At 34.8% G+C, this 72,089-nt stretch overlaps 3 pseudogenes; 1 reads left to right on the forward strand and 2 right to left on the reverse strand.

Annotated features, from left to right (window-relative positions):
- Positions 1–1,567: 1,567 nt before the first annotated feature.
- LOC141388144 (NADH-ubiquinone oxidoreductase chain 2-like) lies at positions 1,568–12,115 on the reverse strand (annotated as a pseudogene).
- A 9,811-nt stretch (positions 12,116–21,926) lies between these two features.
- Positions 21,927–23,348, reverse strand: LOC141388146 (NADH-ubiquinone oxidoreductase chain 6-like; annotated as a pseudogene).
- A 279-nt stretch (positions 23,349–23,627) lies between these two features.
- On the forward strand, positions 23,628–24,665 carry LOC141388141 (NADH-ubiquinone oxidoreductase chain 4-like; annotated as a pseudogene).
- The last annotated feature ends 47,424 nt before the right edge of the window (positions 24,666–72,089 follow it).

The following is a 72,089-nucleotide window of genomic DNA, read 5'->3' on the forward strand; positions in this document are numbered from 1 at the left end:
TAAAATTCCTAATAATGAAATTGTTGACCCAATTGTTGAGATTACATTTCATGTTGTGTAGGCATCTGGATAGTCAGAATATCGACGAGGTATCCCAGCTAATCCTAAAAAATGTTGAGGAAAAAATGTTAAATTTACTCCAATGAATATTATAACAAATTGACTTTTTAAAAGTTTATTATTTAAGGTTAGTCCTGTAAATAATGGGTATCAGTGGACAAAACCGGCTATAATAGCGAATACAGCTCCTATTGAAAGTACATAATGGAAGTGGGCTACTACATAGTATGTATCATGTAAAATAATATCAACAGAAGAATTAGCTAAGACTACTCCTGTTAATCCTCCTACAGTGAATAAAAATATAAACCCTAAGGCTCATAAAATAGCTGGAGAATAAGTTAATTGAGTTGCATATAATGTAGCAAGTCAACTAAAAATTTTAATCCCAGTAGGAACACCAATAATTATTGTTGCTGAAGTAAAATAAGCTCGAGTATCAACATCTATTCCAACTGTAAATATATGATGAGCTCAAACAATGAATCCTAAAAGACCAATTGCTAGTATTGCATAAATTATTCCTAGAGATCCAAATGTTTCCTTTTTCCCAGATTCTTGACTAATAATATGAGAAATTATTCCAAACCCTGGTAAAATTAGAATATAAACTTCTGGGTGCCCGAAAAATCAAAATAAATGTTGGTAAAGAATTGGGTCTCCTCCTCCTGCAGGGTCAAAGAATGAAGTATTTAAATTCCGATCCGTTAATAATATTGTGATAGCTCCGGCTAAAACTGGGAGAGAAAGTAAAAGTAATAGAGCAGTAATTACAACTGATCAAACGAATAGGGGCATTCGATCGAATGTAATTCCAGTAGCCCGTATATTAATTACGGTTGTAATAAAATTTACTGCCCCTAAAATTGAAGAAATTCCAGCTAAATGTAATGAAAAAATAGCTTAATCAACAGAAGCTCCTCCATGAGCAATGATTGAAGATAAAGGTGGGTATACAGTTCATCCTGTCCCAGCACCCTTTTCTACTACGCTTCTAACTAACAATAAGGTTAAAGCAGGGGGTAAAAGTCAGAAACTTATATTATTCATTCGAGGGAATGCTATATCAGGAGCTCCTAATATTAAAGGAACTAATCAATTTCCAATTAAAATTCTTAAGGAAGTTCCAATTATACCAGATCATGCTTCAAAGATAAAATATAAAGTACCAATATCTTTGTGATTAGTAGAAAATAACCATTGTTGCGATTAAATGGCTGAAGTTTAGGCAATAGATTGTAAATTTATTTATGAGAATCATTCTCTTTAATCAATTAGCTTTATAGTCAATAATGATATTAGACTGCAATTCTAAAGGAGTAAAGAATTTTACTAAGGCTTAAAAGATTATTCTTATATTGATAGCTTTGAAGGCTATTAGTTTATTTAACTTAAAACCTTAAAAAAAGAAATATTAGGAAGAAGTTAAAAATAGCCCAAAGGTCGAAATATAAGAAAAGATTAGTAACAATTTTATATTAGAATTTTTATAAAATGAAAATGTTATTCAGTTACTTTCATAATAATTTAATATGAAAGCTCTATAACATAATCGTATATAAAAATATAAAGTAATTAATGTTATTATTACTATAAAAGTCAATAGAAATAATTGATTATTCATAGTAAGGGATTGAATTAACAATATTTTAGGTAAAAATCCTAAAAATGGCGGTAATCCTCCTAATGAAAGAAGATTAAAGAATAAAAAAATTTAATACTTTTTTCATGGAAAAATAGAGTAAATAATTGATTAATGTAAGAAATTTTGAATATATTGAATATAAATACTATAGAGAATGTTAAAAATGTATAAAATAAGAAATACACTAATCAGATATTTCTGTTATAAATTGCTGCCAATATTCATCCTAAATGGTTAATTGATGAATAAGCTATTAATTTACGTAAAGAAGTTTGATTTAATCCTCCTAATGCACCAATTAAGCTTGATAAGATAATTCTAATAATAATTAATGGCTTAAAAATTACATAAGAAATTAATATTAAAGGAGCAATCTTTTGTCAAGTTATTAAAATTAATGCATTAATTCATGATAACCCTTCTATTACATTAGGAAATCAAAAATGAAAAGGAGCACACCCACTTTTTAATAAAAGAGCGGAGAAAATAATTATTTCCATTAAATAATTTGAATCTCTGTTTGTATTTAGTAAAAATAGGATTACTGCAAACAAAAATACAGAAGATGCTAATGCTTGCGTTAAAAAGCATTTTAAAGATGCTTCTGTAGATATTAATTTATTATCTCTTATTAGGGGGATAAAAGCTAATAAATTAATTTCTAACCCTATTCAGGCTCCTATTCAAGAGTTAGCTGAAATAGCAATTAAAGTTCCTATTATTAAAATAGCTAAAAATATAATTTTTGATGAATTATTAAAAATTAAAAAGAAAAGGATTAGAACCTTTATAAATGGGGTATGAGCCCAGTAGCTTAATTAGCTTATCTTTTTATATTTTGGTGTACGATGCACAAAAGTTTTTGATACTTTTAGAAATAGTTTAATTCCATTAAATATAATTAATGAATGTAATATTAATTACATAATTTACCCTATCAAGGTAACCCTTTTATCAGGCAATTCATTCAATGAAACTTGACTCTTTTTTTTTCCTTCTTTATAGTAATTTTTTGTGAAATTTTGGAAAAAAATTATATTTTTATTTTTTTATAGTGAATTAAAATTAGTATAATTTTTTAAAAAATTTTAAAAAAAGTAATTTAGGGTTTTAAAAATTATATCTATATATAGATAATTAATTTTTGCATATATATATATATATATATATAGATTTATCTATATACAATATTTAATAATATCTATATTATTTATATTATATAGATGTATATATATGGCAAATAACAAAAATGTTTTGCAATCGATGAATCCGAGTTTCACCCTATCAGAATTCGCGAACTGTTAACATATTCTACAAAGTATGACCACAATTCTTTAAAATGAAGTGTTTTAGGAGGGATCCCATAATGTCGACCATTAAAATTAATTTTAGTGGAAGCTGTGTTGGCTTCAATGTAGAAAACTGAGTAAAAATTGGTTGAAGCCAACAAGTTTTTTTATATTCCCATACGATTTCTGGCTTAACCTTACATTTTATAGACCTATCCCCAAAGAAAGAATCACAGAATACTCCATAGGCAACATGAGTGTAGTGTATGATTTTTCAATATATCCACTGCATCCACCTAAAATTGATGCTGACATTTTGAAGCCGGAATTTCGGGGTTTTTCGAATTTTTTTAATAATCCGGACGCGCAAGAAGATAATATTCCAAACTCTTAACACGATTATAGAACTCGTGATTTTACGTCGTTTGATGCATATCTCATGAGTGTGCTCCTTACAGCATCCTAGTAATTGGAGTCGAAAGGCCAAAATTTGATGCGTGAATTTTCTTACAAAACATATTTTTGCGTGTAAAATTTACAACTGTCATTCCATTTCCTTTGAAACCCGCGTGAATTTAGTTTTTTTACGCGACGGTTCCAATGAAGCCTTCCGCGATCCAATCCATCTACTAAAACCGCGGATATAGATACCTTGAAAATCGAAAAATCAGCAAAAATATATTTTGGCAAATCCGCGTGCTAAACCGCGATTTTCTTTAAAATTTTTTACATAAGTGGAATCCTTTACTGGCGATTATAATATTTGCGAAAACGCGTGTCATAAAAGAAAAGAGATACGCGAGTAATATTTGTCTTTCACAAAAAATTGAATGTGGAGGCACATCCGCGGTTCTTGAAGAATCGAATTAAAATTGGTATATTTTGACGTATTTTTGATAGGCGCTGATGAAACCGGATGCGCATCAAAATCGTATGCACATTGCGCGACTTTTACCAACTTTAAGGTTTTTTGCAGTGTATGATGCAACTGGCGGCACACAATGGCCGCTGAGTGAAACATCGAAATATGCATAAATTTTGAAAGATATTGATTCGCTGTATCCAAAAACGGATGCGCATCAACCGACTTTAACTAATTCGCGAATAACGGGCTTTTTAATTTTAATATTAATTGAATGATTGTAATATCAATATTACTCTTAATTTCCTACCCTTATAAATTATCACAGTAATCTGTTAAACTCTCGCGATGGTAAACCATATTTTTTGATGAAGTTTTAACAGTATACATTCATTATTCTATGGGATTTTAGCAAAATAGTTGGAGAACTCCCAAATATTTTTTTTTTTAATTTTTAGAATCAAACCAAAAAAATATTTGCAACAATATTTTCCAAGAATACGATTTCTCTTTTGTTGTTGCTATAATGTGCAATTTATATACCCAATCTCTATAAATTTGGTATCATATTTTTCTACGCATTGTCTAGATTCCGCATATATTCTTTAATTTATTTTTTGAGGGTTTGTACGGATTCTGGGACAGGATAAATTGTATGTACTTCAAAATTTTTTTATTATTTGTTGATTTTCCGCAAAAAATATAATAAATTTAATAACTATTTAAACATCTACGAATAGATATGGAATGCTGTTAACGATTTATGCATACATTTTCTCATAACAACAAAAAATATATTTTTAAATATTTTTTCTTTATATGAATTATATTATAAAAACCGCTATAACTTTTGCGCGCATTGGCCAATTTCGTGAACGCGAGCAGATTTGAAACCGGATTTTTTTCCTTTACCTCTATACCAAAAATCGTAGATGTGCTCGGAGAAAATTTTTTTAATTTTTTTCAAATGGAATTGTAAAGGAATTTTGTTATTCGCCATATATATATAAATAATTTATATATATAACTATATTCATCTAATTAAGTATTAATATATAAATTATTTATATAATGTATACTATATATTAGACATTATATTACTATTGATAGATAAATAGATGGATAATAAAGATTAATTTGTCTATTATGATTAATCGGATTGTTATAGAAATTTTTTTTTGATTCTAGATCAATAGATAAATAGTGATTAATTAAAAATTTATATATATATATATCTATCTATATAATAGAGTATATAGACCTAATTTCAGATTCTGCACGCTTCAAATAATAAATAGATACCCCCTATAATATTAAATTAATGTTATTAAAAACATTAAATATATATTATAAATTATTATAATATGAAATTAATGTAATTATAAGTATTACTTGTATGTTTATATATATAATAATAAGTATATAATTAAAAAAATTAAGTAACAGTGTTTTATTTATAAATGCACTTAAAAGTAGAAAATAATTTTTCATGATGGAATCTCTCAAATAAAACGCTTGCATTTGAATTAAATATTGTGACAATATTGAACGGCAAGCGTTTTATTTGAGAGATTCCTTCATGAAAAATTATTTTCTACTTTTAAGTGCATTTATAAATAAAACACTGTTACTTAATTTTTTTAATTATATACTTATTTTCTAGTATTTAGTGCATTTAAAAATAGAACACTGAAACTTATTAATTTTATAATTATTTTTAATTTTTTTGTAAATACATTTTTAAAATTTTCAATTTTATTTGTATATACTTGAGATTATAAATGATATTTAATGATGGTGCCCATATAGCGGTACCACCCGATTTAAGTTGTTTTGAGGATTTTGTCTTTATTTTTAGTCCGAATTGGCAGTAACTTGGCATGTCGAGTTCCCAGTTGTACAAAAACTTCCCCATCAAAATTGTGTACATGAGTCAGATTTTGAAAAAAGTATTTATTTTTTGACCTTTTGTGTGCTTGTGTGTGTGGATGTGTGTAGTAGTGAACAGGTTAGACTGAATGTGGAAAAGGCAAGTTGAGAAGGGGAAGTTCGGAGAAGGTTGTTTGGAAGTTCGGAGGGGGTTGGAAGTTCCTAACAACCACCTTCATAACACCATCCCTTCGAACAACCTCCACCGATCTTCCGAACAACCTCATCCAAACTTCCGAAAAATGTCCTCCGGACAACCTCATCCGAACTTTCAAACAAACTCCTCGGAACTTCCGAACCACATTCAATTTAACTCCGAACAACTTCCACCGAACCACCGAAAAACCACCGCCGAACAACCTCCTCCGAACTTTCCCCTCTCAACATGTTCTGTCCATTTTCAACGAAACCCCATAACCAATTTAGGCCGAAAATGTAGATACAAACTTTAAAATGCCTGAAATTGGGTGGTTCCATTTATAGGGGCTATATCAAAACCTGGACCTATGTCCACAATTTTTGGTAGAGAAGTTGGGAACTCGAAATCAAAGTTACAGCCATTTCGGCCCAAAAATTAAGACAAAAAACACTTGAAATTGGTTGGACCCGTAATATAGGGGCTATACCAACACCTGGACCTATGTCACAATTTTTGGTGGAGAAATTTCTGTACCACTGGGACCTCCAAATGCCAAGTTACACGCAAATCGGTATAAAAATGAAGATAAAATCCTTAAAACACTTGAAATCGGGCGGTACCGCTATATGGGGCCTATACCAAAACCTGGACCTATGTCCATAATTTTTAATAGGTACGTTTCTGTACCATTGGAAACCCTAGTTGTCAAAAAACAGTCAATACGGGCTTAAAATGACGATAAAATACCTTAAATCGAGTGGTACCGCTGGATGGGAGCTACAGGAAAAGATGGACCCATATTGGTTTTGGTTTCAAATTCATGTATTGTCATCCAAATCTGAAAAGTGTACAAAGTTTTAGTTCGATTGGTCAACTGCAACTGTGTGAAAAATGAGTTACCAGATTTGAAAAGCAAATTAGATAAAAAAAACTGTAAAACGGTGTAAAAATGGACCAATATAGGTTTTGATTTCATATTCATATACCGTCATCCATATCTGAAAAGTGTGCAAAGTTTTAGTTCGCTTGGTCAATTACAACTGTGTTAAAAATGAGTTACCAGATTTGAAAAGCATGTAAAATGTAACACTGTACAACACTGTAAAAATGGACCAATATTGTTTTTGATTTCATATTCATGTATTGTCATCCAAAACTGAAAAGTTTGCAAAGTTTTAGTTCGATTGGTCAACTGCAACTCTGTGAAAAATGAGTTACCAGATTTGAAAAGCAAAATACCGGAAATCGGGTGGTATCGTTATATGGGGGCAATAGGAACAAATGGACCCATGTTGATTTTGGTTTCATACTCACGTATTGTCATCTAAATCTGAAAACTGTGCAAAGTTTTACTTCGATTGGTCAACTGCAACCGTTTTAAAAATCAGTTACCAGATTTGAAAAGGGGGTCAAGTTAGACACCGTAAAAACACTGTAAGAATGGACCAATATTGGTTTTGATTTCATATTCATGTATTGTCATCCAAATCTGAAATGTGTGCAAATTTTAAGTTCGATTGGTCAACTGCAACTGTGTGAAAAATTAGTTACCAGATTTGAAAAGCAAATTAGATAAAACACTGTAAAACAGTGTAAAAATGGACCAATATTGGTTTTGATTTCATATTCGTGTATTGTCATCCAAATCAGAAAAGTGTGCAAAGTTTTAGTTCGATTGGTCAACTGCAACCGTGTTAAAACTGAGTTACCAGATTTGAACTAAACACACACCAAAGCAAGTTAAATAAAACACTGTAAAAATACATTATATATTATATATGCATATGTAGATAATTAATTTTTGCATATATATATATATATATATATATATATATATATATATAGATTTATCTATATACAATATTTAATAATATCTATATTATTTATATTATACTAGCAAAATGCCCGCTACTTCGTATGCGGAAAGGAATAAACAATATTTCATATGGAAATGGTGAGGTATGCAAATTTTGTTGTTAATTGATACTTGATTTCATTTAAGTACTATTCGTACCCCTTTAGTCTGAATTTCCAAAAAAAAGGTATACCTCACCACAAAACATCAACAGCTGTCAATTCATGTAAGGAAATTCGTACTTATGTGTATGAAAATTTATAAGTGGAACTAAATTTGGAACCGTTTGGTATTTGCTAAACTAAGGAACTGGAATTTTGAATTTTAGTATTAGTGTTGGTGTGTAGAATGGAGATAAGAAAGAAATTTCGGAAATTAGTGCTTATGTAAGCATACTAAATGTTGCTAACTTTGATGTTGTGTTAAGGAATAGAATTGGGATTCGAAAATTTGGTGTTAAAGTCGCTGTTGGTGCGTAGGGATGTGGTTGTGGAAATAAGTTCCATAAGTATACGAAAAGTACTAAATCGCAGTCAATTTGTTATTGGATGTACGGATAGAGCTGGAGTGTAGCGTTGGTATATGGAGGTGGTTTGGGAAATATGTATGTTCTAAATGTGGTATTTGGTGTACGGATAGCGCTGGAATTTTAAAATTTGGTATTAGAGGCCCTTTTCGTATGTGGGGTTTTAATATCGAGAAGGTAGAGGTGTATGGTTGAGGTTTTGGAAATACAGTAAGTACTAAAAGAGTTGAGCTAAAACTTTGGGTTAGCAGTTGGTGTATAGAGTGGAGATAAGGAGGAGGTTTTGTAAATTCGTACTTATGAGTACTAAATGGTACCAAATTTGGTACAGTTTGGATTTGTGAGAAAGAGCTGGAATCCTGAAATTTGGACTTAAGGAAATTACTGAATGGTACAGAATTTGGTATAGTTTGTTATTGTGTAATGAGGATGAGATAGAATTTTGAAATCTTAGGAGGAGATTTTGGAAATTCGTACGTATGTATATGAAAATTGTATCTGGGGAAACATATAGAGCTGGAAATGAGAATCCCGGTTGGTATATAGCATTGATGCCATTTTGGTATTGCGTGTGAGAATAAAACTGAAATTATGTAATTTGGAATTATAATATTAGTGTACTAATGCCCATAATTTCTACGCGTAGTTATCTATGAGTTCATTGATATCCCCCGTGTAAGCAAAATTTCATAATTTCAATCCATAGGTAACGTTACCGGGTCGAAAACGTCCGTTTTACTTACACCAAGGATTTTGCCTGGTTGATCGTTGCCAGTGTGTTAAAAACTGTAAAACACTTATATGTGGCAATGTTTTTACGAAATCATGAATGAAAATCACCAATGTTACCACATGTTTTTAAAATTTACACGCCTCGGTAAATGGCACGTAGAAATTACCAAACGCGTAGGTAAAGATAACTAATAGGTAGCTACCTATCCGGTTACCTAGGGCTAGAAATTACGGGCATAAAAGTTCCAAAGGGTAATAAAAATTAAGTGTACTAGAAGTACTAAATATTACTAAAATTTTTAGTATTAATATTGAGTGAACGGCTAAATCCAGTGCTTTGAGATTTGGGATTTCATTAAAATCGTTATGAAAATTCGAACTTAAAACGTATGACATGTTTCTACATGTAATGCCATAGGCATTAGGTGAACAAGGAGTGCAAAAACTGTTAAATTTTAGATGAGGTCCAGGATTTTAAAAGTTGTATTATATATTGTACCATTGGTTTTATGTGAACGCGAAGTAACTTACTGAAATTAAGTAATTAAATTAGAGATATTTGATCATTTTTTTACAAGAAGGTTTTTATCCCTTAATTGAAATACCTTACATGAATTGACAGCTGTTGATGTTTTGTGGTGAGGTATACCTTTTTTTTGGAAATTCAGACTAAAGGGGTACGAATAGTACTTAAATGAAATCAAGTATCAATTAACAACAAAATTTGCATACCTCACCATATTTCATATGGAAATGGTGAGGTATGCAAATTTTGTTGTTAATTGATACTTGATTTCATTTAAGTACTATTCGTACCCCTTTAGTCTGAATTTCCAAAAAAAAGGTATACCTCACCACAAAACATCAACAGCTGTCAATTCATGTAAGGTATTTCAATTAAGGGATAAAAACCTTCTTGTAAAAAAATGATCAAATATCTCTAATTTAATTACTTAATTTCAGTAAGTTACTTCGCGTTCACATAAAACCAATGGTACAATATATAATACAACTTTTAAAATCCTGGACCTCATCTAAAATTTAACAGTTTTTGCACTCCTTGTTCACCTAATGCCTATGGCATTACATGTAGAAACATGTCATACGTTTTAAGTTCGAATTTTCATAACGATTTTAATGAAATCCCAAATCTCAAAGCACTGGATTTAGCCGTTCACTCAATATTAATACTAAAAATTTTAGTAATATTTAGTACTTCTAGTACACTTAATTTTTATTACCCTTTGGAACTTTTATGCCCGTAATTTCTAGCCCTAGGTAACCGGATAGGTAGCTACCTATCAGTTATCTTTACCTACGCGTTTGGTAATTTCTACGTGCCATTTACCGAGGCGTGTAAATTTTAAAAACATGTGGTAACATTGGTGATTTTCATTCATGATTTCGTAAAAACATTGCCACATATAAGTGTTTTACAGTTTTTAACACACTGGCAACGATCAACCAGGCAAAATCCTTGGTGTAAGTAAAACGGACGTTTTCGACCCGGTAACGTTACCTATGGATTGAAATTATGAAATTTTGCTTACACGGGGGATATCAATGAACTCATAGATAACTACGCGTAGAAATTATGGGCATTAGTACACTAATATTATAATTCCAAATTACATAATTTCAGTTTTATTCTCACACGCAATACCAAAATGGCATCAATGCTATATACCAACCGGGATTCTCATTTCCAGCTCTTTATGTTTCCCCAGATACAATTTTCATATACATACGTACGAATTTCCAAAATCTCCTCCTAAGATTTCAAAATTCTATCTCATCCTCATTACACAATAACAAACTATACCAAATTCTGTACCATTCAGTAATTTCCTTAAGTCCAAATTTCAGGATTCCAGCTCTTTCTCACAAATCCAAACTGTACCAAATTTGGTACCATTTAGTACTCATAAGTACGAATTTACAAAACCTCCTCCTTATCTCCACTCTATACACCAACTGCTATCCCAAAGTTTTAGCTCAACTCTTTTAGTACTTACTGTATTTCCAAAACCTCAACCATACACCTCTACCTTCTCGATATTAAAACCCCACATACGAAAAGGGCCTCTAATACCAAATTTTAAAATTCCAGCGCTATCCGTACACCAAATACCACATTTAGAACATACATATTTCCCAAACCACCTCCATATACCAACGCTACACTCCAGCTCTATCCGTACATCCAATAACAAATTGACTGCGATTTAGTACTTTTCGTATACTTATGGAACTTATTTCCACAACCACATCCCTACGCACCAACAGCGACTTTAACACCAAATTTTCGAATCCCAATTCTATTCCTTAACACAACATCAAAGTTAGCAACATTTAGTATGCTTACATAAGCACTAATTTCCGAAATTTCTTTCTTATCTCCATTCTACACACCAACACTAATACTAAAATTCAAAATTCCAGTTCCTTAGTTTAGCAAATACCAAACGGTTCCAAATTTAGTTCCACTTATAAATTTTCATACACATAAGTACGAATTTCCGAAACTACCTCCATATATTAATCCCACACTTAATTCCAAATTTCAGGATTCCAGCTCTATGCGATCACACACATCCAAAATGTACCAAATTTAGTAAACATAAGTACGAATTTCCAAAACCTCCTCCATATCTCTATCCTACACCGCAAAAGTAATCTTAATTCCAAATTTCGGGATCCGAGCTCTATTCTTTCATCCAAATTGAAATTGTACCCCCATTTACTACCAATTATTACTTTTCGAACACAAAAGATAAGTTTCCAAAACTACATCCATATCTCTATCCTACACTTCAAGTGTAATTTTGGGTCTTAATTTCATGATTCCAGCGCTATTCGTTCACCCAACTCCAAAATGTACCAAATTTAGTACCATGTACCATCTAGTTCAGAAAGGTACGATTCCAAATATTTTTTTATATTTCAATCCTTCGCTCCAACAGTAATCTTAATTCCCAATTTCAGGATTCTAGCTCTATCCGTTCACCCAAATCCAAATTGTACCAAATTTAGTACCATTTCCTACATCCCAATATGAATTTCCAAAACTTCCTCCATATTTCAATATGACACTCCAACAGTGATCTTAATTCCAAATTTTAGAACTCCAACTCTGTTCGTTCACCCAAATCCAAATTGTACCACATTTAGTCCCATTTCGTAGCTTTAATACCCATAGGTACGATTTTCCTAAACCTCATTCTTATACTCCAACAGTAATCATTGTTCCAAATTTCAGGTTTCCTGTTCTATCAGTTCTCACAAATCCAAATTGTATCAAATTTAGTACCATTTAGTACTTTTCGTACAAATAAGTAGGAATTGACTAAACTACCTCAATCCTATACTGCAACAGAAATCTTAATTCCAAATTTTATCATTGTATCACTATCTCTGTAACCAAATCCAAATTGTACCAAATTTGGTACTTTTCGTACACATAAGTACGAATTTCCAAAACTACCTCATTCCTATACTACAACAGTAAACATAACTCCAAATTTCAGGATTCCAACTCTATCCGTTCACCCAAATATAAATTGTACCAAATTTAGTACATTTAGTACTTTCCGTTCCCATAAGTATGAATTTCCAAAACTAACTCAATCCTACACTCCATCAGTAACCTTAATTCGAAATTTCAGGTTTCCATGTCTATCTAAATCCAAATTGTACCAAATTTGGTACCATTTAGTACTTTTCGTACACATAAGTATGAATTTCCAAAACTACCTCAATCCTACACTCCATAAGTAATTTAATTCCAAATTTCTGGATTCGAGCTCTATCCGTTCACCCAAATATAAATTGTACCAAATTTAGTACATTTAGTACTTTCCGTTCCCATAAGTATGAATTTCCAAAACTACCTCAATCCTATACTCCATCAGTAACCTTAATTCGAAATTTCAGGATTCCAACTCTATCCGTTCAACTAAATTTAAATTGTACCAAATTTAGAACCATTTAGTACTTTCCGTACCTAACTCAATCCTACACACCAAAAGTAATTAAATTCCAAATTTCAGGATTCCAGCTCTATCCGTTCACCAAAATCCAATTTGTACCAAATTTAGTACTGTTTACTACTTTTCGTACCCATAAGTAAGAATTTCCAAAACTACCTCAATCCTTCACTCCATCAGTAATCTCAATTCCAAATTTCAGTATTACATCTCTATCCGTCCACCTAAATTTAAATTGTACCAAATTTAGTACCATTTAGTACTTTCCGCACCCATATGTACGAATTTCCAAGACTAAGTCAATCCTACAGTCCAACAGTAATCTTAATTCCAAATTTCAGGATCCCAGCTCTATTCATTCCCCCAAATACAAATTGTACCAAATTTAGTACTTTTCGTACCCATAAGAACGAATTTCCAAAACTTCCTCAATCCTACACTCCAACAGTAACCTTAATTTTAAATTTCAGGATCCCAACTCCATCCGTTCACCTATATATAAATTGTACCAAATTTAGTACATATAGCACTTTCCGTACCCATAAATATGAATTTCCAAAACTACCTCAATCCTACACTCCAACAGTAACCTTAATTTGCAATTTCAGGATTCCACCTCTATCCGTTCACCCAAATTTAATTTGTACCAAATTTAGTACGGTTTACTACTTTTCGTACCCATAAGTAAACATTTCCAAAATCTTAATTCCAAATTTCGGATTTCCATGTCTATCTAAATTCACTCTATCAGTAATCTTAATTCCAAATTTCAGGTTTCCATGTTTATCTAAATCCAAATTGTACCAAATTTGGTACCATTTTGTACTTTTCGTACACATAAGTACGAATTTCCAAAAGTACACCCATATCTCAATCGTACGCTTCAACGGTAATCTAAATTCCAAATTTCAAGTTTTCAGCTCTATCCGTTCACCCAAATCCAAATTGTACCAAATTTGGTACCATTTAGTACTTTTCGTACACATAAGTATGAATTTCCAAAAGTACAGCCATATCTCAATCGTACGCTTCAACGGTAATCTAAATTCCAAATTTCAGGTTTTCAGCTCTATCCGTTCACCCAAATCCAAATTGTACCAAATTTAGTACCATTTAGTACTACTCAACACCACTTCCCAACCTTGATTTCCTTACCAAATATGAACATTGTAGCTATATCCTCTCAAAATATACAATTGGTACCAAATTTAGTAACTTTTCGTACACTTATAAGTCGAATTTCCAAAAACCCTTTGGTACATCTTTCTAAATCTCCATCAGTTACCCTCATTCCAAATTTCAGAATTCTAGCTCTTCCCGTATGCATAATACAAAGGGTACCATATTTAGTACCTTTTAGTACTTTTCGTACCCTTCTAGGTCGAATTTCCAAAAACCCAGCCTTATCTCACCCCTACACACCGACAGCAACCCACAGTCAAAATTTCAGCTTTCTAGCTTCAGCGGTTTCGTCTGGGCGATGATATGTCAGTCACTCAGTAACTCAGTCACTCACTCACTAAGCTCTTTTATATATATATATAGATAGATGTATATATATATATATATATATATATATATATATATATATATATATATATATATATAACTATATTCATCTAATTAAGTATTAATATATAAATTATTTATATAATGTATACTATATATTAGACATTATATTACTATTGATAGATAAATAGATGGATAATAAAGATTAATTTGTCTATTATGATTAATGGGATTGTTATAGAAATTTTTTTTTGATTCTAGATCAATAGATAAATAGTGATTAATTAAACATTTATATATATATATATATATATATATATATATATCTATATAATAGAGTATATAGACCTAATTTCAGATTCTGCACGCTTCAAATAAAAAATAGATACCCCCTATAATATTAAATTAATGTTATTAAAAACATTAAATAGATATTATAACAATTTTTATATGAAAAAATAACACTAGAAATTTTTAAATTTTTTAAAAATTTAAAAAAAAAATCGGAATTTTGATAAAATTTATGAATTTTTAAAAATTCTGATGATTCATTTTTTACTTTTTTATTTTTTTTTTTTACTAATTTAAATTATTTAATAATTAATAAATTTAATATTCATTTATTATAATATTTAATAAAATTATAATAGAATGAATCTTTATATTAGGGGGTATAATTGATTTATTTCTATGTAAAAATAAATATATAATTTTTATAGTTTATGGTTAAAAATGTTATCTAGTACCAATTTTTATTTATTTATTAAATAAATTTAATATTTTTCTTATTTTTATTATTTTAGGTTATTAATTTTTTAAAATTTTTTTTTACAATTAATAAAATTTTAAGTATAAAGTTTTATTTTAGCTTATAAATTTATTATTAGTTTAATTTATATGTAAATTTTTGTATGAGTTTTTATTTGTTTAAATAATAAATAAATAAGTTTATATTCGCAGTAATTAGTATTATTAATTAGAGAAATCTAGAAATAGTAATATTAAAGAGTATTGGCTAAATTTGTGCCAGCAGCCGCGGTTATACGAATAATGCAAATAAATTTTGTTAGTTAAAGTTAAATTGTTTAATTTAAAATAAAATATAATTTATTAGGTGAAATTTTTGAATTATTAATTATTTTATCAAAAATTAATTGAAGCTTGAAAATTTTAGTAATAAACTAGGATTAGATACCCTATAATTTAAAATGTAAATATTAATACTTAGGTAGAGTAGTTATGTTCTTGAAACTTAAAAAATTTGGCGGTATTTTAGTCTATTCAGAGGAACCTGTTCTGTACTCGATAATCCACGATGGACCTTACTTAAATTTGTTTAGTTTATATGCCGTCGTTATTAGAACATTTTATAAGAATGTTAATTTTCAAAATTTTAAAAAGGAAAATATATCAGATCAAGGTGTAGCTTATATTTAAGTAGAAATGGGTTACAATAAATTTATTTAAACGAATATAAATTTAAAATGTTTATTGAAGGTGGATTTGATAGTAAAATTATAAAGATTAGTAATTTGATTTTAGCTCTAAAATATGTACACATCGCCCGTCACTCTTATTACTAAGATAAGATAAGTCGTAACATAGTAGATGTACTGGAAAGTGTATCTAGAATGCAATTTAAAGCTTATTTAGTAAAGCATTTCATTTACATTAAAAAGATTTTTGTGCAAATCAATATAAATTGATTAGATTTTATTTATTAATTTTTTTTGTTATATATATATACTATTAAAAATAATTATATAGTGATTGGTTTTAGTATTTTATAAAGAAAAAATAAATTTAATTATAGTGAATTAGTATTGTGAAAGAAAATTGAAATAATTTGAAAAACTATTATTTTAAAAGAAAATTTGATTTATTGTACCTTGTGTATCAGGGTTTATTAAATAAAAATTAAAAATTTAATTTTCTCGATTTTAAAAGAGTTAATATATTATAAAAGTTAATGTGGCAAAATTATTTTTAATAATATATTAGAAACTAGGAGACCCGGCGAACTTCGTCTCGCAGTTTGTTAGGTGCAGGACTTGATGGCTTTGATTCAAACCTATAATACTATTATTGCTTTCACCTTGTTCAGTGGCAAACATTTCTTTGTTTTGAACTGTTTAGGATGATCTTTGAAGCAGATGTATATTAGATAATTGTACTTTCGACAGTTGTCAGTTTGACGAAGAGAGACGGTACTGAGAGGCAAAGTGTTTCTGTTTTCTTCGACTCTCTCTCCTATAAACTGACAATAGCTGCGAGAAAATTAGCAACTGTAAATCGGGACAAAGGTATATTTTTTGCGATTTAAATAAAAATATTCGGTAGCATAGTAAGCAAAATAATATCATAACGCCCCTATTCGTTTCATAATCGATGGTTTTCTACAATTCTTGCTTTCACCATTGAACACGATATTTCACTCAAGTAATTGAATTCGTAGGAAGGATTGCGATCATAGGAATTTGAATTTAAGATCCGATCGTTATCAGGTAACCACCTTCGTCATTTTTTTTCTGACTTCTCTGTTTGCAAGTTCGGAATTAGATGCAATGGCTCTGGTAACACGGACAAATGATGTAATTGAATTTTGACTGAGACTGTACTATCCAGTACTTGGTACATTGATCCTTGTTAGCAGAGCTATTCTATTAGTTGCCGTTCTCTGTGTGTTTCGGATGCTTGAAGTCTTGTCACACTAACACGTGACTGTTGTCGATTCCTTGGTCACCCTATATTTAATTTCGACGTAAATAACATAGTCACATTAATATCACAAACTTATTAACGTTTAATAAGTATTTACCTACTTATGTCGCACGATAAAAGATATTTGTCAGATAATTCGACCAAAAAAATCTCCAGTACCTACGATTTCTTGTTTTTTTTTTCTTTCCAATTTTGAATATCATCCTTTTTCGATGTACATACATACAGTGTACCAACAGTACCAGTGTACATATGTATGTATTTGGTCATTTGTAATTGACTTCCAGCTCTGCGGGAACTAAACTGAATGAATTCATACACCTTTTCAGTGCGGATATCATTTTTTAGTATCATGACAGGATCTCAACAGTATCAATATATATCTGGCACAGCGTAAATTTTACACCGCATAAATCGGAAGTTGATCTTTCGAAGATGTTTTTACTTACAGTTTATAAGTATACATATATGCCACAACCTCACTTCCAATGAAATTACCTCGGAGTTCTTGATTTTTCAAATAACCTACCAATTTTGTGGATTAGTACTTTTTCCCTCAAAACTTTGGAAACCACTTTCGGCGTTATCATCTTCATCTTTTCAATCGGCATCTGACCGAAACCACCACTAATCTTTACAAACTCTAAACTAAGCCCTCTCCTTTTAACCATTTTTCGCTGTTAATTTCCTAAAAAGACACTTGAAAATAAATGAAACTCGATTTGATTGCGAATAAAAAATTCGATACAACTTTCAAAAATTGACAAAACAGAGGTGTACAATGGACCCTCACAGTTGGTGCATATACAATTTTCGCCAAAAACTGTCCAAATAAGTGTCAAGGTATACTCCAAACGCGAATCTCGATAGAAATTTGTGGAAAAATTGACTTTCATGAAAAAATATTTTTGCAAATTTTTCGCAAATTTTCGCAATTTTTTTAGGTTTTATCCTTTTCTGCCATGAGACCATTCCGAATTGGTGCGAATTGTCAAAATCTGTTCAGCCGTCCTTGAGCTATAAGCGTAGTAACTAACATCATCCTTTTTTATATATATAGATGAAATGTTATTCGTTTTTAAAGGTATCTAGTTTTTTAAGAAATAAATTTAATTTAGAAATTTTATATTATTTAGTTAGTTAAATTAATTAAATAATTATTTAATTTTAATATTTTATGGGATAAGCTGTAAAATAAATTATTAAAAATATTTAAATAAAATAATAAATATAGATTTAGAAATAGTTATTATTAGTAAAAGTGTTATAATTTATTTTATAAATTAAATTATTTATTTAAATTTTAATTTTTTATTAAAGTATTCATTTTAATTTTAGAAATGAAATAATAATGATAAAATTAGTATATTATTGTTGTATAAATAATTTTTTATGATAAGTTTTTATAAAGAACTCGGCAAAATTAATGTTCGCCTGTTTAACAAAAACATGTCTTTTTGAACTATTTAAAAAGTCTAACATGCCCACTGAATAATTTTTAAATGGCCGCAGTATCCTAACTGTGCAAAGGTAGCATAATCATTAGTCTTTTAATTGAAGGCTGGTATGAATGGTTGGACGAGATATTAACTGTTTCATAAAAATTTATAATAGAATTTTATTTTTTAGTCAAAAAGCTAAAATGTATTTAAAAGACGAGAAGACCCTATAAATCTTTATATTTAGGCAATTATAATTTTTTGTTATGATTGTTAATAATATTTTATTGGGGTGATATTAAAATTTAAAAAACTTTTAATTAATTAAATCATTAATTAATGATTAATTGATCCGTTATTAACGATTAAAAATTTAAGTTACTTTAGGGATAACAGCGTAATTTTTTTGGAGAGTTCATATCGATAAAAAAAGATTGCGACCTCGATGTTGGATTAAGAGATATATTTAGGTGTAGCCGTTTAAATGTTAAGTCTGTTCGACTTTTAAATTCTTACATGATCTGAGTTCAAACCGGTGTAAGCCAGGTTGGTTTCTATCTTTAAAAAATTAAAATATTTCAGTACGAAAGGACCTAATATTTGATAAATTATTATTTTTGTTATTGAATATAATTAATATTACTATTTTGGCAGATTAGTGCAATAAATTTAGAATTTATATATGTAATTTATATTACAAATAGTACATGTTTTATTTAGAAAATTTATTATTTATTATTGGTAGATTATTATTAGTAATTTGTGTATTAGTAAAAGTTGCTTTTTTGACTCTTTTTGAGCGTAAGGTATTAGGGTATATTCAAATTCGGAAGGGTCCTAATAAGGTTGGAATTATAGGAATTCCTCAACCTTTTTGTGATGCAATTAAATTATTTACTAAGGAACAAACTTATCCTTTATTATCAAATTATATTTCTTATTATTTTTCACCTATTTTTTCTTTATTTTTATCATTGTTAGTTTGAATATGTATACCTATATTTATTAATTTATTTTCTTTTAATTTAGGATTATTATTTTTTTATGTTGTACAAGTTTAGGAGTTTATACAGTAATAATTGCTGGTTGGTCATCTAATTCTAATTACACTGTGATACAAATGGAGACAAATTTTTTTTGCAGCATTTCTGAGACACAAATTCGGGTTTGTGGGAGTCCATAGAAAACGAAAATACCTTTGGTTTCTTTGGGTCACTTCGGGTTTTGATTTTATAACGGTAAATGTAGTGAAAAATGGGCTTTCTTGGATTTTCAAATTTAAACGGACATTACTTCTTTTTTCCACAACCGATTTGCACACACTGTATTTCATTATAAAGGGGAGAGTAATGCCATTCGAACAAGCCATAGGTTTTTAAAATCGGTTAACAAATGGCTAAGTAATAGTGGTTTAAGTGTGACAAAAACGCATTAAAAAACAGTAAAATGTTTTTCCTTGTGCTCTAGGCTGCGTAAATGACACCTAACTGCACAATTATTTACTGTTAACAAGTAGTTGGCTTTCCAAAATGGGAAAAACCAACGAAATCGGTTGAAAAATGAATGCGTTACGGCATCTTTTGTATTTCAACTTTTTGGTTTTTTTCATATTTTCCTTTATAAAAGATGGGTATCTTAGCATGTATGATTCTAATTATGATTATCCTGCTTAACAATTACGCACAAGGTATCAATGTTTTATAAAGGAAAATATGAAAAAAACCAAAAAGTTGAAACCCAAAAAATACCATAAAGCATTCATTTTTCAACGGATTTTGTTGGTTTTTCCCATTTTGGAAAGCCAACTAAATTTCCTACTTGTTAACAGTAAATAATTGTACAGTTAGGTGTCATTTACGCAGACTAGAGCACAAGGAAAAACATTTTACTGTTTTTTAATGCGTTTTTGTCACACTTAAACCACTAGTACTTAGCCATTTGTTAACCGATTTTAAAAACCTATGGCTTGTTCAAATGGCATTACTCTCCCCTTTATAATGAAATACAGCGTGTGCAAATCGGTTGTGGAAAAAAGAAGTAATGTCCGTTTAAATTTGAAAATCCAAGAAAGCCCATTTTTCACTACATTTACCGTTATAAAATGAAAACCCGAAGTGAGTCAAAAAAACCAAAGGCATTTTCGTCTTCTGTGGACTCCCACAAAACCGAATTTATGCATTAGAACCCCTGCAAATTTTCACTGTAGCACAGTGTTATGCTTTATTAGGAGGCTTACGAGCTGTAGCTCAAACAATTTCTTATGAAGTTAGATTAGCTTTAGTATTATTAAGTTTTGTGTTTTTAATTGGAGGATATGATATATTAATGTTTTATAAATACCAATTATTTATTTGGTTTTTATTTTTAATATTCCCTATAGCTTTAGTATGGTTTAGAATTTCTTTAGCTGAAACTAATCGAACTCCATTTGATTTTGCTGAAGGGAAATCTGAATTAGTTTCTGGGTTTAATGTTGAATATAGAAGAGGGGGTTTTGCATTAATTTTTTTAGCTGAATATGCGAGAATTTTATTTATAAGTATATTATTTTGTGTAATATTTTTGGGGTGTGATGTATTTTCTTTTATATTTTATTTAAAGTTAACTTTTGTTTCTTTTATATTTATTTGAGTTCGTGGGACTTTACCTCGGTTTCGATATGATAAATTAATATATTTAGTTTGAAAAAGTGTTTTACCTTTTTCGTTAAATTTTTTATTATTTTTTTTAGGGTTTAAATTTTTTTTATTATATTTATTATAATGAATTAAATTTAGTAGTAAAAGTTAATAGAAAATTTAATCTCTATCTTATGTTTTCAAAACATATGATTAATTCAAGCTCATTAACTAGTTTAAAAGATTATCTCATCATTTTGTAATTAAAGGATTAAATAAGAAATAAGAAAAGTATATTACTGTTAAAATTTGTCCAACTAGCACGTATGGTGCTTCTACAGGTCGGGCTCCAATTCATGTTAATAAAATTACTGTAACCACTATAGTTCAAAATAAAATTTTATTAATTGGGTAGAATTGAATTCCTCGGAATTTTCTTAAATGATAAAATGGTATAATTGCTAGAATAGCAATTGATAATACTAAAGCAATTACTCCCCCAAGTTTATTAGGAATAGATCGTAAAATTGCATAAGCGAATAAGAAATATCATTCTGGTTGAATATGAACAGGTGTTACTAAGGGGTTAGCTGGGGTGAAATTATCAGTATCTCCTAATAAATACGGGTTAATTAGTACTAATAAAATTAAAATTATTGTTATAATAATAAATCCTACAATGTCCTTATAAGTAAAATAAGGGTGGAAAGGAACTTTATCAATATTAGAGTTTAACCCAATTGGGTTATTTGAACCTGTTTCATGTAAAAATAATAAATGAATTATTGTTATTGCTAATACAATAAAAGGTAAAATAAAATGGAATGTAAAGAATCGAGTTAATGTTGCGTTATCCACAGCGAATCCTCCTCAGACTCATTGTACTAAATCAATTCCTAAATAAGGGATAGCTGACAATAGATTAGTAATAACAGTAGCTCCTCAAAAAGATATTTGCCCTCATGGAAGAACATATCCTATAAAAGCTGTTCCTATTACTAAAAATAAAATAATTACTCCTATTAATCATGTAGGGGTGTATAAATATGATCCATAATAGATTCCTCGCCCTACATGAAGGTAAATACAAATAAAAAAGAATGACGCACCATTAGCATGTAAAGTTCGTAATAATCAACCATAATTTACATCTCGACAAATATGATTTACTCTATTAAATGCTAAATTAATATCTGCTGTATAATGTATAGCAAGAAATAATCCAGTTCAAATTTGAATAATTAAACATAAGCCTAATAATGACCCGAAATTTCATCAAGATGAGATATTTCTTGGGGCAGGAAGATCTACTAGTGCATTATTTGCAATTCTTAAAATTGGATGCTTAAGTCGTAAAGGTTTGTTCATTAGTTAAATATAGGTCGTAGAGGACCCTTAAATAAATTAGTAATTTTAACTACAGCAATTAGTATAATTAATAAATAATTTATTAGTAAAATTATTAGTAAGTTAGTTGGATAATTATATAATTTATTTAATGATAAAGAATTTTCTATTATATAAAAATTTAAATTTGAAATTGATTGGGTTTCTAAATTAGTATGTTGAAGTAAAATACTTTTATCAATAAAATATAATGAGATGATTATAATTATAAAAATTGAAATTGAAGAGATTAAGAGTTTTGTAGAAAAAGTAAATATTTCATTTGAAGCCAATGAAGTTACATAAATAAATAAAACTAATATTCCTCCTAAGAATACTAAAAATAAAATATATGAAAATCAAAATGTTTTAGTTATTAATCCTGAAAATATTGACACTAAAATAGTTTGGATTAAAAGTGTTAAACCTATTGCTAGTGGGTGTTTAATGTTTATAAAAATAAAGTTAAAAATAAATAGAAGAGTTATTAAAATTCATTGTATAATATCAAGAAATAGTTTAAATAAAATATTAATTTTGGGGATTAATGATAAAGAAATTTCTTTTTTCTTGAAGTTTTAAAAGAATTAATCTTATTTTTGATTTACAAGACCAATGTTTTTGTTAAACTATTAAAACTAATGTTAATCATTTTAAGTTGATGTTTACCTAGAATTTTATTTATTATAGGAGTATTTACTTTTGTTTCTAATCGAAAGCATTTATTGTCTATATTATTAAGATTAGAATATATTGTTTTACGATTATTTCTTTTATTATTTGTATATTTAAATATATATAATTATGAAAATTTTTTTAGAATAATATTTTTAACTTTTAGAGTATGTGAAGGGGCTTAAGGTCTTTCAATTTTAGTTTCAATAATTCGTACACATGGAAATGATTATTTTCAAAGATTTAATATTTTACAATGTTAAAAATTATTTTTATAATTTTATTTTTATTTCCATTATGTTTTATTAAAAATTTGTACTGAATGGTTCAAATATTTTTATTTTAATTTCTTTTGTTTTTATTTTAAACTAGCGGACCCGGCGAACTTCGTCTCGCTATTAAGGAATAAAATTTCATACAAAAACTCAATTTTCGATTTTTCCAATTTTCCGACTTTTCCAGAGAGATTTTCCGAAATTTTCTTCCGTAAAGACCTTCCCCTCGAAAATACGAATATCTGACAAAAAATTTTACAGAAATCGGCCTAGCCGTTCTCATTTTATGAATTACTATACATTTTTTACACCATTTTTATATATATAGATAATATATATTCAAATTATTTTATGTCAATTTCTTACTTATTTGGTTCTGATATAATTTCTTATAGGTTGATTTTATTAAGTTTATGAATTGTTTCTTTAATATTAATGGCTAGAGAGTCTGTCTTTAAGTATAGTAATTGCACTAATTTATTTTTATTTAATATTATTTTATTATTATTAATATTAGTATTAACTTTTAGTAGAATAAGATTATTTATGTTTTATTTATTTTTTGAAAGAAGATTAATTCCTACTTTGTTTTTAATTTTAGGGTGGGGGTATCAACCGGAACGTTTACAGGCTGGTGTTTATTTATTATTTTATACTTTATTAGTGTCGTTACCAATATTAATTGGTATTTTTTACTTATATAAGGTTACAAATACTATGCATTTTTATTTGTTAAATAATTATATATTTAATTATGAGATCTTATATTTTTCATTAGTTATAGCATTTTTAGTAAAAATACCAATATTTTTAGTTCATTTCATGTAGAAGCTCCTGTTTCGGGTTCAATAATTTTAGCTGGAATTATGCTAAAGTTAGGAGGGTATGGTTTATTACGGGTTTTTCCTTTTTTACAACTTTTAGGATTAAAATTTTATTTTATTTGAATTAGAATTAGATTAGTAGGTGGGGTATTAGTGAGATTAACTTGTTTATGCCAAACTGATCTTAAGGCATAATCGGTATCGGTATATCGTGACGGTCATCGGTATATCGTGACCCATAATATCTCCAGACTCGTTTCTTACGTCGTTTGTTAAGCACACTTTGACACACAATCCTTGGATTTTATAAGACGATATAGAATTCCGTTTCGAAGATAGATGCAGAAGCATCCAAGTCTCATGAAATGCAAGGGTCAACTTCGTCAAATCAATCACAAGTCCATATGAGAGCAAATATATCGTGACCCATAATATCTGCAGTCTCGTTTCTTACGTCGTTTGTTAAGCAAACTTTGACACACAATCCGTGCAATTTATATGACGATATTGAATTCCCTTTCGAAGATAGATGCAGAAGCATCCATGTCTCACGAAATACAAGGGTCAGCTTTATCAAGTCAATCACATGTCCATATATGAGCAAAGATATCGTGACCCATAATATCTGCAGTCTCGCTTCTTCCGTCGTTTGTTAAGCAAATTTTGACACACAATCCATGCAATTTATATGACGATATTGAATTCCCTTTCGAAGATAGATGCAGAAGCATCCATGTCTCAAGAAATACAAGGGTCAGCTTTGTCAAATCAATCACATGTCCATATGACAGCAAATATATCGTGACCCATAATATTTGCAGTCTCGCTTCTTACGTCGTTTGTTAAGCAAATTTTGTCACACAATCCATGCAATTTATATGACGATATTGAATTCGCTTTCGAAGATAGATGCAGAAGCATTCATGTCTCAAGAAATACAAGGGTCAGCTTTGTCAAATCAATCACATGTCCATATGAGATCAAATATATCGTGACCCATAATATCTGCGGTCTCGCTTTTTACGTCGTTTGTTAAGCATACTTTGACACACAATCCGTGCAATTTATATGACGATATCGAATTCCCTTTCGAAGATAGATGCAGAAGCATCCATGTCTCAAGAAATACAAGGGTCAGCTTTATCAAATCAATCACATGTCCATATGAGAGCAAACATATCGTGACCCATAATATCTCCAGTCTCGTTTCTTACGTCGTTTGTTAAGCAAACTTTAACACACAATCTATGCAATTTATATGACGATATCGAATTCCCAGCTTTGTCAAATCATTCAAATGTCCATATGAGAGCAAATATATCGTGACCTAATATATCTGCAGTCTCGCTTCTCACGGCGTTTGTTAAGCAAGCTTCGACACACAATCCATGTAATTTATATGACGATATCAAATTCCGTCTCGAAGATAGATGCAGAAGCATTCAAGTCTCATGAAATGCAAGGGTCAACTTCGTCAAATCAATCACATGTCCATATGAAAGCAAATATATCGTGACCCATAATATCTGCAGTCTCGCTTCTTACGTCGTTTGTTAAGTAAACTTTGACACACATTTCATGCAATTTTTATGACGATATCGAATTCAATTTCGAAGATAGATGCAGAAGCATCCATGTCTCAAGAAATACAAGGGTCAGCTTCGTCAAATCAATCACATGTCCATATGAGAGCAAATATATCGTGACCCATAATATCTGCAGTCTCGCTTCTTACGACGTTTGTTAAGCAAACTTTGACACACAATCCATGCAATTTATATGACGATATCGAATTCCGTTTCGAAGATAGATGCAGAAGCATCCAAGTCTCATGAAATGCAAAGGTCAACTTCGTCAAATCAATCACAAGTCCATATGAGAGCAAATATATCGTGACCCATAATATCTCCAGTCTCGTTTCTTACGTCGATTGTTAAGCAAACTTTGACACACAAACCATGCAATTTATAAGACGATATAGAATTCTGTTTCGAAGATAGATGCAGAAGCATCCAAGTCTCATGAAATGCAAGGGTCAACATCGTCAAATCAATCACAAGTCCATATGAGAGCAAATATATCGTGTCCCATAATATCTACAGTCTCGCTTCTTACGTCGTTTGTTAAGCAAACTTTGACACACAATCCGTGCAATTTATAAGACGATAAAGAATTCCGTCTCGAAGATAGATGCAGAAGCATCCAAGTCTCATGAAATGCAAGGGTCAACTTCGTCAAATCAATCACAAGTCCATATGAGAGCAAATATATCGTGACCCGTAATATCTGCAGTCTCGTTTCTTACGTCGTTTGTTAAGCAAACTTTGACACACAATCCGTGCAATTTATGTGACGATATTGAATTCCCTTTTGAAGATAGATGCACAAGCATCCATGTCTCAAGAAATACAAGGGTCAGCTTTGTCAAATCAATCACATGTCCATATGAGAGCAACTATATCGTGACCCATAATATCTGCAATCTCGCTTCTTACGTCGTTTGTTAAGCAAATTTTGACACACAATCCATGCAATTTATATGACGATATTGAATTCCCTTTCGAAGATAGATGCAGAAGCATCCATGTCTCAAGAAATACAAGGGTCAGCTTTGTCTCATCAATCACATGTCCATATGAGAGCAAATATATCGTGACCTATAATATCTGCAGTCTCGCTTCTCACGGCGTTTGTTAAACAAACTTTGACACACAATCCATGTAATTTATATGACAATATCGAATTACGTCTCGAAGATAGATGCAGAAGCATCCAAGTCTCATGAAATGCAAGGGTCAACTTCGTCAAATCAATCACATGTCCATATGAAAGCAAATATATATTGACCCATAATATCTGCAGTCTCGCTTCTTACGTCGTTTGTTAAGTAAACTTTGACACACGTTTTATGCAATTTATATGACGATATCGAATTCCGTTTCGAAGATAGATGCAGAAGCATCCAAGTCTCATGAAATGCAAGGGTCAACTTCGTCAAATCAATCACAAGTCCATATGAGAGCAAATATATCGTGACCCATAATATCTGCAGTCTCGTTTCTTACGTCGTTTGTTAAGCAAACTTTGACACACAATCCGTGCAATTTATATGACGATATTGAATTCCCTTTCGAAGATAGATGCAGAAGCATCCATGTCTCACGAAATACAAGGGTCAGCTTTATCAAATCAATCACATGTCCATATATGAGCAAATATATCGTGACCCATAATATCTACAGTCTCGCTTCTTACGTCGTTTGTTAAGCAAACTTTGACACACAATCCATGCAATTTATAAGACGATATAGAATTCGCTTTCGAAGATAGATGCAGAAGCATTCATGTCTCAAGAAATACAAGGGTCAGCTTTGTCAAATCAATCACATGTCCATATGAGATCAAATATATCGTGACCCATAATATCTGCGGTCTCGCTTTTTACGTCGTTTGTTAAGCATACTTTGACACACAATCCGTGCAATTTATATGACGATATCGAATTCCTTTTCGAAGATAGATGCAGAAGCATCCATGTCTCAAGAAATACAAGGGTCAGCTTTATGAAATCAATCACATGTCCATATGAGAGCAAACATATCGTGACCCATAATAGTTCAAGTCTCGTTTCTTACGTCGTTTGTTAAGCAAACTTTAACACACAATCTATGCAATTTATATGACGATATCGAATTCCCAGCTTTGTCAAATCATTCACATGTCCATATGAGAGCAAATATATCGTGACCTATAATATCTGCAGTCTCGCTTCTCACGGCGTTTGTTAAGCAAACTTTGACACACAATCCATGTAATTTATATGACGATATCAAATTCCGTCTCGAAGATAGATGCAGAAGCATTCAAGTCTCATGAAATGCAAGGGTCAACTTCGTCAAATCAATCACATGTCCATATGAAAGCAAATATATCGTGACCCATAATATCTGCAGTCTCGCCTCTTACGTCGTTTGTTAAGTAAACTTTGACACACGTTTTATGCAATTTATATGACGATATCGAATTCCGTTTCGAAGATAGATGCAGAAGCATCCAAGTCTCATGAAATGCAAGGGTCAACTTCGTCAAATCAATCACAAGTCCATATGAGAGCAAATATATCGTGACCCATAATATCTGCAGTCTCGTTTCTTACGTCGTTTGTTAAGCAAACTTTGACACACAATCCGTGCAATTTATATGACGATATTGAATTCCCTTTCGAAGATAGATGCAGAAACATCCATGTCTCACGAAATACAAGGGTCAGCTTTATCAAATCAATCACATGTCCATATATGAGCAAATATATCGTGACCCATAATATCTACAGTCTCGCTTCTTACGTCGTTTGTTAAGCAAACTTTGACACACAATCCATGCAATTTATAAGACGATATAGAATTCGCTTTCGAAGATAGATGCAGAAGCATTCATGTCTCAAGAAATACAAGGGTCAGCTTTGTCAAATCAATCACATGTCCATATGAGATCAAATATATCGTGACCCATAATATCTGCGGTCTCGCTTTTTACGTCGTTTGTTAAGCATACTTTGACACACAATCCGTGCAATTTATATGACGATATCGAATTCCTTTTCGAAGATAGATGCAGAAGCATCCATGTCTCAAGAAATACAAGGGTCAGCTTTATGAAATCAATCACATGTCCATATGAGAGCAAACATATCGTGACCCATAATAGTTCAAGTCTCGTTTCTTACGTCGTTTGTTAAGCAAACTTTAACACACAATCTATGCAATTTATATGACGATATCGAATTCCCAGCTTTGTCAAATCATTCACATGTCCATATGAGAGCAAATATATCGTGACCTATAATATCTGCAGTCTCGCTTCTCACGGCGTTTGTTAAGCAAACTTTGACACACAATCCATGTAATTTATATGACGATATCAAATTCCGTCTCGAAGATAGATGCAGAAGCATTCAAGTCTCATGAAATGCAAGGGTCAACTTCGTCAAATCAATCACATGTCCATATGAAAGCAAATATATCGTGACCCATAATATCTGCAGTCTCGCCTCTTACGTCGTTTGTTAAGTAAACTTTGACACACATTTCATGCAATTTATATGACGATATCGAATTCCCTTTCGAAGATAGATGCAGAAGCATCCATGTCTCAAGAAATACAAGGGTCAGCTTCGTCAAATCAATCACATGTCCATATGAGAGCAAATATATCGAGACCCATAATATCTGCAGTCTCGCTTCTTACGACGTTTGTTAAGCAAACTTTGACACACAATCCATGCAATTTATATGACGATATCAAATTCCGTCTCGAAGATAGATGCAGAAGCATCCAAGTCTCATGAAATGCATGGGTCAACTTCGTCAAATCAATCACAAGTCCATATGAGAGCAAATATATCGTGACCCATAATATCTCCAGTCTCGTTTCTTACGTCGTTTGTTAAGCAAACTTTGACACACAAACCATGCAATTTATAAGAGGATATAGAATTCTGTTTCGAAGATAGATGCAGAAGCATACAAGTCTCATGAAATGCAAGGGTCAACTTCGTCAAATCAATCACAAGTCCATATGAGAGCAAATATATCGTGTCCCATAATATCTACAGTCTCGCTTCTTACGTCGTTTGTTAAGCAAACTTTGACACACAATCCGTGCAATTTATAAGACGATAAAGAATTCCGTCTCGAAGATAGATGCAGAAGCATCCAAGTCTCATGAAATGCAAGGGTCAACTTCGTCAACTCAAGCACAAGTCCATATGAGAGCAAATATATCGTGACCCGTAATATCTGCAGTCTCGTTTCTTACGTCGTTTGTTAAGCAAACTTTGACACACAATCCGTGCAATTTATGTGACGATATTGAATTCCCTTTCGAAGATAGATGCACAAGCATCCATGTCTCAAGAAATACAAGGGTCAGCTTTGTCAAATCAATCACATGTCCATATGAGAGCAACTATATCGTGACCCATAATATCTGCAATCTCGCTTCTTACGTCGTTTGTTAAGCAAATTTTGACACACAATCCATGCAATTTATATGACGATATTGATTTCCCTTTCGAAGATAGATGCAGAAGCATCCATGTCTCACGAAATACAAGGGTCAGCTTTGTCAAATCAATCACATGTCCATATGAGATCAAATATATTGTGATCCATAATATCTGCGGTCTCGCTTCTTACGTCGTTTGTTAAGCAAACTTTGACACACAATCCCTGCATTTTATATGACGATATAGAATTCCGTTTCGAAGATAGATGCAGAAGCATCCAAGTCTCATGAAATACATGGGTCAGCTTTGTCAAATCAATCACATGTCCATATGAGAGTAAATATATCGTGACCCATACCATCTGCAGTCTCGCTTCTTCCGTCGTTTGTTAAGCAAACTTTGACACTCAATCCATGCAATTTACATGGCGATATCGAATTCCCTTTCGAAGATAGATGCAAAAGCAACCATGTCTCAAGAAATACAAAGGTCAGCTTTGTCAAACCAATCACATGTCCATATGAGAGCAAATATATCGTGACCTATAATATCTGCAGTCTCGCTTCTCACGGCGTTTGTTAAACAAACTTTGACACACAATCCATGTAATTTATATGACAATATCGAATTACGTCTCGAAGATAGATGCAGAAGCATCCAAGTCTCATGAAATGCAAGGGTCAACTTCGTCAAATCAATCACATGTCCATATGAAAGCAAATATATATTGACCCATAATATCTGCAGTCTCGCTTCTTACGTCGTTTGTTAAGTAAACTTTGACACACGTTTTATGCAATTTATATGACGATATCGAATTCCCTTTCGAAGATAGATGCAGAAGCATCCATGTCTCAAGAAATACAAGGGTCAGCTTCGTCAAATCAATCACATGTTCATATGAGAGCAATTATATCGTGACCATTAATATCTGCAGTCTCGCTTCTTACGACGTTTGTTAAGCAAACTTTGACACACAATCCATGCAATTTATATGACGATATCGAATTCCGTTTCGAAGATAGATGCAGAAGCATCCAAGTCTCATGAAACGCAACGGTCAACTTCGTCAAATCAATCACAAGTCCATATGAGAGCAAATATATCGTGACCCATAATATCTCCAGACTCGTTTCTTACGTCGTTTGTTAAGCAAACTTTGACACACAATCCATGCAATTTATAAGACGATATAGAATTCCGTTTCGAAGATAGATGCAGAAGCATCCAAGTCTCATGAAATGCAAGGGTCAACTTCGTCAAATCAATCACAAGTCCATATGAGAGCAAATATATCGTGACCCATAATATCTGCAGTCTCGTTTCTTACGTCGTTTGTTAAGCAAACTTTGACACACAATCCGTGCAATTTATATGACGATATTGAATTCCCTTTCGAAGATAGATGCAGAAGCATTCATGTCTCAAGAAATACAAGGGTCTGCTTTATCAAATCAATCACATGTCCATATATGAGCAAATATATCGTGACCCATAATATCTGCAGTCTCGCTTCTTACGTCGTTTGTTAAGCAAACTTTGACACACAATCCATGCAATTTATAAGACGATATCGAATTCCCTTTCGAAGATAGATGCAGAAGCATCCATGTCTCAAGAAATACAAGGGTCAGCTTTATGAAATCAATCACATGCCCATATGAGAGCAAACATATCGTGACCCATAATATCTCAACTCTCGTTTCTTACGTCGTTTGTTAAGCAAACTTTAACACACAATCTATGCAATTTATATGACGATATCGAATTCCCAGCTTTGTCAAATCATTCACATGTCCATATGAGAGCAAATATATCGTGACCTATAATATCTGCAGTCTCGCTTCTCACGGCGTTTGTTAAGCAAACTTTGACACACAATCCATGTAATTTATATGACGATATCAAATTCCGTCTCGAAGATAGATGCAGAAGCATTCAAGTCTCATGAAATGCAAGGGTCAACTTCGTCAAATCAATCACATGTCCATATGAAAGCAAATATATCGTGACCCATAATATCTGCAGTCTCGCTTCTTACGTCGTTTGTTAAGTAAACTTTGACACACATTTCATGCAATTTATATGACGATATCGGATTCCCTTTCGAAGATAGATGCAGAAGCATCCATGTCTCAAGAAATACAAGGGTCAGCTTCGTCAAATCAATCACATGTCCATATGAGAGCAAATATATCGTGACCCATAATATCTGCAGTCTCGCTTCTTACGACGTTTGTTAAGCAAACTTTGACACACAATCCATGCAATTTATATGACGATATCGAATTCCGTTTCGAAGATAGATGCAGAAGCATCCAAGTCTCATGAAATGCAAGGGTCAAATTCGTCAAATCAATCACAAGTCCATATGAGAGCAAATATATCGTGTCCCATAATATCTACAGTCTCGCTTCTTACGTCGTTTGTTAAGCAAACTTTGACACACAATCCGCGCAATTTATAAGACGATAAAGAATTCCGTGTCGAAGATAGATGCAGAAGCATCCAAGTCTCATGAAATGCAAGGGTCAACTTCGTCAAATCAATCACAAGTCCATATGAGAGCAAATATATCGTGACCCGTAATATCTGCAGTCTCGTTTCTTACGTCGTTTGTTAAGCAAACTTTGACACACAATCCGTGCAATTTATGTGACGATATTAAATTCCCTTTCGAAGATAGATGCACAAGCATCCATGTCTCAAGAAATACAAGGGTCAGCTTTGTCAAATCAATCACATGTCCATATGAGAGCAACTATATCGTGACCCATAATATCTGCAATCTCGCTTCTTACGTCGTTTGTTAATCAAATTTTGACACACAATCCATGCAATTTATATGACGATATTGAATTCCCTTTCGAAGATAGATGCAGAAGCATCCATGTCTCAAGAAATACAAGGGTCAGCTTTGTCTCATCAATCACATGTCCATATGAGAGCAAATATATCGTGACCCATAATATTTGCAGTCTCGCTTCTTACGTCGTTTGTTAAGCAAATTTTGTCACACAATCCATGCAATTTATATGACGATATTGAATTCCCTTTCGAAGATAGATGCAGAAGCATCCATGTCTCACGAAATACAAGGGTCAGCTTTGTCAAATCAATCACATGTCCATATGAGATCAAATATATTGTGATCCATAATATCTGCGGTCTCGCTTCTTACGTCGTTTGTTAAGCAAACTTTAACACACAATCCCTGCATTTTATATGACGATATAGAATTCCGTTTCGAAGATAGATGCAGAAGCATCCAAGTCTCATGAAATACATGGGTCAGCTTTGTCAAATCAATCACATGTCCATATGAGAGTAAATATATCGTGACCCATACCATCTGCAGTCTCGCTTCTTCCGTCGTTTGTTAAGCAAACTTTGACACTCAATCCATGCAATTTACATGGCGATATCGAATTCCCTTTCGAAGATAGATGCAAAAGCAACCATGTCTCAAGAAATACAAAGGTCAGCTTTGTCAAATCAATCACATGTCCATATGAGAGCAAATATATCGTGACCTATAATATCTGCAGTCTCGCTTCTCACGGCGTTTGTTAAACAAACTTTGACACACAATCCATGTAATTTATATGACAATATCGAATTACGTCTCGAAGATAGATGCAGAAGCATCCAAGTCTCATGAAATGCAAGGGTCAACTTCGTCAAATCAATCACATGTCCATATGAAAGCAAATATATATTGACCCATAATATCTGCAGTCTCGCTTCTTACGTCGTTTGTTAAGTAAACTTTGACACACGTTTTATGCAATTTATATGACGATATCGAATTCCCTTTCGAAGATAGATGCAGAAGCATCCATGTCTCAAGAAATACAAGGGTCAGCTTTGTCAAATCAATCACATGTTCATATGAGAGCAATTATATCGTGACCATTAATATCTGCAGTCTCGCTTCTTACGACGTTTGTTAAGCAAACTTTGACACACAATCCATGCAATTTATATGACGATATCGAATTCCGTTTCGAAGATAGATGCAGAAGCATCCAAGTCTCATGAAATGCAACGGTCAACTTCGTCAAATCAATCACAAGTCCATATGAGAGCAAATATATCGTGACCCATAATATCTCCAGACTCGTTTCTTACGTCGTTTGTTAAGCAAACTTTGACACACAATCCATGCAAATTATAAGACGATATAGAATTCCGTTTCGAAGATAGATGCAGAAGCATCCAAGTCTCATGAAATGCAAGGGTCAACTTCGTCAAATCAATCACAAGTCCATATGAGAGCAAATATATGGTGACCCATAATATCTGCAGTCTCGTTTCTTACGTCGTTTGTTAAGCAAACTTTGACACACAATCCGTGCAATTTATATGACGATATTGAATTCCCTTTCGAAGATAGATGCAGAAGCATCCATGTCTCACGAAATACAAGGGTCAGCTTTATCAAATCAATCACATGTCCATATATGAGCAAATATATCGTGACCCATAATATCTGCAGTCTCGCTTCTTACGTCGTTTGTTAAGCAAACTTTGACACACAATCCATGCAATTTATAAGACGATATAGGATTCGCTTTCGAAGATAGATGCAGAAGCATTCATGTCTCAAGAAATACAAGGGTCAGCTTTGTCAAATCAATCACATGTCCATATGAGATCAAATATATCGTGACCCATAATATCTGCGGTCTCGCTTTTTACGTCGTTTGTTAAGCATACTTTGACACACAATCCGTGCAATTTATATGTCGATATCGAATTCCCTTTCGAAGATAGATGCAGAAGCATCCATGTCTCAAGAAATACAAGGGTCAGCTTTATGAAATCAATCACATGTCCATATGAGAGCAAACATATCGTGACCCATAATATCTCAAGTCTCGTTTCTTACGTCGTTTGTTAAGCAAACTTTAACACACAATCTATGCAATTTATATGACGATATCGAATTCCCAGCTTTGTCAAATCATTCACATGTCCATATGAGAGCAAATATATCGTGACCTATAATATCTGCAGTCTCGCTTCTCACGGCGTTTGTTAAGCAAACTTTGACACACAATCCATGTAATTTATATGACGATATCAAATTCCGTCTCGAAGATAGATGCAGAAGCATTCAAGTCTCATGAAATGCAAGGGTCAACTTCGTCAAATCAATCACATGTCCATATGAAAGCAAATATATCGTGACCCATAATATCTGCAGTCTCGCTTCTTACGTCGTTTGTTAAGTAAACTTTGACACACATTTCATGCAATTTATATGACGATATCAAATTCCCTTTCGAAGATAGATGCAGAAGCATCCATGTCTCAAGAAATACAAGGGTCAGCTTCGTTAAATCAATCACATGTCCATATGAGAGCAAATATATCGTGACCCATAATATCTGCAGTCTCGCTTCTTACGTAGTTTGTTAAGCAAACTTTGACACACAAACCATGCAATTTATAAGACGATATCGAATTCCGTTTCGAAGATAGATGCAGAAGCATCCAAGTCTCATGAAATGCAAGGGTCAACTTCGTCAAATCAATCACAAGTCCATATGAGAGCAAATATATCGTGACCCATAATATCTGCAGTCTCGTTTCTTACGTCGTTTGTTAAGCAAACTTTGACACACAATCCGTGCAATTTATGTGACGATATTGAATTCCCTTTCGAAGATAGATGCACAAGCATCCATGTCTCAAGAAATACAAGGGTCAGCTTTGTCAAATCAATCACATGTCCATATGAGAGCAACTATATCGTGACCCATAATATCTGCAATCTCGCTTCTTACGTCGTTTGTTAAGCAAATTTTGTCACACAATCCATGCAATTTATATGACGATATTGAATTCCCTTTCGAAGATAGATGCAGAAGCATCCATGTCTCAAGAAATACAAGGGTCAGCTTTGTCTCATCAATCACATGTCCATATGAGAGCAAATATATCGTGACCCATAATATTTGCAGTCTCGCTTCTTACGTCGTTTGTTAAGCAAATTTTGTCACACAATCCATGCAATTTATATGACGATATTGAATTCCCTTTCGAAGATAGGTGCAGAAGCATCCATGTCTCACGAAATACAAGGGTCAGCTTTGTCAAATCAATCACATATCCATGTGAGATCAAATATATTGTGATCCATAATATCTGCGGTCTCGCTTCTTACGTCGTTTGTTAAGCAAACTTTGACACACAATCCCTGCATTTTATATGACGATATAGAATTCCGTTTGGAAGATAGATGCAGAAGCATCCAAGTCTTATGAAATTCATGGGTCAGCTTTGTCAAATCAATCACATGTCCATATGAGAGTAAATATATCGTGACCCATACCATCTGCAGTCTCGCTTCTTCCGTCGTTTGTTAAGCAAACTTTGACACTCAATCCATGCAATTTACATGGCGACATCTAATTCCCTTTCGAAGATAGATGCAAAAGCAACCATGTCTCAAGAAATACAAAGGTCAGCTTTGTCAAATCAATCACATGTCCATATGAGAGCAAATATATCGTGACCTATAATATCTGCAGTCTCGCTTCTCACGGCGTTTGTTAAACAAACTTTGACACACAATCCATGTAATTTATATGACAATATCGAATTACGTCTCGAAGATAGATGCAGAAGCATCCAAGTCTCATGAAATGCAAGGGTCAACTTCGTCAAATCAATCACATGTCCATATGAAAGCAAATATATATTGACCCATAATATCTGCAGTCTCGCTTCTTACGTCGTTTGTTAAGTAAACTTTGACACACGTTTTATGCAATTTATATGACGATATCGAATTCCCTTTCGAAGATAGATGCAGAAGCATCCATGTCTCAAGAAATACAAGGGTCAGCTTCGTCAAATCAATCACATGTTCATATGAGAGCAATTATATCGTGACCATTAATATCTGCAGTCTCGCTTCTTACGACGTTTGTTAAGCAAACTTTTACAAACAATCCATGCAATTTATATGACGATATCGAATTCCGTTTCGAAGATAGATGCAGAAGCATCCAAGTCTCATGAAATGCAACGGTCAACTTCGTCAAATCAATCACAAGTCCATATGAGAGCAAATATATCGTGACCCATAATATCTCCAGACTCGTTTCTTACGTCGTTTGTTAAGCAAACTTTGACACACAATCCATGCAATTTATAAGACGATATAGAATTCCGTTTCGAAGATAGATGCAGAAGCATCCAAGTCTCATGAAATGCAAGGGTCAACTTCGTCAAATCAATCACAAGTCCATATGAGAGCAAATATATCGTGACCCATAATATCTGCAGTCTCGCTTCTTACGTCGTTTGTTAAGCAAACTTTGACACACAATCCGTGCAATTTATAAGACGATATAGAATTCCGTTTCGAAGATAGATGCAGAAGCATCCAAGTCTCATGAAATGCAAGGGTCAACTTCGTCAAATCAATCACAAGTCCATATGAGAGCAAATATATCGTGACCCATAATATCTGCAGTCTCGTTTCTTACGTCGTTTGTTAAGCAAACTTTGACACACAATCCGTGCAATTTATATGACGATATTGAACTCCCTTTCGAAGATAGATGCAGAAGCATCCATGTCTCACGAAATACAAGGGTCAGCTTTGTCAAATCAATCACATGTCCATATGAGATCAAATATATTGTGACCCATAATATCTGCGGTCTCGCTTCTTACGTCGTTTGTTAGGCAAACTTTGACACACAATCCCTGCATTTTATATGACGATATAGAATTCCGTTTCGAAGATAGATGCAGAAGCATCCAAGTCTCACGAAATACAAAGGTCAGCTTTGTCAAATCAATCACATGTCCATATGAGAGCAAATATATCGTGACCTATAATATCTGCAGTCTCGCTTCTCACGGCGTTTGTTAAGCAAACTTTGACACACAATCCATGTAATTTATATGACAATATCGAATTACGTCTCGAAGATAGATGCAGAAGCATCCAAGTCTCATGAAATGCAAGGGTTAACTTCGTCAAATCAATCACATGTCCATATGAAAGCAAATATATCGTGACCCATAATATCTGCAGTCTCGCTTCTTACGTCGTTTGTTAAGTAAACTTTGACACACATTTTATGCAATTTATATGACGATATCGAATTCCCTTTCGAAGATAGATGCAGAAGCATCCATGTCTCAAGAAATACAAGGGTCAGCTTCGTCAAATCAATCACATGTCCATATGAGAGCATATATATCGTGACCCATAATATCTGCAGTCTCGCTTCTTACGACGTTTGTTAGGCAAACTTTGACACACAATCCATGCAATTTATATGACGATATCGAATTCCGTTTCGAAGATAGATGCAGAAGCATCCAAGTCTCATGAAATGTAACGGTGAACTTCGTCAAATCAATCACAAGTCCATATGAGAGCAAATATATCGTGACCCATAATATCTCCAGACTCGTTTCTTACGTCGTTTGTTAAGCAAACTTTGACACACGTTTTATGCAATTTATATGACGATATCGAATTCCCTTTCGAAGATAGATGCAGAAGCATCCATGTCTCAAGAAATACAAGGGTCAGCTTCGTCTAATCAATCACATGTTCATATGAGAGCAAATATAGCGTGACCCATAATATCTGCAGTCTCGCTTCTTACGACGTTTGTTAAGCAAACTTTGACACACAATCCATGCAATTTATATGACGATATCGAATTCCGTTTCGAAGATAGATGCAGAAGCATCCAAGTCTCATGAAATGCAACGGTCAACTTCGTCAAATCAATCACAAGTCCATATGAGAGCAAATATATCGTGACCCATAATATCTCCAGACTCGTTTCTTACGTCGTTTGTTAAGCAAACTTTGACACACAATCCATGCAATTTATAAGACGATATAGAATTCCGTTTCGAAGATAGATGCAGAAGCATCCAAGTCTCATGAAATGCAAGGGTCAACTTCGTCAAATCAATCACAAGTCCATATGAGAGCAAATATATCGTGACCCATAATATCTGCAGTCTCGCTTCTTACGTCGTTTGTTAAGTAAACTTTGACACACGTTTTATGCAATTTATATGACGATATCGAATTCCCTTTCGAAGATAGATGCAGAAGCATCCATGTCTCACGAAATACAAGGGCCAGCTTTGTCAAATCAATCACATGTCCATATGAGATCAAATATATTGTGACCCATAATATCTGCGGTCTCGCTTCTTACGTCGCTTGTTAAGTAAACTTTGACACACGTTTTATGCAATTTATATGACGATATCGAATTCCCTTTCGAAGATAGATGCAGAAGCATCCAAGTCTCATGAAATGCAACGGTCAACTTCGTCAAATCAATCACAAGTCCATATGAGAGCAAATATATCGTGACCCATAATATCTGCAGTCTCGTTTCTTACGTCGTTTGTTAAGCAAACTTTGACACACAATCCGTGCAATTTATATGACGATATTGAACTCCATTTCGAAGATAGATGCAGAAGCATCCATGTCTCACGAAATACAAGGGTCAGCTTTGTCAAATCAATCACATGTCCATATGAGATCAAATATATTGTGACCCATAATATCTGCGGTCTCGCTTCTTACGTCGCTTGTTAAGCAAACTTTGACACACAATCCCTGCATTTTATATGACGATATAGAATTCCTTTTCGAAGATAGATGCAGAAGCTTCCAAGTCTCATGAAATACATGGGTCAGCTTTGTCAAATCAATCACATGTCCATATGAGAGTAAATATATCGTGACCCATAATATTTGCAGTCTCGCTTCTTACGTCGTTTGTTAAGCAAACTTTGACACTCAATCCATGCAATTTACATGGCGATATCGAATTCCCTTTCGAAGATAGATGCAAAAGCAACCATGTCTCAAGAAATACAAAGGTCAGCTTTGTCAAATCAATCACATGTCCATATGAGAGCAAATATATCGTGACCTATAATATCTGCCGTCTCGCTTCTCACGGCGTTTGTTAAGCAAACTTTGACACAGAATCCATGTAATTTATATGACAATATCGAATTACGTCTCGAAGATAGATGCAGAAGCATCCAAGTGTCATGAAATGCAAGGGTTAACTTCGTCAAATCAATCACATGTCCATATGAAAGCAAATATATCGTGACCCATAATATCTGCAGTCTCGCTTCTTACGTCGTTTGTTAAGTAAACTTTGACACACATTTTATGCAATTTATATGACGATATCGAATTCCCTTTCGAAGATAGATGCAGAAGCATCCATGTCTCAAGATATACAAGGGTCAGCTTCGTCAAATCAATCACATGTCCACATGAGAGCATATATATCGTGACCCATAATATCTGCAGTCTCGCTTCTTACGACGTTTGTTAAGCAAACTTTGACACACAATCCATGCAATTTATATGACGATATCGAATTCCGTTTCGAAGATAGATGCAGAAGCATCCAAGTCTCATGAAATGCAACGGTCAACTTCGTCAAATCAATCACAAGTCCATATGAGAGCAAATATATCGTGACCCATAATATCTCCAGACTCGTTTCTTACGTCGTTTGTTAAGCAAACTTTGACACACAATCCATACAATTTATAAGACGATACAGAATTCCGTTTCGAAGATAGATGCAGAAGCATCCAAGTCTCATGAAATGCAAGGGTCAACTTCGTCAAATCAATCACAAGTCCATATGAGAGCAAATATATCGTGACCCATAATATGTGCAGTCTCGTTTCTTACGTCGTTTGTTAAGCAAACTTTGACACACAATCCGTGCAATTTATATGACGATATTGAATTCCCTTTCGAAGATAGATGCAGAAGCATCCATGTCTCACGAAATACAAGGGTCAGCTTTATCAAGTCAATCACATGTCCATATATGAGCAAAGATATCGTGACCCATAATATCTGCAGTCTCGCTTCTTCCGTCGTTTGTTAAGCAAATTTTGACACACAATCCATGCAATTTATATGACGATATTGAATTCACTTTCGAAGATAGATGCAGAAGCATCCATGTCTCAAGAAATACAAGGGTCAGCTTTGTCAAATCAATCACATGTCCATATGAGAGCAAATATATCGTGACCCATAATATTTGCAGTCTCGCTTCTTACGTCGTTTGTTAAGCAAATTTTGTCACACAATCCATGCAATTTATATGACGATATTGAATTCGCTTTCGAAGATAGATGCAGAAGCATTCATGTCTCAAGAAATACAAGGGTCAGCTTTGTCAAATCAATCACATGTCCATATGAGATCAAATATATCGTGACCCATAATATCTGCGGTCTCGCTTTTTACGTCGTTTGTTAAGCATACTTTGACACACAATCCGTGCAATTTATATGACGATATCGAATTCCCTTTCGAAGATAGATGCAGAAGCATCCATGTCTCAAGAAATACAAGGGTCAGCTTTATCAAATCAATCACATGTCCATATGAGAGCAAACATATCGTGACCCATAATATCTCCAGTCTCGTTTCTTACGTCGTTTGTTAAGCAAACTTTAACACACAATCTATGCAATTTATATGACGATATCGAATTCCCAGCTTTGTCAAATCATTCAAATGTCCATATGAGAGCAAATATATCGTGACCTAATATATCTGCAGTCTCGCTTCTCACGGCGTTTGTTAAGCAAGCTTTGACACACAATCCATGTAATTTATATGACGATATCAAATTCCGTCTCGAAGATAGATGCAGAAGCATTCAAGTCTCATGAAATGCAAGGGTCAACTTCGTCAAATCAATCACATGTCCATATGAAAGCAAATATATCGTGACCCATAATATCTGCAGTCTCGCTTCTTACGTCGTTTGTTAAGTAAACTTTGACACACATTTCATGCAATTTATATGACGATATCGAATTCAATTTCGAAGATAGATGCAGAAGCATCCATGTCTCAAGAAATACAAGGGTCAGCTTCGTCAAATCAATCACATGTCCATATGAGAGCAAATATATCGTGACCCATAATATCTGCAGTCTCGCTTCTTACGACGTTTGTTAAGCAAACTTTGACACACAATCCATGCAATTTATATGACGATATCGAATTCCGTTTCGAAGATAGATGCAGAAGCATCCAAGTCTCATGAAATGCAAAGGTCAACTTCGTCAAATCAATCACAAGTCCATATGAGAGCAAATATATCGTGACCCATAATATCTCCAGTCTCGTTTCTTACGTCGATTGTTAAGCAAACTTTGACACACAAACCATGCAATTTATAAGACGATATAGAATTCTGTTTCGAAGATAGATGCAGAAGCATCCAAGTCTCATGAAATGCAAGGGTCAACTTCGTCAAATCAATCACAAGTCCATATGAGAGCAAATATATCGTGTCCCATAATATCTACAGTCTCGCTTCTTACGTCGTTTGTTAAGCAAACTTTGACACACAATCCGTGCAATTTATAAGACGATAAAGAATTCCGTCTCGAAGATAGATGCAGAAGCATCCAAGTCTCATGAAATGCAAGGGTCAACTTCGTCAAATCAATCACAAGTCCATATGAGAGCAAATATATCGTGACCCGTAATATCTGCAGTCTCGTTTCTTACGTCGTTTGTTAAGCAAACTTTGACACACAATCCGTGCAATTTATGTGACGATATTGAATTCCCTTTCGAAGATAGATGCACAAGCATCCATGTCTCAAGAAATACAAGGGTCAGCTTTGTCAAATCAATCACATGTCCATATGAGAGCAACTATATCGTGACCCATAATATCTGCAATCTCGCTTCTTACGTCGTTTGTTAAGCAAATTTTGACACACAATCCATGCAATTTATATGACGATATTGAATTCCCTTTCGAAGATAGATGCAGAAGCATCCATGTCTCAAGAAATACAAGGGTCAGCTTTGTCTCATCAATCACATGTCCATATGAGAGCAAATATATCGTGACCCATAATATTTGCAGTCTCGCTTCTTACGTCGTTTGTTAAGCAAATTTTGTCACACAATCCATGCAATTTATATGACGATATTGAATTCCCTTTCGAAGATATATGCAGAAGCATCCATGTCTCACGAAATACAAGGGTCAGCTTTGTCAAATCAATCACATGTCCATATGAGATCAAATATATTGTGATCCATAATATCTGCGGTCTCGCTTCTTACGTCGTTTGTTAAGCAAACTTTGACACACAATCCCTGCATTTTATATGACGATATAGAATTCCGTTTCGAAGATAGATGCAGAAGCATCCAAGTCTCATGAAATACATGGGTCAGCTTTGTCAAATCAATCACATGTCCATATCAGAGTAAATATATCGTGACCCATACCATCTGCAGTCTCGCTTCTTCCGTCGTTTGTTAAGCAAACTTTGACACTCAATCCATGCAATTTACATGGCGATATCGAATTCCCTTTCGAAGATAGATGCAAAAGCAACCATGTCTCAAGAAATACAAAGGTCAGCTTTGTCAAATCAATCACATGTCCATATGAGAGCAAATATATCGTGACCTATAATATCTGCAGTCTCGCTTCTCACGGCGTTTGTTAAACAAACTTTGACACACAATCCATGTAATTTATATGACAATATCGAATTACGTCTCGAAGATAGATGCAGAAGCATCCAAGTCTCATGAAATGCAAGGGTCAATTTCGTCAAATCAATCACATGTCCATATGAAAGCAAATATATATTGACCCATAATATCTGCAGTCTCGCTTCTTACGTCGTTTGTTAAGTAAACTTTGACACACGTTTTATGCAATTTATATGACGATATCGAATTCCCTTTCGAAGATAGATGCAGAAGCATCCATGTCTCAAGAAATACAAGGGTCAGCTTCGTCAAATCAATCACATGTTCATATGAGAGCAATTATATCGTGACCATTAATATCTGCAGTCTCGCTTCTTACGACGTTTGTTAAGCAAACTTTGACACACAATTCATGCAATTTATATGACGATATCGAATTCCGTTTCGAAGATAGATGCAGAAGCATCCAAGTCTCATGAAATGCAACGGTCAACTTCGTCAAATCAATCACAAGTCCATATGAAAGCAAATATATCGTGACCCATAATATCTCCAGACTCGTTTCTTACGTCGTTTGTTAAGCAAACTTTGACACACAATCCATGCAATTTATAAGACGATATAGAATTCCGTTTCGAAGATAGATGCAGAAGCATCCAAGTCTCATGAAATGCAAGGGTCAACTTCGTCAAATCAATCACAAGTCCATATGAGAGCAAATATATCGTGACCCATAATATCTGCAGTCTCGTTTCTTACGTCGTTTGTTAAGCAAACTTTGACACACAATCCGTGCAATTTATATGACGATATTGAATTCCCTTTCGAAGATAGATGCAGAAGCATCCATGTCTCACGAAATACAAGGGTCAGCTTTATCAAATCAATCACATGTCCATATATGAGCAAATATATCGTGACCCATAATATCTACAGTCTCGCTTCTTACGTCGTTTGTTAAGCAAACTTTGACACACAATCCATGCAATTTATAAGACGATATAGAATTCGCTTTCGAAGATAGATGCAGAAGCATTCATGTCTCAAGAAATACAAGGGTCAGCTTTGTCAAATCAATCACATGTCCATATGAGATCAAATATATCGTGACCCATAATATCTGCGGTCTCGCTTTTTACGTCATTTGTTAAGCATACTTTGACACACAATCCGTGCAATTTATATGACGATATCGAATTCCTTTTCGAAGATAGATGCAGAAGCATCCATGTCTCCAGAAATACAAGGGTCAGCTTTATGAAATCAATCACATGTCCATATGAGAGCAAACATGTCGTGACCCATAATAGTTCAAGTCTCGTTTCTTACGTCGTTTGTTAAGCAAACTTTAACACACAATCTATGCAATTTATATGACGATATCGAATTCCCAGCTTTGTCAAATCATTCACATGTCCATATGAGAGCAAATATATCGTGACCTATAATATCTGCAGTCTCGCTTCTCACGGCGTTTGTTAAGCAAACTTTGACACACAATCCATGTAATTTATATGACGATATCAAATTCCGTCTCGAAGATAGATGCAGAAGCATTCAAGTCTCATGAAATGCAAGGGTCAACTTCGTCAAATCAATCACATGTCCATATGAAAGCAAATATATCGTGACCCATAATATCTGCAGTCTCGCCTCTTACGTCGTTTGTTAAGTAAACTTTGACACACATTTCATGCAATTTATATGACGATATCGAATTCCCTTTCGAAGATAGATGCAGAAGCATCCATGTCTCAAGAAATACAAGGGTCAGCTTCGTCAAATCAATCACATGTCCATATGAGAGCAAATATATCGAGACCCATAATATCTGCAGTCTCGCTTCTTACGACGTTTGTTAAGCAAACTTTGACACACAATCCATGCAATTTATATGACGATATCAAATTCCGTCTCGAAGATAGATGCAGAAGCATCCAAGTCTCATGAAATGCATGGGTCAACTTCGTCAAATCAATCACAAGTCCATATGAGAGCAAATATATCGTGACCCATAATATCTCCAGTCTCGTTTCTTACGTCGTTTGTTAAGCAAACTTTGACACACAAACCATGCAATTTATAAGAGGATATAGAATTCTGTTTCGAAGATAGATGCAGAAGCATACAAGTCTCATGAAATGCAAGGGTCAACTTCGTCAAATCAATCACAAGTCCATATGAGAGCAAATATATCGTGTCCCATAATATCTACAGTCTCGCTTCTTACGTCGTTTGTTAAGCAAACTTTGACACACAATCCGTGCAATTTATAAGACGATAAAGAATTCCGTCTCGAAGATAGATGCAGAAGCATCCAAGTCTCATGAAATGCAAGGGTCAACTTCGTCAACTCAAGCACAAGTCCATATGAGAGCAAATATATCGTGACCCGTAATATCTGCAGTCTCGTTTCTTACGTCGTTTGTTAAGCAAACTTTGACACACAATCCGTGCAATTTATGTGACGATATTGAATTCCCTTTCGAAGATAGATGCACAAGCATCCATGTCTCAAGAAATACAAGGGTCAGCTTTGTCAAATCAATCACATGTCCATATGAGAGCAACTATATCGTGACCCATAATATCTGCAATCTCGCTTCTTACGTCGTTTGTTAAGCAAATTTTGACACACAATCCATGCAATTTATATGACGATATTGAATTCCCTTTCGAAGATAGATGCAGAAGCATCCATGTCTCAAGAAATACAAGGGTCAGCTTTGTCTCATCAATCACATGTCCATATGAGAGCAAATATATCGTGACCCATAATATTTGCAGTCTCGCTTCTTACGTCGTTTGATAAGCAAATTTTGTCACACAATCCATGCAATTTATATGACGATATTGATTTCCCTTTCGAAGATAGATGCAGAAGCATCCATGTCTCACGAAATACAAGGGTCAGCTTTGTCAAATCAATCACATGTCCATATGAGATCAAATATATTGTGATCCATAATATCTGCGGTCTCGCTTCTTACGTCGTTTGTTAAGCAAACTTTGACACACAATCCCTGCATTTTATATGACGATATAGAATTCCGTTTCGAAGATAGATGCAGAAGCATCCAAGTCTCATGAAATACATGGGTCAGCTTTGTCAAATCAATCACATGTCCATATGAGAGTAAATATATCGTGACCCATACCATCTGCAGTCTCGCTTCTTCCGTCGTTTGTTAAGCAAACTTTGACACTCAATCCAAGCAATTTACATGGCGATATCGAATTCCCTTTCGAAGATAGATGCAAAAGCAACCATGTCTCAAGAAATACAAAGGTCAGCTTTGTCAAACCAATCACATGTCCATATGAGAGCAAATATATCGTGACCTATAATATCTGCAGTCTCGCTTCTCACGGCGTTTGTTAAACAAACTTTGACACACAATCCATGTAATTTATATGACAATATCGAATTACGTCTCGAAGATAGATGCAGAAGCATCCAAGTCTCATGAAATGCAAGGGTCAACTTCGTCAAATCAATCACATGTCCATATGAAAGCAAATATATATTGACCCATAATATCTGCAGTCTCGCTTCTTACGTCGTTTGTTAAGTAAACTTTGACACACGTTTTATGCAATTTATATGACGATATCGAATTCCCTTTCGAAGATAGATGCAGAAGCATCCATGTCTCAAGAAATACAAGGGTCAGCTTCGTCAAATCAATCACATGTTCATATGAGAGCAATTATATCGTGACCATTAATATCTGCAGTCTCGCTTCTTACGACGTTTGTTAAGCAAACTTTGACACACAATCCAAGCAATTTATATGACGATATCGAATTCCGTTTCGAAGATAGATGCAGAAGCATCCAAGTCTCATGAAATGCAACGGTCAACTTCGTCAAATCAATCACAAGTCCATATGAGAGCAAATATATCGTGACCCATAATATCTCCAGACTCGTTTCTTACGTCGTTTGTTAAGCAAACTTTGACACACAATCCATGCAATTTATAAGACGATATAGAATTCCGTTTCGAAGATAGATGCAGAAGCATCCAAGTCTCATGAAATGCAAGGGTCAACTTCGTCAAATCAATCACAAGTCCATATGAGAGCAAATATATCGTGACCCATAATATCTGCAGTCTCGTTTCTTACGTCGTTTGTTAAGCAAACTTTGACACACAATCCGTGCAATTTATATGACGATATTGAATTCCCTTTCGAAGATAGATGCAGAAGCATCCATGTCTCACGAAATACAAGGGTCTGCTTTATCAAATCAATCACATGTCCATATATGAGCAAATATATCGTGACCCATAATATCTGCAGTCTCGCTTCTTACGTCGTTTGTTAAGCAAACTTTGACACACAATCCATGCAATTTATAAGACGATATAGAATTCCCTTTCGAAGATAGATGCACAAGCATCCATGTCTCAAGAAATACAAGGGTCAGCTTGTCAAATCAATCACATGTCCATATGAGAGCAACTATATCGTGACCCATAATATCTGCAATCTCGCTTCTTACGTCGTTTGTTAATCAAATTTTGACACACAATCCATGCAATTTATATGACGATATTGAATTCCCTTTCGAAGATAGATGCAGAAGCATCCATGTCTCAAGAAATACAAGGGTCAGCTTTGTCTCATCAATCACATGTCCATATGAGAGCAAATATATCGTGACCCATAATATTTGCAGTCTCGCTTCTTACGTCGTTTGTTAAGCAAATTTTGTCACACAATCCATGCAATTTATATGACGATATTGATTTCCCTTTCGAAGATAGATGCAGAAGCATCCATGTCTCACGAAATACAAGGGTCAGCTTTGTCAAATCAATCACATGTCCATATGAGATCAAATATATTGTGATCCATAATATCTGCGGTCTCGCTACTTACGTCGTTTGTTAAGCAAACTTTGACACACAATCCCTGCATTTTATATGACGATATAGAATTCCGTTTCGAAGATAGATGCAGAAGCATCCAAGTCTCATGAAATACATGGGTCAGCTTTGTCAAATCAATCACATGTCCATATGAGAGTAAATATATCGTGACCCATACCATCTGCAGTCTCGCTTCTTCCGTCGTTTGTTAAGCAAACTTTGACACTCAATCCATGCAATTTACATGGCGATATCGAATTCCCTTTCGAAGATAGATGCAAAAGCAACCATGTCTCAAGAAATACAAAGGTCAGCTTTGTCAAACCAATCACATGTCCATATGAGAGCAAATATATCGTGACCTATAATATCTGCAGTCTCGCTTCTCACGGCGTTTGTTAAACAAACTTTGACACACAATCCATGTAATTTATATGACAATATCGAATTACGTCTCGAAGATAGATGCAGAAGCATCCAAGTCTCATGAAATGCAAGGGTCAACTTCGTCAAATCAATCACATGTCCATATGAAAGCAAATATATATTGACCCATAATATCTGCAGTCTCGCTTCTTACGTCGTTTGTTAAGTAAACTTTGACACACGTTTTATGCAATTTATATGACGATATCGAATTCCCTTTCGAAGATAGATGCAGAAGCATCCATGTCTCAAGAAATACAAGGGTCAGCTTCGTCAAATCAATCACATGTTCATATGAGAGCAATTATATCGTGACCATTAATATCTGCAGTCTCGCTTCTTACGACGTTTGTTAAGCAAACTTTGACACACAATCCAAGCAATTTATATGACGATATCGAATTCCGTTTCGAAGATAGATGCAGAAGCATCCAAGTCTCATGAAATGCAACGGTCAACTTCGTCAAATCAATCACAAGTCCATATGAGAGCAAATATATCGTGACCCATAATATCTCCAGACTCGTTTCTTACGTCGTTTGTTAAGCAAACTTTGACACACAATCCATGCAATTTATAAGACGATATAGAATTCCGTTTCGAAGATAGATGCAGAAGCATCCAAGTCTCATGAAATGCAAGGGTCAACTTCGTCAAATCAATCACAAGTCCATATGAGAGCAAATATATCGTGACCCATAATATCTGCAGTCTCGTTTCTTACGTCGTTTGTTAAGCAAACTTTGACACACAATCCGTGCAATTTATATGACGATATTGAATTCCCTTTCGAAGATAGATGCAGAAGCATCCATGTCTCACGAAATACAAGGGTCTGCTTTATCAAATCAATCACATGTCCATATATGAGCAAATATATCGTGACCCATAATATCTGCAGTCTCGCTTCTTACGTCGTTTGTTAAGCAAACTTTGACACACAATCCATGCAATTTATAAGACGATATAGAATTCCCTTTCGAAGATAGATGCACAAGCATCCATGTCTCAAGAAATACAAGGGTCAGCTTGTCAAATCAATCACATGTCCATATGAGAGCAACTATATCGTGACCCATAATATCTGCAATCTCGCTTCTTACGTCGTTTGTTAATCAAATTTTGACACACAATCCATGCAATTTATATGACGATATTGAATTCCCTTTCGAAGGTAGATGCAGAAGCATCCATGTCTCAAGAAATACAAGGGTCAGCTTTGTCTCATCAATCACATGTCCATATGAGAGCAAATATATCGTGACCCATAATATTTGCAGTCTCGCTTCTTACGTCGTTTGTTAAGCAAATTTTGTCACACAATCCATGCAATTTATATGACGATATTGAATTCCCTTTCGAAGATAGATGCAGAAGCATCCATGTCTCACGAAATACAAGGGTCAGCTTTGTCAAATCAATCACATGTCCATATGAGATCAAATATATTGTGATCCATAATATCTGCGGTCTCGCTTCTTACGTCGTTTGTTAAGCAAACTTTAACACACAATCCCTGCATTTTATATGACGATATAGAATTCCGTTTCGAAGATAGATGCAGAAGCATCCAAGTCTCATGAAATACATGGGTCAGCTTTGTCAAATCAATCACATGTCCATATGAGAGTAAATATATCGTGACCCATACCATCTGCAGTCTCGCTTCTTCCGTCGTTTGTTAAGCAAACTTTGACACTCAATCCATGCAATTTACATGGCGATATCGAATTCCCTTTCGAAGATAGATGCAAAAGCAACCATGTCTCAAGAAATACAAAGGTCAGCTTTGTCAAATCAATCACATGTCCATATGAGAGCAAATATATCGTGACCTATAATATCTGCAGTCTCGCTTCTCACGGCGTTTGTTAAACAAACTTTGACACACAATCCATGTAATTTATATGACAATATCGAATTACGTCTCGAAGATAGATGCAGAAGCATCCAAGTCTCATGAAATGCAAGGGTCAACTTCGTCAAATCAATCACATGTCCATATGAAAGCAAATATATATTGACCCATAATATCTGCAGTCTCGCTTCTTACGTCGTTTGTTAAGTAAACTTTGACACACGTTTTATGCAATTTATATGACGATATCGAATTCCCTTTCGAAGATAGATGCAGAAGCATCCATGTCTCAAGAAATACAAGGGTCAGCTTCGTCAAATCAATCACATGTTCATATGACGACGTTTGTTAAGCAAACTTTGACACACAATCCATGCAATTTATATGACGATATCGAATTCCGTTTCGAAGATAGATGCAGAAGCATCCAAGTCTCATGAAATGCAACGGTCAACTTCGTCAAATCAATCACAAGTCCATGTGAGAGCAAATATATCGTGACCCATAATATCTGCAGTCTCGTTTCTTACGTCGTTTGTTAAGCAAACTTTGACACACAATCCGTGCAATTTATATGACGATATTGAATTCCCTTTCGAAGATAGATGCAGAAGCATCCATGTCTCATGAAATGCAAGGGTCAACTTCGTCAAATCAATCACAAGTCCATATGAGAGCAAATATATGGTGACCCATAATATCTGCAGTCTCGTTTCTTACGTCGTTTGTTAAGCAAACTTTGACACACAATCCGTGCAATTTATATGACGATATTGAATTCCCTTTCGAAGATAGATGCAGAAGCATCCATGTCTCACGAAATACAAGGGTCAGCTTTATCAAATCAATCACATGTCCATATATGAGCAAATATATCGTGACCCATAATATCTGCAGTCTCGCTTCTTACTTCGTTTGTTAAGCAAACTTTGACACACAATCCATGCAATTTATAAGACGATATAGGATTCGCTTTCGAAGATAGATGCAGAAGCATTCATGTCTCAAGAAATACAAGGGTCAGCTTTGTCAAATCAATCACATGTCCATATGAGATCAAATATATCGTGACCCATAATATCTGCGGTCTCGCTTTTTACGTCGTTTGTTAAGCATACTTTGACACACAATCCGTGCAATTTATATGACGATATCGAATTCCCTTTCGAAGATAGATGCAGAAGCATCCATGTCTCAAGAAATACAAGGGTCAGCTTTATGAAATCAATCACATGTCCATATGAGAGCAAACATATCGTGACCCATAATATCTCAAGTCTCGTTTCTTACGTCGTTTGTCAAGCAAACTTTAACACACAATCTATGCAATTTATATGACGATATCGAATTCCCAGCTTTGTCAAATCATTCACATGTCCATATGAGAGCAAATATATCGTGACCTATAATATCTGCAGTCTAGCTTCTCACGGCGTTTGTTAAGCAAACTTTGACACACAATCCATGTAATTTATATGACGATATCAAATTCCGTCTCGAAGATAGATGCAGAAGCATTCAAGTCTCATGAAATGCAAGGGTCAACTTCGTCAAATCAATCACATGTCCATATGAAAGCAAATATATCGTGACCCATAATATCTGCAGTATCGCTTCTTACGTCGTTTGTTAAGTAAACTTTGACACACATTTCATGCAATTTATATGACGATATCGAATTCCCTTTCGAAGATAGATGCAGAAGCATCCATGTCTCAAGAAATACAAGGGTCAGCTTCGTCAAATCAATCACATGTCCATATGAGAGCAAATATATCGTGACCCATAATATCTGCAGTCTCGCTTCTTACGTCGTTTGTTAAGCAAACTTTGACACACAAACCATGCAATTTATAAGACGATATCGAATTCCGTTTCGAAGATAGATGCAGAAGCATCCAAGTCTCATGAAATGCAAGGGTCAACTTCGTCAAATCAATCACAAGTCCATATGAGAGCAAATATATCGTGACCCATAATATCTGCAGTCTCGTTTCTTACGTCGTTTGTTAAGCAAACTTTGACACACAATCCATGCAATTTATAAGACGATATAGAATTCCGTTTCGAAGATAGATGCAGAAGCATCCAAGTCTCATGAAATGCAAGGGTCAACTTCGTCAAATCAATCACAAGTCCATATGAGAGCAAATATATGGTGACCCATAATATCTGCAGTCTCGTTTCTTACGTCGTTTGTTAAGCAAACTTTGACACACAATCCGTGCAATTTATATGACGATATTGAATTCCCTTTCGAAGATAGATGCAGAAGCATCCATGTCTCACGAAATACAAGGGTCAGCTTTATCAAATCAATCACATGTCCATATATGAGCAAATATATCGTGACCCATAATATCTGCAGTCTCGCTTCTTACTTCGTTTGTTAAGCAAACTTTGACACACAATCCATGCAATTTATAAGACGATATAGGATTCGCTTTCGAAGATAGATGCAGAAGCATTCATGTCTCAAGAAATACAAGGGTCAGCTTTGTCAAATCAATCACATGTCCAAATCAATCGCTTTTTACGTCGTTTGTTAAGCATACTTTGACACACAATCCGTGCAATTTATATGACGATATCGAATTCCCTTTCGAAGATAGATGCAGAAGCATCCATGTCTCAAGAAATACAAGGGTCAGCTTTATGAAATCAATCACATGTCCATATGAGAGCAAACATATCGTGACCCATAATATCTCAAGTCTCGTTTCTTACGTCGTTTGTCAAGCAAACTTTAACACACAATCTATGCAATTTATATGACGATATCGAATTCCCAGCTTTGTCAAATCATTCACATGTCCATATGAGAGCAAATATATCGTGACCTATAATATCTGCAGTCTCGCTTCTCACGGCGTTTGTTAAGCAAACTTTGACACACAATCCATGTAATTTATATGACGATATCAAATTCCGTCTCGAAGATAGATGCAGAAGCATTCAAGTCTCATGAAATGCAAGGGTCAACTTCGTCAAATCAATCACATGTCCATATGAAAGCAAATATATCGTGACCCATAATATCTGCAGTATCGCTTCTTACGTCGTTTGTTAAGTAAACTTTGACACACATTTCATGCAATTTATATGACGATATCGAATTCCCTTTCGAAGATAGATGCAGAAGCATCCATGTCTCAAGAAATACAAGGGTCAGCTTCGTCAAATCAATCACATGTCCATATGAGAGCAAATATATCGTGACCCATAATATCTGCAGTCTCGCTTCTTACGTCGTTTGTTAAGCAAACTTTGACACACAAACCATGCAATTTATAAGACGATATCGAATTCCGTTTCGAAGATAGATGCAGAAGCATCCAAGTCTCATGAAATGCAAGGGTCAACTTCGTCAAATCAATCACAAGTCCATATGAGAGCAAATATATCGTGACCCATAATATCTGCAGTCTCGTTTCTTACGTCGTTTGTTAAGCAAACTTTGACACACAATATGTGCAATTTATGTGACGATATTGAATTCCCTTTCGAAGATAGATGCACAAGCATCCATGTCTCAAGAAATACAAGGGTCAACTTTGTCAAATCAATCACATGTCCATATGAGAACAACTATATCGTGACCCATAATATCTGCAATCTCGCTTCTTACGTCGTTTGTTAAGCAAATTTTGTCACACAATCCATGCAATTTATATGACGATATTGAATTCCCTTTCGAAGATAGATGCAGAAGCATCCATGTCTCAAGAAATACAAGGGTCAGCTTTGTCTCATCAATCACATGTCCATATGAGAGCAAATATATCGTGACCCATAATATTTGCAGTCTCGCTTCTTACGTCGTTTGTTAAGCAAATTTTGTCACACAATCCATGCAATTAATATAACGATATTGAATTCCCTTTCGAAGATAGGTGCAGAAGCATCCATGTCTCACGAAATACAAGGGTCAGCTTTGTCAAATCAATCACATGTCCATGTGAGATGAAATATATTGTGATCCATAATATCTGCGGTCTCGCTTCTTACGTCGTTTGTTAAGCAAACTTTGACACACAATCCCTGCATTTTATATGACGATATAGAATTCCGTTTCGAAGATAGATGCAGAAGCATCCAAGTCTTATGAAATACATGGGTCAGCTTTGTCAAATCAATCACATGTCCATATGAGAGTAAATATATCGTGACCCATACCATCTGCAGTCTCGCTTCTTCCGTCGTTTGTTAAGCAAACTTTGACACTCAATCCATGCAATTCCCTTTCGAAGATAGATGCAAAAGCAACCATGTCTCAAGAAATACAAAGGTCAGCTTTGTCAAATCAATCACATGTCCATATGAGAGCAAATATATCGTGACCTATAATATCTGCAGTCTCGCTTCTCACGGCGTTTGTTAAACAAACTTTGACACACAATCCATGTAATTTATATGACAATATCGAATTACGTCTCGAAGATAGATGCAGAAGCATCCAAGTCTCATGAAATGCAAGGGTCAACTTCGTCAAATCAATCACATGTCCATATGAAAGCAAATATATATTGACCCATAATATCTGCAGTCTCGCTTCTTACGTCGTTTGTTAAGTAAACTTTGACACACGTTTTATGCAATTTATATGACGATATCGAATTCCCTTTCGAAGATAGATGCAGAAGCATCCATGTCTCAAGAAATACAAGGGTCAGCTTCGTCAAATCAATCACATGTTCATATGAGAGCAATTATATCGTGACCATTAATATCTGCAGTCTCGCTTCTTACGACGTTTGTTAAGCAAACTTTTACACACAATCCATGCAATTTATATGACGATATCGAATTCCGTTTCGAAGATAGATGCAGAAGCATCCAAGTCTCATGAAATGCAACGGTCAACTTCGTCAAATCAATCACAAGTCCATATGAGAGCAAATACATCGTGACCCATAATATCTCCAGACTCGTTTCTTACGTCGTTTTTTAAGCAAACTTTGACACACAATCCATGCAATTTATAAGACGATATAGAATTCCGTTTCGAAGATAGATGCAGAAGCATCTAAGTCTCATGAAATGCAAGGGTCAACTTCGTCAAATCAATCACAAGTCCATATGAGAGCAAATATATCGTGACCCATAATATCTGCAGTCTCGCTTCTTACGTCGTTTGTTAAGCAAACTTTGACACACAATCCGTGCAATTTATAAGACGATATAGAATTCCGTTTCGAAGATAGATGCAGAAGCATCCAAGTCTCAAGAAATACAAGGGTCAGCTTTGTTAAATCAATCACATGTCCATATGAGAGCAAATATATCGTGACCCATAATATTTGCAGTCTCGCTTCTTACGTCGTTTGTTAAGCAAATTTTGTCACACAATCCATGCAATTAATATGACGATATTGAATTCCCTTTCGAAGATAGATGCAGAAGCATCCGTGTCTCACGAAATACAAGGGTCAGCTTTGTCAAATCAATCACATGTCCATATGAGATCAAATATATTGTGATCCATAATATCTGCGGTCTCGCTTCTTACGTCGTTTGTTAAGCAAACTTTGACACATAATCCCTGCATTTTATATGACGATATAGAATTCCGTTTCGAAGATAGATGCAGAAGCATCCAAGTCTCATGAAATACATGGGTCAGCTTTGTCAAATCAATCACATGTCCATATGAGAATAAATATATCGTGACCCATACCATCTGCAGTCACGCTTCTTCCGTCGTTTGTTAAGCAAACTTTGACACTCAATCCATGCAATTTACATGACGATATCGAATTCCTTTTCGAAGATAGATGCAAAAGCAACCATGTCTCAAGAAATACAAAGGTCAGCTTTGTCAAATCAATTACATGTCCATATAAGAGCAAATATATCGTGACCTATAATATCTGCAGTCTCGCTTCTCACGGCGTTTGTTAAACAAACTTTGACACACAATCCATGTAATTTATATGACAATATCGAATTACGTCTCGAAGATAGATGCAGAAGCATCCAAGTCTCATGAAATGCAAGGGTCAACTTCGTCAATTCAATCACATGTCCATATGAAAGCAAATATATATTGACCCATAATATCTGCAGTCTCGCTTCTTACGTCGTTTGTTAAGTAAACTTTGACACACGTTTTATGCAATTTATATGACGATATCGAATTCCCTTTCGAAGATAGATGCAGAAGCATCCATGTCTCAAGAAATACAAGGGTCAGCTTCGTCTAATCAATCACATGTTCATATGAGAGCAAATATAGCGTGACCCATAATATCTGCAGTCTCGCTTCTTACGACGTTGGTTAAGCAAACTTTGACACACAATCCATGCAATTTATATGACGATATCGAATTCCGTTTCGAAGATATATGCAGAAGCATCCAAGTCTCATGAAATGCAACTTCGTCAAATCAATCACAAGTCCATATGAGAGCAAATATATCGTGACCCATAATATCTCCAGACTCGTTTCTTACGTCGTTTGTTAAGCAAACTTTGACACACAATCCATGCAATTTATAAAACGATATAGAATTCCGTTTCGAAGATAGATGCAGAAGCATCCAAGTCTCATGAAATGCAAGGGTCAACTTCGTCAAATCAATCACAAGTCCATATGAGATCAAATATATTGTGACCCATAATATCTGCGCTCTCGCTTCTTACGTCGCTTGTTAAGTAAACTTTGACACACGTTTTATGCAATTTATATGACGATATCGAATTCCCTTTCGAAGATAGATGCAGAAGCATCCAAGTCTCATGAAATGCAAGGGTCAACTTCGTCAAATCAATCACAAGTCCATATGAGAGCAAATATATCGTGACCCATAATATCTGCAGTCTCGTTTCTTACGTCGTTTGTTAAGCAAACTTTGACACACAATCCGTGCAATTTATATGACGATATTGAACTCCATTTCGAAGATAGATGCAGAAGCATCCATGTCTCACGAAATACAAGGGTCAGCTTTGTCAAATCAATCACATGTCCATATGAGATCAAATATATTGTGACCCATAATATCTGCGGTCTCGCTTCTTACGTCGCTTGTTAAGCAAACTTTGACACACAATCCCTGCATTTTATATGACGATATAGAATTCCTTTTCGAAGATAGATGCAGAAGCTTCCAAGTCTCATGAAATACATGGGTCAGCTTTGTCAAATCAATCACATGTCCATATGAGAGTAAATATATCGTGACCCATAATATTTGCAGTCTCGCTTCTTACGTCGTTTGTTAAGCAAACTTTGACACTCAATCCATGCAATTTACATGGCGATATCGAATTCCCTTTCGAAGATAGATGCAAAAGCAACCATGTCTCAAGAAATACAAAGGTCAGCTTTGTCAAATCAATCACATGTCCATATGAGAGCAAATATATCGTGACCTATAATATCTGCAGTCTCGCTTCTCACGGCGTTTGTTAAGCAAACTTTGACACACAATCCATGTAATTTATATGACAATATCGAATTACGTCTCGAAGATAGATGCAGAAGCATCCAAGTGTCATGAAATGCAAGGGTTAACTTCGTCAAATCAATCACATGTCCATATGAAAGCAAATATATCGTGACCCATAATATCTGCAGTCTCGCTTCTTACGTCGTTTGTTAAGTAAACTTTGACACACATTTTATGCAATTTATATGACGATATCGAATTCCCTTTCGAAGATAGATGCAGAAGCATCCATGTCTCAAGAAATACAAGGGTCAGCTTCGTCAAATCAATCACATGTCCATATGAGAGCATATATATCGTGACCCATAATATCTGCAGTCTCGCTTCTTACGACGTTTGTTAAGCAAACTTTGACACACAATCCATGCAATTTATATGACGATATCGAATTCCGTTTCGAAGATAGATGCAGAAGCATCCAAGTCTCATGAAATGCAACGGTCAACTTCGTCAAATCAATCACAAGTCCATATGAGAGCAAATATATCGTGACCCATAATATCTCCAGACTCGTTTCTTACGTCGTTTGTTAAGCAAACTTTGACATACAATCCATACAATTTATAAGACGATACAGAATTCCGTTTCGAAGATAGATGCAGAAGCATCCAAGTCTCATGAAATGCAAGGGGTCAACTTCGACAAATCAATCACAAGTCCATATGAGAGCAAATATATCGTGACCCATAATATCTGCAGTCTCGCTTCTTACGTCGTTTGTTAAGCTAACTTTGACACACAATCCGTGCAATTTATAAGACGATATAGAATTCCGTTTCGAAGATAGATGCAGAAGCATCCAAGTCTCATGAAATGCAAGGGTCAACTTCGTCAAATCAATCACAAGTCCATATGAGAGCAAATATATCGTGACCCATAATATCTGCAGTCTCGTTTCTTACGTCGTTTGTTAAGCAAACTTTGACACACAATCCGTGCAATTTATATGACGATATTGAACTCCCTTTCGAAGATAGATGCAGAAGCATCCATGTCTCACGAAATACAAGGGTCAGCTTTATCAAATCAATCACATGTCCATATGAGAGCAAATATATCGTGACCCATAATATCTGCAGTCTCGCTTCTTCCGTCGTTTGTTAAGCAAATTTTAACACACAATCCATGCAATTTATATGACGATATTGAATTCCCTTTCTAAGATAGATGCAGAAGCATCCATGTCTCAAGAAATACAAGGGTCAGCTTTGTCAAATCAAGCACATGTCCATATGAGAGCAAATATATCGTGACCCATAATATTTGCAGTCTCGCTTCTTACGTCGTTTGTTAAGCAAATTTTGTCACACAATCCATGCAAATTATATGACGATATTGAATTCCCTTTCGAAGATAGATGCAGAAGCATCCATGTCTCAAGAAATACAATTGTCAGCTTCGTCAAATCAATCACATGTTCATATGAGAGCAAATATATCGTGACCCATAATATCTGCAGTCTCGCTTCTTACGACGTTTGCTAAGCAAACTTTGACACACAATCCATGCAATTTATATGACGATATGGAATTCCGTTTCGAAGATAGATGCAGAAGCATCCAAGTCTCATGAAATGCAACGGTCAACTTCGTCAAATCAATCACAAGTCCATATGAGAGCAAATATATCGTGACCCATAATATCTCCAGACTCGTTTCTTACGTCGTTTGTTAAGCAAACTTTGACACACAATCCATGCAATTTATAAGACGATATAGAATTCCGTTTCGAAGATAGATGCAGAAGCATCCAAGTCTCATGAAATGCAAGGGTCAACTTCGTCAAATCAATCACAAGTCCATATGAGAGCAAATATATCGTGACCCATAATATCTGCAGTCTCGCTTCTTACGTCGTTTGTTAAGCAAACTTTGACACACAATCCGTGCAATTTATAAGACGATATAGAATTCCGTTTCGAAGATAGATGCAGAAGCATCCAAGTCTCATGAAATGCAAGGGTCAACTTCGTCAAATCAATCACAAGTCCATCTGAGAGCAAATATATCGTGACCCATTATATCTGCAGTCTCGTTTCTTACGTCGTTTGTTAAGCGAACTTTGACACACAATCCGTGCAATTTATATGACGATATTGAACTCCCTTTCGAAGATAGATGCAGAAGCATCCAAGTCTCATGAAATGCAAGGGTTAACTTCGTCAAATCAATCACATGTCCATATGAGATCAAATATATTGTGACCCATAATATCTGCGGTCTCGCTTCTTACGTCGTTTGTTAAGCAAACTTTGACACACAATCCCTGCATTTTATATGACGATATAGAATTCCGTTTCGAAGATAGATGCAGAAGCTTCCAAGTCTCATGAAATACATGGGTCAGCTTTGTCAAATCAATCACATGTCCATATGAGAGCAAATATATCGTGACCTATAATATCTGCAGTCTCGCTTCTCACGGCGTTTGTTAAGCAAACTTTGACACACAATCCATGTAATTTATATGACAATATCGAATTACGTCTCGAAGATAGATGCAGAAGCATCCAAGTCTCATGAAATGCAAGGGTTAACTTCGTCAAATCAATCACATGTCCATATAAAAGCAAATATATCGTGACCCATAATATCTGCAGTCTCGCTTCTTACGTCGTTTGTTAAGTAAACTTTGACACACATTTTATGCAATTTATATGACGATATCGAATTCCCTTTCGAAGATAGATGCAGAAGCATCCAAGTCTCATGAAATGCAACGGTCAACTTCGTCAAATCAATCACAAGTCCATATGAGAGCAAATATATCGTGACCCATAATATCTCCAGACTCGTTTCTTACGTCGTTTGTTAAGCAAACTTTGACACACAATCCATGCAATTTATAAGACGATATAGAATTCCGTTTCGAAGATAGATGCAGAAGCATCCAAGTCTCATGAAATGCAAGGGTCAACTTCGTCAAATCAATCACAAGTCCATATGAGAGCAAATATATCGTGACCCATAATATCTGCAGTCTCGCTTCTTACGTCGTTTGTTAAGCAAACTTTGACACACAATCCGTGCAATTTATAAGACGATATAGAATTCCGTTTCGAAGATAGATGCAGAAGCATCCAAGTCTCATGAAATGCAAGGGTCAACTTCGTCAAATCAATCACAAGTCCATATGAGAGCAAATATATCGTGACCCATAATATCTGCAGTCTCGCTTCTTACGTCGTTTGTTAAGCAAACTTTGACACACAATCCGTGCAATTTATAAGACGATATAGAATTCCGTTTCGAAGATAGATGCAGAAGCATCCAAGTCTCATGAAATGCAAGGGTTAACTTCGTCAAATCAATCACATGTCCATATGAGATCAAATATATTGTGACCCATAATATCTGCGGTCTCGCTTCTTACGTCGTTTGTTAAGCAAACTTTGACACACAATTCCTGCATTTTATATGACGATATAGAATTCCGTTTCGAAGATAGATGCAGAAGCTTCCAAGTCTCATGAAACACATGGGTCAGCTTTGTCAAATCAATCACATGTCCATATGAGAGCAAATATATCGTGACCTATAATATCTGCAGTCTCGCTTCTCACGGCGTTTGTTAAGCAAACTTTGACACACAATCCATGTAATTTATATGACAATATCGAATTACGTCTCGAAGATAGATGCAGAAGCATCCAAGTCTCATGAAATGCAAGGGTTAACTTCGTCAAATCAATCACATGTCCATATAAAAGCAAATATATCGTGACCCATAATATCTGCAGTCTCGCTTCTTACGTCGTTTGTTAAGTAAACTTTGACACACATTTTATGCAATTTATATGACGATATCGAATTCCCTTTCGAAGATAGATGCAGAAGCATCCATGTCTCAAGAAATACAAGGGTCAGCTTCGTCAAATCAATCACATGTCCATATGAGAGCATATATATCGTGACCCATAATATCTGCAGTCTCGCTTCTTACGACGTTTGTTAAGCAAACCTTGACATACAATCCATGCAATTAATATGACGATATCGAATTCCGTTTCGAAGATAGATGCAGAAGCATCCAAGTCTCATGAAATGCAACGGTTAACTTCGTCAAATCAATCACAAGTCCATATGAGAGCAAATATATCGTGACCCATAATATCTGCAGTCTCGTTTCTTACGTCGTTTGTTAAGCAAACTTTGACACACAATCCGTGCAATTTATATGACGATATTGAACTCCCTTTCGAAGATAGATGCAGAAGCATCCATGTCTCACGAAATACAAGGGTCAGCTTTATCAAATCAATCACATGTCCATATGAGAGCAAATATATCGTGACCCATAATATCTGCAGTCTCGCTTCTTCCGTCGTTTGTTAAGCAAATTTTGACACACAATCCATGCAATTTATATGACGATATTGAATTCCCTTTCGAAGATAGATGCAGAAGCATCCATGTCTCAAGAAATACAAGGGTCAGCTTTGTCAAATCAAGCACATGTCCATATGAGAGCAAATATATCGTGACCCATAATATTTGCAGTCTCGCTTCTTACGTCGTTTGTTAAGCAAATTTTGTCACACAATCCATGCAATTTATATGACGATATTGAATTCCCTTTCGAAGATAGATGCAGAAGCATCCATGTCTCAAGAAATACAATTGTCAGCTTTGTCAAATCAATCACATATCCATATGAGATCAAATATATTGTGACCCATAATATCTGCGGTCTCGCTTCTTACGTCGTTTGTTAAGCAAACTTTGACACACAATCCCTGCATTTTATATGAAGATATCGAATTCCCTTTCGAAGATAGATGCAGAAGCATCCATGTCTCAAGAAATACAAGGGTCAGCTTTATCAAATCAATCACATGTCCATATGAGAGCAAATATATCGTGACCCATATTATCTCCAGTCTCGTTTCTTATGTCGTTTGTTAAGCAAACTTTAACACACAATCTATGCAATTTATATGACGATATCGAATTCCCAGCTTTGTCAAATCATTCACATGTCCATATGAAAGCAAATATATCGTGACCAATAATATATACCGTCTCACTTCTTACGTCGTTTGTTAATCATACTTTGACACAATCCGTGCAATTTATATGACGATATCTTATTCCTTTTCGAAGATAGATGCAGAAGCATATATGTCTCAAGAAATACATGGGTCAGCTTCGTCAAATCAATCGCATGTCCATTTGAGAGCAAATATATCGTGACCCATAATATCTGCAATCTCGCTTCCTACGTCGTTTTTTAAGCAAACTTTGACACACAATCCATGCAATTTATATGACGATATTGAATTCCGTCTCGAAGATAGATGCAGAAGCATCCATGTCTCATGAAATTCAAGGGTCAACTTCGTCAAATCAATCACAAGTCCATATGAGAGCAAATATATCGTGACCCATAATATCTGCAGTCTCGTTTCTTACGTCGTTTCTTAAGCAAACTTTGACACAAAATACACGCAATTTATATGACGATATCGAATTCCGTCTCGAAGATAGATGCAGAAGCATCCATGTCTCAAGGAATACAAGGGTCAGCTTTATCAAATCAATCACATGTCCATATGAGAGCAAATATATCATGACTCATAATATATACAGACTCGTTTCTTACGTCGTTTGTTAAGCAAACTTTGACACAAAATCCATGTAATTTATATGACGATAACGAATTCCTTCTCGAAGATAGATGCAGAAGCATCCATGTCTCAAGAAATACAAGGGTCAGCTTTGTCAAATCAATCACAAGTCCATATGAGAGCAAATATATCGTGACCCATAATATCTGCAGTCTCGTTTCTTACGTCGTTTCTTAAGCAAACTTTGACACAAAATACACGCAATTTATATGACGATATCGAATTCCGTCTCGAAGATAGATGCAGAAGCATCCATGTCTCAAGAAATACAAGGGTCAGCTTTGTCAAATCAATCACATGTCCATATGAGAGCAAATATGTCGTGACCCATAATATCTGCAGTCTCGGTTCTCACGTCGTTTGTTAAGCAAGCTTTGACACACAATCTATGTAATTTATATGACGATATCGGGTTCCGTTTCGAAGATAGATGCAGAAGCATCCAAGTTTCATGAAATGCAAGGGTCAGCTTTGTCAAATCAATCACATGTCCATATGAGAGCAAATATATCGTGACCCATAATATCTGCAGTCTCGGTTCTCACGTCGTTTGTTAAGCAAACTTTGACACAAAATCTATGTAATTTATATGACGATATCGAGTTCCGTTTCGAAGATAGATGCAGAAGCATCCAAGTCTCATGAAATGCAAGGGTCATCATCGTCAAATCAATCACATGTCCATATGAGAGCAAATATATCGTGACCCATAATATCTGCAGCATCGTTTCTTACCCCGTTTGTTAAGCAAACTTTGACACACAGTCCATGCAATTTATACGACGATATCAAATTCCGTTTTGAAGGTAGATGCAGAAGCATCCAAGTCTCATGAAATGCTTTGTCAAATCAATCACATGTCCATATGAGAGCAAATATATCGTGACCCATAATATCTGCAGTCCCGCTTCTTACGTCGTTTGTTAAGCAAACTTTGACACACAATCCGTGCAATTTGTATGACGATATCAAATTCCGTCTCGAAGATAGATGCAGAAGCATCCATGTCGCAAGAAATACAAGGGTCAGAAGCATCCAAGTTTCATGAAATGCAAGGGTCAACTTCGTCAAATCAATCACATGTCCATATAAGAGCAAATATATCGTGACCCATAATATCTCCAGTCTCGTTTCTTACGTCGTTTGTTAAGCAAACGTTAACACACAATCTATGCAATTTATATGACGATATCGAATTCCCAACTTTGTCAAATCATTCACATGTCCATATGAAAGTAAATATATCGTGACCAATAATATATACCGTCTCGCTTCTTACGTCGTTTGTTAAGCATACTTTGACACACAATCCGAGCAGTTTATATGACGATATGGAATTCCCTTTCGAAGATAGATTTTGAAAATCAGTAGTCGATTCGCTCTAGAACAGTTGGTAAATGACCCGTTGTTTTATCGCAAAATTGTGTTCAGCGATGAGGCGCATTTTTGGCTTAACGGGTTTGTTAGTGAGTCCAATTACATCCAGAAAAATGCACCGTATGGTGTGGTTTTCACGCTGGTGGCATTATCGGACCTTATTTCTTCAAAAAATGAGGCCGGAGCTCGCGTTACGGTCAATGGAGATCGTTACCGCATCATGATCAATGATTTTTTTGTTTGAAAATATGGATGACATTGATCCGGAGATGTGGTTTCAACAGGATGGCGCTACGTGCCATACGGCGAACGCAACCATCGTCCTATTGAAATCAAAATTTGGCGATAAGTTGATTTCGAGAAGTGGACCTGTCAATTGGCCTCCAAGGTCGTGCGATTTGACACCTCTCGATTATTTCCTGTGGGGTTACGTGAAGTCACTGGTTTATGCTGATAAACCAGGAACAATTGATGCCTTGGAGGCCAGCATTGTTCGTGTTATTCGTGACATACGGCCAGCAGTGCTCGAAAAAGTGGCCAAAAATTTGACGTCCAGAATGCACTTCGTCAAGAACAGCCGTGGTGCCCATATGTCCGAAATCATTTTCAAATGTTAATGTCACGTATTGATCTTTCGAATAAAAAAATTTTTTGATTACAATTTAATTTTTTGTGTTATTATACCCTCAGCCTTTAGGCTAAAGAGGGTATTTACACTTTGATACGACCTAAAATGTGCCTCATCGAAACAATGGTTTTAGACCCCAACTATGTTTGTACGATATCCGTTTCAGACAATTTTGAGTAGATCTAGCAATGTCCGTCCGTCTGTCTGTCTGTCGGTCTGGCTGGCTGGTGCGCACGATAACTCTCGAACGGATCAATCGATTCGGTTCAAATTTTGGGTATCGAAATATTTTGTCCAGATTCGATTTAAGTTCGGAGATGGGCCATATAGGTCCACTTCTTCAGGTACCTCCCCCACAAATGTTCAAAAATTGTCGCAAAACTTGTGAGCACGATAACTCTTGTAGGGAATAACCGAATTGGTTCATACTTTGCATATCGTGTAATTTCTACCAAACTTAGATGAGGTTCCAATATGGACTCAATCGGTCCACTGCTTCGGGTACCTCCCACACAAAATTTCGGAAAAGTTCAGATTAGGACCTGGTCTCGAATCGCTTTGATTTTTGTTTACGCAAGTTGTATTCGCTGTCCTCTATACGACGCTGTAAGTTTCATTAGGGGCAAGTCCATACTTCCGGAGAAAATAGCCTGAAAGTTACAAAAACCCCTATGGCACCGTGTGTACTGGTTGGAGCGCAAGATAACTCTCGAACGGATCGGCCGATTCGGTCCAAAATTTGGCTTTCGTAATATTTTGTCCAAACATAGTTCAAGTTCAAAGATGAATTATATCGGTCCATTCCTTCAGGTACCTCCCCCACAAATGTTCAAAAATTGTGCGCACGATAACTCTTGATGGGAGTGGCCGATTTGGTCCATACTTTACACATTCTCATAATATCTACCAGATATATATCAGTTTCGAATATTAACTATATTTGTCCTCTCCACCCCGTACCTCCCACACAAAATTTTAGATAAGTTCACTTCTAGACCTGCTATTAAATCACTTTGATTTTTGTTGAAGCAACTTACATTCGCTGCCTCAATTACGATGGTAAAAGTTGTTTCAGGGGCAAGTCCATAATTCTTGAGAAAACAGCCCGAAGGGTGTAAAAACCCCCTATGTCACCCCCATGGTCTATGTCGGTCCATTTCTTTGAGAACCTTTTCCGCAAAATTTTTGAACTTTAATCCTATTCAACATTTTTGTCGGTTCATGCGACCAAAATTTTGAAACCCCCTAAATACATAAGTTTTTTGTGAAAAAAGTGTTTTAATTTACACAGGCTGAGGGTATATCTCTGTCGGCAAAGCCGACTGATACTTTTTTACTTGTTTTTTACAATTTCAAGTTCAATTGGGCTTAAAAAAAACACCCTATATCTGCAGTCTCGCTTCATACGTCGTTTGTTAAGCAAATTTTGACACACAATCCATGCAATTTATATGACGATATTGAATTCCCTTTCGAAGATAGATGCAGAAGCATCCATGTCTCAAGAACTACAAGAATCAGCTTTGTCAAATCAATCACATGTCCATATGAGAGCAAATATATCGTGACCCATAATATTTGCAGTCTCGTTCTTACGTCGTTTGTTAAGCAAATTTTGTCACACAATCCATGCAATTTATATGACGATATTGAATTCCCTTTCGAAGATAGATGCAGAAGCATCCATGTCTCAAGAAATACAAGGGTCAGCTTTATCAAATCAATCACATGTCCATATGAGATCAAATATATTGTGACCCATAATATCTGCGGTCTCGCTGCTTACGTCGTTTGTTAAGCAAACTTTGACACACAATCCCTGCATTTTATATGGCGATATCAAATTCCGTCTCGAAGATAGATGCAGAAGCATCCATGTCTCAAGAAATACAAGGGTCAGCTTTATCAAATCAATCACATGTCCATATGAGAGCAAATATATCGTGACCCATAATATCTCCAGTCTCGTTTCTTACGTCGCTTGTTAAGCAAACTTTAACACACAATCTATGCAATTTATATGACGATATCGAATTCCCAGCTTTGTCAAATCATTCACATGTCCATATGAAAGCCAATATATCGTGACCAATAATATATACCGTCTCGCTTCTTACGTCGTTTGTTAGGCATACTTTGACACACAATCTGTGCGATTTATATGACGATATCGAATTCCCTTTCGAAGATATGTGCAGAAGCATCCATGTCTCAAGAAATACATGGGTCAGCTTCGTCAAATCAATCGCATGTCCATATGAGAGCAAATATATCGTGACCCATAATATCTGCAGTCTCGCTTTTTACGTCATTTGTTAAGCAAACTTTGACACACAATCCATGCAATTTATATGACGATATTGAATTCCGTCTCAAAGATAGATGCAGAAGCATCCATGTCTCATGAAATGCAAGGGTCAACTTCGTCAAATCAATCACAAGTCCATATGAGAGCAAATATATCGTGACCCATAATATCTGCAGTCTCATTTCTTACGTCTTCCGTTAAGCAAACTTTGACACAAAATCCATGCAATTTATATGACGATATCGAATTCCGTCTCGAAGATAGATGCAGAAGCATCCATGTCTCAAGAAATACAAGGGTCAGCTTTATCAAATCAATCACATGTCCATATGAGAGCAAATATATCATGACTCATAATATATACAGTCTCGTTTCTTACGTCGTTTGTTAAGCAAACTTTGACACAAAATCCATGCAGTTTATATGACGATATCGAATTCCGTCTCGAAGATAGATGCAGAAGCATCCAAGTCTCATGAAATTCAAGGGTCAGCTTTGTCAAATCAATCACATGTCCATATGAGAGCAAATATGTCGTGACCCATAATATCTGCAGCATCGTTTCTTACCCCGTTTGTTAAGCAAACTTTGACACACAGTCCATGCAATTTATATGACGATAAAGAATTCCGTTTTGAAGGTAGATGCAGAAGCATCCAAGTCTCATGAAATGCTTTGTCAAATCAATCGCAAGTCCATATGAGAGCAAATATATCGTGACCCATAATATCTGCAGTCTCGCTTCATACGTCGTTTGTTAAGCAAATTTTGACACACAATCCATGCAATTTATATGACGATATTGAATTCCCTTTCGAAGATAGATGCAGAAGCATCTATGTCTCAAGAACTACAAGAATCAGCTTTGTCAAATCAATCACATGTCCATATGAGACCAAATATATCGTGACCCATAATATTTGCAGTCTCGTTCTTACGTCGTTTGTTAAGCAAATTTTGTCACACAATCCATGCAATTTATATGACGATATTGAATTCCCTTTCGAAGATAGATGCAGAAGCATCCATGTCTCAAGAAATACAAGGGTCAGCTTTATCAAATCAATCACATGTCCATATGAGATCAAATATATTGTGACCCATAATATCTGCGGTCTCGCTTCTTACGTCGTTTGTTAAGCAAACTTTAACACACAATCTATGCAATTTATATGACGATATCGAATTCCCAGCTTTGTCAAATCATTCACATGTCCATATGAAAGCCAATATATCGTGACCAATAATAAATACCGTCTCGCTTCTTACGTCGTTTGTTAGGCATACTTTGACACACAATCTGTGCAATTTATATGACGATATCGAATTCCCTTTCGAAGATATATGCAGAAGCATCCATGTCTCAAGAAATACATGGGTCAGCTTCGTCAAATCAATCGCATGTCCATATGAGAGCAAATATATCGTGACCCATAATATCTGCAGTCTCGCTTTTTACGTCATTTGTTAAGCAAACTTTGACACACAATCCATGCATATTATATTTATTTATCGTGACCCATAATATCTGCAGTCTCATTTCTTACGTCTTCCGTTAAGCAAACTTTGACACAAAATCCATGCAATTTATATGACGATATCGAATTCCGTCTCGAAGATAGATGCAGAAGCATCCATGTCTCAAGAAATACAAGGGTCAGCTTTATCAAATCAATCACATGTCCATATGAGAGCAAATATATCATGACTCATAATATATATAGTCTCGTTTCTTACGTCGTTTGTTAAGCAAACTTTGACACAAAATCCATGCAGTTTATATGACGATATCGAATTCCGTCTCGAAGATAGATGCAGAAGCATCCATGTCTCAAGAAATTCAAGGGTCAGCTTTGTCAAATCAATCACATGTCCATATGAGTGCAAATATATCGTGACCCATAAAATCTGCAGTCTCGGTTCTCACGTCGTTTGTTAAGCAAACTTTGACACACAATCTATGTAATTTATATGACGATATCGAGTTCCGTATCGAAGATAGATGCAGAAGAATCCAAGTCTCATGAAATGCAAGGGTCATCTTCGTCAAATCAATCACATGTCCATATGAGAGCAAATATATCGTGACCCATAATATCTGCAGCATCGTTTCTTACCCCGTTTGTTAAGCAAACTTTGACACACAGTCCATGCAATTTATATGACGATATAGAATTCCGTTTTGAAGGTAGATGCAGAAGCATCCAAGTCTCATGAAATGCTTTGTCAAATCAATTACATGTCCATATGAGAGCAAATATATCGTAACCCATAATATCTGCAGTCCCGCTTCATACATCGTTTGTTAAGCAAATTTTGACACACAATCCGTGCAATTTATATGACCATATCAAATTCCGTCTCGAAGATAGATGCAGAAGCATCCATGTCTCAAGAAATACAAGGGTCAGCTTAACCAAATCAATCACATGTCCATATGAGAGCAAATATATCGTGACCCATAAGATCTCCAGTCTCGTTTCTTACGTCGTTTGTTAAGCAAACTTTGACACACAATCCATGCAATTTATATGACGATATCGAATTCCGTTTTGAAGGTAGATGCAGAAGCATCCAAGTCTCATGAAATGCAAGGGTCAACTTCGTCAAATCAATCACATGTCCATATGAGAGCAAATATATTGTGACCCATAATATCTCCAGTCTCGTTTCTTACGTCGTTTGTTAAGCAAACGTTAATACACAATCTATGCAATTTATATGACGATATCGAATTCCCAGCTTTGTCAAATCATTCACATGTCCATATGAGAGCAAATATATCGTGACCCATAATATCTGCAGTCTCGCTTCTTACGTCGTTTGTTAAGCAAACTTTGACACACAATCCATGCAATTTATATGACGATATTGAATTCCGTCTCGAAGGTAGATGCAGAAGCATCCATGTCTCATGAAATGCAAGGGTCAACTTCGTCAAATCAATCACAAGTCCATATGACAGCAAATATATCGTGACCCATAATATATACATTCTCGTTTCTTACGTCGTTTGTTAAGCAAACTTTGACACAAAATCCATGCAATTTATATGACGATATCGAATTCCGTCTCGAAGATAGATGCAGAAGCATCCATGTCTCAAGAAATACAAGGGTCAGCATTGTCAAATCAATCACATGTCCATATGAGAGCAAATATGTCGTGACCCATAATATCTGCAGTCTCGGTTCTCACGTCGTTTGTTAAGCAAACTTTGACACACAATCTATGTAATTTATATGACGATATCGAGTTCCGTTTCGAAGATAGATGCAGAAGCATCCAAGTTTCATGAAATGCAAGGGTCAACTTCGTCACATCAATCACAAGTCCATATGAGAGCAAACATAACGTGACCCATAATATCTCCAGTCTCGTTTCTTACGTCGTTTGTTAAGCAAACATTAACACACAATCTGTGCAATTTATATGACGATATTGAATTCCCAGCTTTGTCAAATCATTCACATGTCCATATGAAAGCAAATATATCGTGACCCATAATATATACAGTCTCGCTTC

This window comes from Musca autumnalis, unplaced genomic scaffold (assembly GCF_047663935.1).
Source record: "Musca autumnalis isolate F117 unplaced genomic scaffold, ASM4766393v1 scaffold_60, whole genome shotgun sequence".
In the NCBI taxonomy this organism is placed as follows: Eukaryota; Metazoa; Arthropoda; class Insecta; order Diptera; family Muscidae; genus Musca; species Musca autumnalis.